Source organism: Seriola dumerili, unplaced genomic scaffold (genome assembly GCF_002260705.1).
Source record: "Seriola dumerili isolate Sdu_G_001 unplaced genomic scaffold, Sdu_1.0 BDQW01000200.1, whole genome shotgun sequence".
NCBI lineage: Eukaryota > Metazoa > Chordata > Actinopteri > Carangiformes > Carangidae > Seriola > Seriola dumerili.
In genome coordinates this window covers 328,109-399,721 of record NW_019174455.1, presented here as the reverse complement: position 1 = coordinate 399,721, position 71,613 = coordinate 328,109, and the positions used below count along the sequence as shown (strand labels likewise).

Sequence of the window (71,613 nt, the reverse complement as noted above, 5' to 3'; positions counted from 1 at the left end):
AAAATGAGGATACATAATTACAAACAAACATTAAGTAACACATTAAATAAAAGGTGACATTTAAAAGTAAAAGCACTGAAATAATATTTCCTTGTAAAATTTAAACAAATAATCAAGGTTATAATTACAAGACCAAAAAATAATTTTTTTCAGTGTACAAGTGACTAAACAAGGTAAAGTTCAAGCTCTGACCCTCTCAATCAGCCACAGGTCACAATAAGCATGCACAATAATGACTAAAAGATTTCTCTTTAATTACAATGATGTTTATTTAATCTTCACAATAATCAACAAAGTTAACCACAGTCCAGATTAATAACACTATTCCACCAATCATCCAACTAACTAAACATACAGAAAACACAGCAATAGTAAACGCATTCAGATCATGGAAGGATGGATCAAAAGTAGCGCACGTTCATTTCTATAGAAGTTGCTTGCCTGGCGCACACACCGAAAAAGTTTCTGGCTTCCGGGTTACTTCAGTGTTATGTGGCCCACTGAATATGCGCAGTAGTGTCACTCCCATCGTGCCTCTGGGCTATGAGAATGAGCAAACAGCATTCTGGATTTGGCAATGCGCATTCATAAATGCTATGCTAGCAAACATCATGGAGGAGTAATAAGACTTCTACAGGACTTGCTTGGGGCTTGAAATCATCAATTTATACAAATGACAACAGCAACAAACAATGAAAATAATGTTCTGAAAAGTAAGGTAGTGTTAAACCTATGATCGTTGATATCACGGAAGATTCGTGTTGACAGTTAATTGTGATGTTAAAGGGAAAACGTGTCATTCAGTTAAAGAGAGAGCTCAATCGCTAAATCACTCTGGATTCCACACAATAAGCAGAGTAACACATGGAATGACTCAAACAGCAAAATATCCACTGATCTATACAAATATCTACTGATCTAGATTAATGATCATTTAATTGTAAACTCTTTTTTCCCTGTCAGGATCCTGTAGGAATCGTGACTCAGTTTTTCAGTGATCTGATTGGTCAGTAGTTTGGCTGTTGACAGGTTTTGATCTGATCTGGAGCAGGTGAGGAGTTCAGTATCAGTTACCATGGTGTTTTACACCGGTAACAAGTGAACCACCGTCATAGGACTGAAAAAAAAAACAGTTTTAGTCTCTAGAGCTAATTTCCTCCTTCATGACAGCTGTTTATATAACTCACCTGTTTACATTTTTATGTAAGTTAAAGTTATGTATAATTATAAGTTATGTTTAGGTATGTATAATTGAGGGCGTGGCCTCTTCGAGTGACAGCTGGGTGAGCATGTGTTTTCCATAAACCATAATGCACCGAAGTGTCGGCTCCACACACGCCCCACCTCTTTCATTTCATTTTTGTATTAGCTGGGAGTTAGGGGCAAAGTCAAACACTGCCAAGATGGCGACGGTGGCGCAGTTCACTTTGAGCTTCAAAACCGCTCTTCAGAAATCTGTGGGTAACGTCACAGAGGCTATGTCCATCTTTTTTTACAGTCTGTGGTACAGACATCTGGTGAGACACATCAGGGCGGAGCAGACAATCTCAGAAGCGGGAAAAAACCAGGACAGGAAGAAAAGCAACCAATGGACACATAAGGAAGTAACTACAGAATAAAATAGAAAATTAGTCCAAAGAGTCACTTAAGGGGCACATAAATATCAGCAATGGGTACGAGTTGGTGTTACGTGCACCATGGCATCTGTGACCAGGAAAATTGATGTCTGGAAATACTTTGATAAAAAAGATGACAATAACATGCAGTGCACAATATGTGGGATGATATGTCATATCATATTAATTCTGTCAGTAACTTAATGAGCTAAATGTGCTAAATTAATTTTGTCTGTACTCAGTTTGAGTGCTCTCTGCAGACTGCTGTTAGCACTTACCAAAGACACTTTGTCAGGGAAGAACCTCCTTTGATTCATATCATATCAATAATTTAGGCTCATGAACTTTTTTTTTTTTAACCTTCATCCATATTTGCGTTTGTGCATTGGCAACCTGCTGGTGATGCTCAGTACTGCAACAGCATCCATCAGAATGAAGTTTGTCACACACATTATAGATATGAAGAGAAAATGTCAATTTCAGTCTTATAGCCCATGTTATGACTATCTGACTGTATTTGCAAAATTAAAATAAAAAGACAAATGAACCCAATGCTTCTATCTTTTCCTGTGATGAAAACCTCACCAACTCAACTCTGATCGATGAGCAGTGAGAAAAACATGCAATTTAAAACTCCAAGGTTTTATCTTTACAGTGATTCATTTACACTGTTGGGGATTATAAACACTTTAAAATTTAAAACATGAGCATAAAAATACAGATTGAAATACATGAAGTAATCCTTATCCAACATCTGTGTCAGTACAGCTGTTTGAAAAAATTCTTTAAAGATCGAGAAAAAAATACAAGTCATTCTAGTAAATGGTTATGGACTCTGTTGTTCAGGTAATTCATGAACCATTGTTACAGGCACAGATTCTTCTTTGGTCCCATATTAACAGCTTTACAACAAAGGAATATCCTGAGCCACCTACAGCTGCGATCCACCAACAAAGTACTGCCTTGTTTCAAGGCTCTCCATGAAAAAGTCTGGAATTACTGGACAGAGGAACGTCATTCTTTAGACACCAGTCAGGATTAAGTCTAGCTGTGATGCTTCACCTGGTTACAAACATGGTGGGGAAGAGGATAGTATACCTGTGATTCAGTCATTCACATCATAGACTATCACAGAAGATGTAAACTTGCTTACCTTAATAGTTGTACTTGTAGGAATACCCATGAATAAAACAGAAATACACAGACAAGAGACAAGACTTCCGATTATAAAATATAAAATAAAATAGATACAAAAAATCTACAATTCAGCTGAAATGACTGGAGGCCCTGAAACAAGGACTAAAAGACTAAATGGAAATGTGAGACCCACATTGTTGATTTCTGCAGCAGACATATGACCTGTGGTCCAGAGGGGCACAGCTGGAACAACAAACCAGGGTAAATCAGATAAACAGTTCAACTGTTCACACAGCAGGACATCAAGAACAAGGAGGACCAGAACCAGTCCATCTGCCGTAGCACTCATTACACACCTCAGCTCATCTTGTCCCATGGTTCAGATTCAAATTATCTACTGAGAACACTGAGACCCTGTTCAGGGATATGAGGACAATACTGTGTGTTAAAACAAGACAAAAATCAGAGAAGTCATATTTAAAAAACATTTGCATTAAATATCTGAAAAACTGAACAAGTGCAGACTCTATCAAAGCCTCTTGTTTAGGGTAGTACTGCACTAGGACAATGCTGCATGATCACAGGTAAGAGTGACAATTTCACTGTCAGCACTTCTCAGCAGGACACTCCCAGTGTGAGAGAAGAAGGCTGATCCTAACATGTTTCATGGTATTAGGTATTGAAGACTCAGGCCACCAGCTGGCTGGATGAATAACACACATCTACCTGCAGAATGTGACACTCCATGCTTTAAGGACCTTAACATGCAACCAGTGTCCCACCGCCGCCAAATTCAGGCATCTTAATGAGGACGTTGGTCCTGTGTGTACTGAGCTGTTGACTTAATCGATGGGACATTCATAAAGCAGGAGATGCTGAGACAAAACATTGTCTCAACATTTATCAGAGCAGGACTGGATTGGTGGCCACCACAAGGTATGCATGCAGAGCTGCACCCCCACAGCAGAGCCCATCTATCTGTATCACACACACACACACACACACACACACACACACACACACACATTGTAGTCACGCTGTTTATGTCTCAGGAGGTGATAGGATTACTCAGGTACTTCACTTAAATTAAAGTACTAATACAACAGTGTTACCATGACAACAATGGACTTGTACTAGCAGGACTGTACAGACTTTTACAAAGTTAAAGTCCTGAATTCCCACTTCCTACTTCAGTAAAAGTGCATAAGTATTATCAGCAAAATCTATTCGAAGTATTGAAAGTAAAAGTATTTGATGTGTAGTAAATTTTGACTGATGTATGATCTAATTAATACTGATGCATCAATGTGTAAATAACTCTTTAGGTACAGCTTATTCCAGTGGTCCCAATCTGAAAGGGGTCCCACCAAAAGGTCACTGTTATTCGGAGTTATTAACAATGTGTTTTAGATGTTAATCATATTTTACCACTGAAATGTAATTTGATAGAAGTATAAAGTAGCATGAAGTGGAAATGCTCAGGTGAAATACAAGTACTCCAAAACTGTATGACAATTGAAATACTGAAGTAATACTTCATTACATTTCCACTCTGTCAGTAGTTCAAACACAAAGTGGATTCCGGCTGACTAGAGAAGTCTGGTGTCAAATCACTGAATTTATGTGTTTGTGGAACGATGTGTTTTGCTTCTGTCTCTGAACTAAAGACTACATCCAGCTGTACAGAACATCTGGTCTTACTGACAGCCATAAAATCCCACACCAACTTAGAAAACATAATAATTTATTGAAATTACTGACCAACATTTATACTGGAATACCAAGACATTTAGAAACATGTTTGCAACACTGGATGAACAGTTAACTGGAGCCTACATCGTATAAGAGTTTGATTTCCATTTCTTTTTAAATAGATATATACACAACTGCATATATATGTGTAAATTATATATATACACACACACAGTGGGGTCCAACAGGCTGAGAGTAGTGAATGTGCAGGTAGTCTCAGACCTGTGGAGTGTCTACTGTGTCTTTGTGAGACAGCATCATGTCACACAGCTACCTCCTCTCTATACAGGAGTGGTCATCAAGGCCTTTTCAGTTCAGTTCAGTACAGTGAATGACCTCAACTCCACAGAACACACTAAGACAACAACATCCGCACTGCAAACACAGACTGAATCCGTCCTGTGGAGGTTCAGTTCATCTGGAACAGAGTCCAAAACACTGCTGGTAAACAACTCTGAGCTTGTTACAGTTCTGAATGATGAGCTGAATCTGTTCTCATAATAATTTCACTTATTTCCAAAGCACCACACCAGAGATATCAGCTGTTTTCAGTGGAGCAGGTGAAGCTGTGGAAGAAATGAGTGTAAGCTAATTATGTCATCCTTGTGGACAAAACAGAAAACAGTCATCCACATGTTTTAGGTTAAGACTGATTATGATACTGATGGTTTCACTGCAGCAGCTTCCGCGTGTCTGATGAACCTAATTCAATTAACGTGGCATTTCTCTCTGATGAACCTAATTCAATTAACGTGGCATTTCTCTCGTGGCAGTTCAGGGATGGACTGGTGCCATTATTCCACATTAGTCCGGATACAAAAGGAAACCGGAAAACGTGCTGTATTTGTTGTTGTTCCCCCCGTGTGCCTTGCCGCCGTCCAGTTTCACATAAATCTCGTCCCCGGAGTCCAGATGCAGGACAACGCTGTTGCTGGCGTAGTCGTAGTTCTGGTCTGCGTCCTGCGCTATGGCGCTGGCGCGTACCTGCAAATTAAGACAGAGAGATATCACGACTCAAAGCGCGAGGATTCGGTGTGGTCTAGGCTACTGGGATGAAACGGGATCAAATAAAGACTTTACCCAACATCCACACCACAACCACGGATCTTAGATTGTTCTCCTGGTTCTGTAGCCAGTGAGGAGCTGGTTGACACACGAGCCAACAATCTTAATTAATGTAGCCTACTGCATAAACAGGTTATCATGCCCCAGGTTTAAAGGTAGACAGAGGGAATATTTACCTGTCCGTTTTTGCATAAGTCTGCCCACATGCTGGTTCCGTCTCCTCCGCGCATCAGCACATGGTAGGTGAAGTAGTAAATCCCGGACACTTGGCACGTGAACTTGCCAGTTGTTGGGTCGTAGTGGTTCCCGAGGTTCGTTACAACGTCGTCGAACCTCAACACTTCGTATCCCTCGTGGGGGTTTTTCAGACCCACATAAAACGCTATCTTTGCCCCGCCGATGGCGGAGCCCGGCTCTCCACCGGTCTCGGTCCGCGCAGTGCCCACTACGCCGGAATAACCCATCTTTCCAGAATCACCTCTATCCCCCGGTGGTCCTCTCGGACCGGGTGGGCCCGGTTCGCCTGGCGGCCCCCTTGGCCCGGGTTTCCCCGGCCGACCCGGATCGCCCTTAGTCCCTTGAACAAAGGTTGGAGAAGGGATGGCGCTCAGGTCCTGCATGACCTCAAGAGCCGTGGCACTCGGTTTGGGGTTGTAGGGGTCACAGATCATCCGACAAGTCCCCATCATTTCATAGTGCGCATCGGTCTTGGAAGTCTGGACCAGCAGTGGAATCGCGATGATGAGAGCCAAAACCATGACGATGCCAACCACCGCGGCGACGACTCTCTTCCTCTGGAGAGTCCGAGAAGCAAGCGCTAAAAAGTCCGTTTTGCTTTGGGACGTAATGGTGGAAGGTGGTGAGAGCGCCAAAAGCCACGACAGAAAGAGAGTGGACCAACACGGAGTCACTCAGGCCCAAGATGAAGAGTAGAGGCAGAGGAGAGAGAAAGGCGCGTTATAACCCTACAGCCCGGTGCAGCCCGCAGCGTTTAACGCGGTGCCACTGTCACTCGGCTTCACACAGCTGACAGGGGAAATATTAGTTTTGGCATGGCTGGACGCGAAGGCTCTCCGAGCAGAGAGGGGCTCCCAGCAGTTTTGTTCGTCTTCAACAAGAGAGAAGGGAGCAGAGAGCCGTGACGTAAAAAGTGTAGGGGCAAAGCCCGTTGCAATTTGGATTAAAAAACTGCAACAATAATCATGTCATCTTTATGTATGAATCATAAATCCCTCTCAGAGCTTCAGGGGAAGGGATCAGGACGCATTAGCGACACTTGAATTTCTAGCTGTCAGACGTTTCCTCTTTTATCTCCCTCATTTATAGACAAATCATCTGAGCGCACAGGAGGCTGAATAAATTAATTCAGATGATCACATGTAGCTACGACTTGTATGATAAGGTGCCTTCAAGTGAAACTACTGCAATGTTCATTCTTCTGAAACCATCTACAGCCTATTTTAACATTACTATCGACTTTAGTTAAAGCTCAAACTTATTTTATGTCAGATATTGTAAGTTAAAGTTACTACACTAGAAAAGCTTGATCTGTGCAACATTTCAACTAAACATGACCTATTAGTTTGCATTGTGGGATTCTTATACTTTACCTTTGATCTTTTGTTGAATTATTTAATACTAAAGGACTTCATTAATATAACTGACATATTTTGACACATACAGTGCTTCCCTTATGGTTCAACCCTGTCCTCATGAGGTGAGACTGGTGACCAGGTCACAGGACACACCTGCTGCTAAAAGTGTATTGATCATTAAGGTTTTATATGTCCAGGTGTAAAACACCAGCCTCCTCAACTGTAACATCAGTTCTGACTCTGAGGTGAGCAGTCTCATCCCAACACCAGCTGCTGAATAGTTTGCTCTTATTTAGTCTGACAGGGAGGCTACAGCTCTTGCATTCAGTAGCCAAATCCATGCTCACACAGCGAGGACATCTCTTTGTGTGTTTGCCGTGCGTTGACTTGGCTCCTGACAGATCTTACATCATCTGGCCTCTGATTTCAAATTAATTCAGGCTCAGGGGTCCCTCAGAAACCCCTCCCTGCCCCACACAGCCACCTTTAGCTTCTGGAAGAGAAGGAGCCTCTACAGTGGGAGCCATCTAAAAGTTGGCTGGTGTCAATTTTCTGTTAGTCTAATCTGTTACAAAGGCACGACTTGCCTTCTGTTGTCAGGAGCAGCTAATCCTTATCTCTACAGATCCGGGATTTAACTTCTCATATCCCCTTGTCTCAGCAGGCTGTAAGCTAGCAGTTAACAAAGCGCCCATGTCAATTCCCTGAAGCTGCCCCTCCCTGCTGATGACTGCCAGACACACACACACACACACACACACACACACACACACACACACACACACACACACACACACACACATATATATAGATTACAAAAGCACAGACCCAAATGCTGCTACATAACACAAGCAGATCCATTAACAGAATCTATGCAGACACTGACACACACACACAGGAAGCCATAGAGCCCCCACAGTGTCACACACTCCCTGATGAGCACAAATGAAATCACTCTGTTGGTGATTAGCCTCCATGTGGATCTGAGAGAAAAGTTGAAATAAAACAGACACAGCAGAGCCTTTCTGTAAAAAAAGTTGTTTTGTAGTATAGGCAGACAGGAGAAATGACGGGTTATTTCAGTTGTATTTTGTATTTGTGTCACAGTGAGACTGTTTTAATCACTTGATCCAGTATTACTTGTTTTAATCCTTTTATTCAGTATTGCACGTTTATTTATAAGTGTGGGTTTTATCGTGTGTACATATATTTTCTATATTGGTATTAGTTAATTTGTGGGGTTGCATGTTGTAGAGCGTTTTATATTCCATATTTGGTTTTACTGAGTTGTGTGTAATTTGACTATGAAGTTGATGAACTGATGACAAACAGCTGTGATGAACTGCCTTACACACCCTGACAGCTCTGGATTGGCAGACAGACGCTGTGCTTTTAAGTTGATTATGGACAGGTGTGCGCACATGCGGTGAGGGAAGACAATCGGCCAGACACAGTTCCCGCGGAGCTAGAGACAAGTTTGGAGTGTAGGACGGAGCCTGCTCGATCGGTACGTTCTGCTGCAGGAAAACGGGCCGACAGAGCGAAGGTTCGGCCAGGACGAGGAACCAGACGAACCACTGCGGGACGAGCCAGACCGAAGTGAAAAGACTTGGTTCATTGCCCACTATACGATAAGTAAAGCGTCAGCGGCAGACGGTGATCCAGCGGAGCTGCAGGGCCGGAGCAGAGGAGCCGCCAGTGTTAACAAGTCGTAAAATATCAACAACCAAAAACATGTGAAACTCACATCAGACTAAACTAATTTGGCTGGCAAATGACACGTTGTGTTGCTTAAAGTTTGCACTACACATCTGTGGTTTGTTCAGAATGCTCTCTGAACCTTTGAGGGAGCTACTCTGAAACCGGGGGGGCTCACGAGCCACACGATGGAGACCCCTGGTCTAAAACGTACAGGTCAAACATTTTAGAACAGATTTTTATTTTATTTTATTTTTTATTGAAATCTCAAGTCAAGTTTAGTGAAAAACATTTTAATGGTACAAAGGTCAGTGGTTTTTTATAAAAAAAAAAAAAAAAAAAATTCAGGTCACCAAAAACTGAAACATCATGTAACTGTAATAGAGACTACACTCTCTGATCATCACCATGACAACACTGTACTGGAGGAAATAGGACTGTACACTGCTGTCAGAGTAGAGGGTGGAGGACCAGGAATGGAGGAGGACAGACTGGTTGATCAAGGCTTCATCCTACAGCAACATAATGAGCCACAACATTAGAAGACCAGAACCAGACTCAAGGATCCACATGGAGACCAGCACAGTTTCCAGACCTGAAGTTTCCAGTGTTTGGATCACTTCACCGAACAACATTTAATTTCCTCTGTAGAGAGATCATCCATGACAGAGTTCAGCTGCTGGATGAGTCAAAAATTAAAGGGGGGTGGCTCACCTAGTAGAGTGTGACATTTGCTGCATGTCATCCCCTCATTCTCTCTCCCTGTCTACCTCACACTGTACTATCAAAAAAAGACACAAACGCCCCCCCCCCCCCAAAAAAAAAAAAGTACATTTAAGGAACGCTCCAGACCTTTGGCTTCCATGGACTTCTTGATTTTAATTGAATAACCTACACTAAGACATGCAACTATGTACATTCAATTAACAGCTGGAAAAATAGATGTTCTAAAAACCTACCAGTAGTGCTATTATCTTACAATAATTGTATTCTTATTCATCTGAGTTGTAGGGTATTTGAGCTACTGTATAATTAGATACATTGAGATATGGGGCCCAAAATACAACCCTGTCTGGTTTTCAGTGTACTTATGTACAAACATGACACTGACACTGAAAACCAGACAGGTAACAGCTTCTGACTTGGTACTATGATTCCAATGTTGAATACACAAAGGTGAAAGGCATTACACACAGAGCTTCAGGATAAACTGATCTGTTTCACTTCTTAATTCCACCACATGTCAACAAACTAGTGACCTTCATCAAAGCATGGAGGTCAGTGGAGATCTTATCATCATCTGGCGGGTGATTGGCATTAGGGGTCACATGATCATTGACTTCCTAAGGTCCCATATACATCTTTTCTTGATAATATGACAATGACTAAGAGCAGGTGAATAGGTACATCCCATTTAAAAGGGAGTTTTTCTTTCATTCTGCTCATGTGGGAATGTTTGGTCTCTGTAAATGAAGAGCATGGTCTAGACTTAGGCCCTAGCTCTACTGTCCTGAGATAACCTCTGTCATGGTTCCAGCATGGACCAGGACCACCACAGCAACCACACTGTCGACTGTTAGACATGGAGGTGTGGGTGTGCTGATATGAGGCTGCATGAGGTGGAGGGGAGACATTTATTGATCCAATGATCCAACTCACTGCAAACATTTTTTAAAGAAAACAGTGAAAACTACGACATATGACAACTACAACAGATAAGGTTGTATTAAATGGACAGGATTGGTAATTAGTCGAGGGTCTACTCATGTTTTGTTGTATAGTGTAATTACTAAACAGATGTTGACAGCATTAACTTGATTGCTGCCAGAGAGGGTTTTCCTTCACCTCATGTCCATGTTAAGGTAATGACATCTTATTTCATCCTCTGTGTGTAATATATGTGTCTGTATACAGACATGTGCCTGAGCCCATCTCTGCCTGTGTGTCAGAGCTCCTATATATATAGTCAACCGTGCCTCAGGTCAGAGAGCCACACACTGACTGCAGCCTGTTTACCCAATGGCCTGTTCATTAGATTCATATACCTTCTACAGACCAATCTGCTGTTTGCCCTGAGAACCAGAGCTGTTGGCGTGTGTGATGGCAGTTTACATAATCAGCTTGTCACATCTCACTGGGTAACATTTATATTCCTTTCTAAATGATATGGAGGCATGGGCTTAGTAAAATAATAAGTAACTGTTACTGAGTGATGTAATATGTACATTAAACAAATAGAGTAGGACTAATGTCAACAAACCAGCATCCTGCATATGGAGTTGGTGTTGGACTGATGATGTTTGAGGCTCAAATCAAAGCTGGATAATGATCAGTGTTTTGGTTGTTTGAGGGAGCTGCTCACCACCTTGATGAATTTCACTGGTTTAACCTGTACATCTCAGGTCTGTGAAGGACAAGGATTCATTCATTCATTTATTGGCCTCTTGGGGGCAGTGCAGCGAGAACTTGTGGTGGCAAACATTTACTTCCTCTTCCATTAGGCCCACAGGAACATTATCATCCACCTGATGAATGTAAGTCTGACACACTGTCTTCTTCACTCACCGGCTCTTGTTCCTATGCAAAGTTAAAGTTAACCTTTAAAGTTTTAGTGTCTCTGAGGGACAGTCTGGTTTTCAGAATGCAGTCAGTAGTATGTAACACAAACACAATACAACACTGAATCACACCAGGAAATAATACAATTGTAGGGAAAATAAACTCAATCTGGGGAAATATGGTGTTAATCAGGATTATCATGCAGAACCAATTACTGGACCAGAGATCCAGTCTCAGAGTCAGCACAACAACACAAATAAAGAGTTCCTCTTGATTATCACGCCACAGTGTCTGTAACACACAAAGTAATATATTTATAATATTACTTTAAGAGGGAGCAAACTAAAGATTGCAAACAGAAAATGACTGAAAGTCATTTACAAATACAATTTTCTCTCTCCTCTCTCTCTCTCACACACACATACACACACACACACACACACACACACACACACAGCCAACTGTGAATGAATCAATGAATGTAATACCAGAGTTTGACAGGTAAAATGTGCATAAAGGAGCCAGTTCTAATTTCTGAATTCAGCCAGTTTAGCAGAGAAGTGATACTACTTGTGTGTGTGGAACAGCCAATTCATTGTGGTGGTGTCTGGAGTCTGGAGGAAGGTGGAGCTTCAGCAGCGGAGGTGTTGAGGTGAAAATTCTGTTATTGAGATTAGAGACAGAATGGACACCCAGCACAAGGACAATTTTAAGCTGTGTTCAGTGAAGGTCTTTGATAAGGAAAATTCAGAGACAGAGATTCAGAGAGATCCATCTAAATACATCCAGCCCTTCTGGGCACAATGTCCAGTAGTGGCCAGATGTCACACGTTTAATGGTCTGACTTCCTAGTTCCCATTACACATCTGTGGTCCTGATGCTCAGGTGATCACAATGAGATATCTCTGATGGTTCTGGAAGTATCACTGTAATATACAAGTTTAACAGACAAAAAATGTCCATAATTCAACATGACTGTTAATCTCTAATACAAATAGGAACACAAAGTAATACAAGTAATAAAAATAATAAAGTTATAGCACTTTAAGATCAAACAGAGGGAGGAGGGGCTTTTAGACATCTGGGGGAGTCTCACTGTGAGTGTGTGTAGCAGTGAAGATGGTGTGTTCAACATGTCAGTGGCAAACTGTGTAAAAAGCTCAATCAATAAAGAGTGATGCACAATTTTGTTGTCATTGTCATTTACTACCTTCACTGCAGCTGTGATGGTAATGGGTTTTTTTTAAAGCCTGAAATATGTTGCTAAAATGGCATTCATATATAAAAACTCCTTTAGTTGATTCACATCTCAGATTTGAACAAGTACTGAGACATTAGATATTGGTCTGTGATTATTTAAAATGGTTGAATCAGCAACTTGTAATGAAGGGAAAACAAAGACAGATTTCCATCAACAATGAATGTCCCTTGTTATCCACTGTCAGCAGGAGGTAAAAAGTAAGGATCAGAAAGATCAGGTCCAGGTTGTTTTTTCTTTATAAATTTCCTGCACAGAAAAACACATGAAATGAAACGAAATCATGACTGACCAGTACACACTGGGACATCAGTATAAGGTTTCACAGATCAGAGTCAAACAGAGAGCCAGAAGATATAAAAAGCTCATTAAAACAATTGATAAACAGCAACAGAATCTTTCATAACAGAGGTTGGTACAGCTTCGGTTTTCCTTGCAGAGAGGGATTTTATGATTTTTCACAATCTCCTGGGATCATCTGGACTTTCAGTGTCGACTGAGAAATAATATTCTGAATTGGTTTCATGAGTAGTATCTGTTAGTTAAGAGGAAACCATCATGAAACGAATGATGATAAAACCTCATCTCACTAAAATGTTTAAGATACCTCTTACAAATGATGCATGGTTTTAATTTAATCTTCCTGTTAGCAGCAACAACACAGAGGTCACTGCAAAAAACACCAAGAGCTGAGACTTTATAGGTACATGAGTCAGAATCAAGTCAACTGAGGTAGACTTCTCATGGGATTTAAGACCTGGACGAGTTAATCCACTGAGGAAGACTGACATAAAATCATCAGATACTGGACTGAGTCAATCTCAGTTAAGATCACCAGCTAAAACCATTTCACTTTAAAGATTCTTCAGAGGCTGCAGTGCATTGTTTCAGGTAGATGGAGCCAACAACAATTGTAATTTCTGCATTCACTGCAGACATTTGATTCAGACAGAACGACCCTGATGTGATGTTTTTAATCAAGCAACACTGCCACCTTTCTTTGGTCTGTCAACACAATAAACACTGTATCCATCAATATTAATATCTTTATCAACTACTGATTTTGTCAGCAGAGTTTTGGATATTACAACAATTTCAGCATCTGTTGATTTGACCCATATTCTAAATCATATCCATTTTAACAAGTGAGAGAATATTTAGAGCAGGCAGAGATTTAAAATCAGATGGAGTCAATGAAGTTGTGAATCTAAACTTTGAGGAAAATAAATCAGCTGAAAACCAGTATATTGTTTCTTTACAAGTGGCATTAACTTAAATTATTCATAACTGTTTATTGCTTATATTCATACAAAAATACTCTCTATAAAAGCAGTTTGTGTTTTCAGTCTTTAGTTTACTTAAAATGATTTGATCGCACTTTATTTGGCAATTCACTGATAAGACCTAACTGTACTTTGTATCAGATTAGACAAAACTAGAAATTATATAATACATATATTTATATATGTATGTATATACACCAGCATATACTACAGCTATATCCAAGACATACATGTCTCTGCACTCCAGGATTGAGAGGTTCAGGAGATCCTTTGTCCCCAATGCCATCGGGCTGTATGACCTCAGAGACACTCAAAGACTATGGTTCCTGAATAAAGTGTCTGTCTGTCTATAATATGTTTTTGTATTATATGTTTAACCAATCAGAAACAGTGAGGACGTCTCTGACGCTCCTGTCAGAGGACAGAAACCTCTCAGCGGGTCAAAAATCAGGACACATGACATCACTGTCAAGCTGCTACAACATGAAAAACATTCAATCTGTAGTCAAATTTCTTTCTCTTTCCTGGTGTTGTTATCTCTATCATCATCATCATCATCATCATCATCATCATCATCATCATCATCATCATCATCTGTAGTTCAGAATTTGACAATCCTGTCTCAAATGTCAGACTCATGGATCCTTGTATTTGTTTCATTCTGAGCAGTTGATGCTAACTGTCCAGCAGCCTCTGGTCTGTAACACCGTGCTCCATGCTCCAGTTCACTCTTTATTATCCTGTATCTGTCCAGCCAACCAGCATCTATGTTTAAGTCTCGGTGCTGAAGATAAACAGAAGCAGTTTATCTGATTGAAATGAATTTAATTATAAATAAATATTTATTCAAAAAGTGAGAGAAGGGGTGAGGAAAGAAAGAGGGAATGGATGTGTCCAAAAGTTTATCTAACCACTGTTCCACTGTTTCTCCACTATTTCCCTCACCTATGGACAGTTAGTGTTCTTCTTCACTCTGCCAGTTCTGCGCATCAAAGTCTGTGTGTTGGGAAGTATGTATGGGAAAAAGTAGTGTACCGTGTATTGTGTCTGCAGAGAGAGCTGTGAGGTTTGTGAAATGATGATGATGATGATGTCACTTGACTACAAGTTAGAAAATAAACCTGAAAGTGTGGATTTAGAAAGAAGTGACCTGAGCAGACCTCTGTAGCTCACTCCTTCTCCCTTCTTGAGGCTAGCAGTTCAAAGCTACATTAGCTGCTATTAAAATACAACAGAATCTCTGACCCAACTGTCAGTGGTTGAGTCGCACAGGTGCAGAGGGTAAAAAGGTAGAAAGTTATCTCTGGTTCTGCTGCACCCATTGTGATCATTTTTTTGTAACATTGTTGGTCTGTCGATCGTGAGTCCGACAATGTTAGAGGAGCACAATGCTAATTCAGTGGAGAACTCTTTTCTTTTTACCAAATGGTTTTTGTGCCTAACTGAACTGTAACAGCTCTCAGGTTCAGAGTGCCACTGACTCAACAACAGACTCCTGACTGCTTGACTGCTTGGCACAAAAGCAGTTGAGAGCCACTGTAATCACAAGACACCCTCAGCTGAACACCAGCAGCCAAAGTCAAATGTTAACAAACTGTCTCACTAAACTTGCGCAAATGTCAGTTTGACACATTTGGCCAAGCAGCATAATCTGCTGTGGGCCAGGCTGCAGCATGTTCAGACCTCACATAGCCACATGCCAGCAGCCAGTTGTTTGGAGTGTGTGTCGATGTCTGTCAGAGAGCTCTCTGTCTCCAAAAATACACATTAATGTTGTTTGTCATAAAGCAAAGCAACTATAGAAGAATAAGGATGAACATCTAAAAGATGCATTTTGAATAAAATACATTTGTGACAAAAGTTTTAAAGATCATCTGTTGGGAGGTCAGGGCTGAACCAGAAGACCAAAAGCTTTTCAACAAAGCAAATAATTCAAACTTGCTTTATAATTCTAAAAGTCCACCACTCTTGCTTTTGGACAGAAAAATAATGTACGACAACACTTCTTTATTGATTCAGTAGCCAGAATACAACACAATATGCTGATAAAAATGGTCTGAGATCAGTCTGGTTTGCAGCTGTCTGTCTGCTCAGCTGTGGTCAGCCCAGAGGCCCAATCTGACACAAACAGACTTTCAAACACTCGTTTTACTCTAAAGGTCATAATGTAATGAGTACTACTATTGTTTTTTTTTTTAGAAAATCTAATCTTTAAGTGTTCATCAAGACCCAAAATCAGCTTAATGCTGTGTTCACATCTCATGAAAAGTGTTGACTTATCTGGCCAAAGGTGTGTGGACATGTTCTTTTGATCTGGGTCTGTTTTTCTACCTTAGTTCCAATGACATGTTCAATAGACTGTGGTGAGAGAAGACCTGATCATGTGATGTTCATAAGCATAGCCCCTCCCCTTATGTGCCCATTGTGTGGCTGTAGTGAGCAAATTATTGCTGGAGAGAAAACAGGAGGTAACTAAAGCAGTAATGCATGAATGTGACAGACAACATACTAAAAGCATATCTCACATCACATAGAATTATATGAGAGCATGTTTAAGTGGTAATGTTTAGTTGCTCATGTACATGGTAACTGAAGCCTTAACTGAAATATAACAGAGACATTTGAGCTTTCTTCCTCTAAATGATGACTCACTGAGTTCAGTGTTTGCACATCATTGTAAAGTGATTTCCAGATAATTCATGTGATTGTTTGATGTGGATTCAGTTCAGTGTCACTGCAAGTGTTTAGATATAAACTGTATAATGAGAAACTCTCCTGTCTGAAATTCTAATCACTGCATTTTATGAATGATTGATATGTGCAGTGTTTCCCAACAATATGCAATATACATTACTAAATGAGGCATATGATTTGTAAGCATTTATTTATACATTTATTTATTCATTATTAGCTTTTATTTATATTATGTATTATATATTATATATATTATAATTATATCACATAATGTGAAGTGCTATAGTCTACCACCACTACTACTGACATGAAGCTGTCCTCTGTCAGTGATATAAGTTCTTTATTGTTATTAATGGAAATTTGCTCAATGTGTAAGGGATTATTGTCTGTCATTCTGGTTTATGTTCTTCAGAGGTGGTTATTCCAGTGTCAGTTTCAAGAACTGGTCAAACTCTAAATCCATGACATTGTTGTGTGTATGAGTGTGTGCCCTTCACTTTGTGTTTAGTTTAAAAATTTGGTGTGTGGCACTCCTCTCAAGGCAAAACAATGCATTTCTAATGTTCTCCTCTCTGCCCAGCAGCGAGGCTTTGCCTTCACTGCAGTTTAACTTTGGTTGTGACTTGGAGGAAGGTTGCCACAGAAAAACAGATATAACTAGAATTACCACCTCGCAGCTGAATTCCTCTGCCAACAGCCAAGCTGCAGGAAACATGGTCACAACCTCCCCTTCCTTCCTTGACCTATATACACATAACACATAAAACATCATCACTTCATTCTATCCTGTTAGACATTTGAGTTAAATTCTGTCATAACTAGTGTATGAATTTGTGAGTTATGTCCAAAAACATGTTTTGTGAGGTCACAGTGACCACCAAAATCTAATCAGTTCATCCTTGAGTCCAAGTGAATGTTTGTGATAAATTTGAAGACATTTCCGCTGGGAGTTACTGAGATATCACATTCATAAAAATGGGATGGACAACATAAGAACTAAAGCCTCCAGCCCTGACTGTAACCGGTGCAGAGGCACAAAAAGTTGCCTCAGAGTTGAGTTATTCCAGAGTTTTAAGAAATGGTCAAACTCTAAATCCATGACCATGATTGTTCGTATGACTTTGTATGTATGACTGAAACCATGTGATGCATGTAAAGTGCATGTAAATGCATTTTGGTATAAATGGAAAAACAAGTAAAGTGTGGAGAAAAAACAAGTCATGTCAAAACATAATATCTCTCTGGGCTGTGTGTGGTCAATGTGTGAAATTGACGATGTAGTTGGAATTGTTGTTGAACTACTGTAAACAACTACTTTTAATGGAAAGTAGTTAAAGCTGCTGGAGACGTCACTAGATGATGTAGGTTTCAACCTAGTGTCAGCTGGTTTCAGTGTATCAGCTGGTTTCAACCTAGTATCAGCTGGTTTCAGTGTATCAGCTAGTTTCAACCTAGTGTCAGCTGTTTTCAGTCTATCAGCTTGTTTCAATCTAGTGTCAGCTGGTTTCAGTCTAGTGTCTGCTTGTTTCATTCTTTCACCTTGATTCAATCTGGTGCCAGTGGTTTCAGTCTAGTGTCAGCCGGTTCCATTCTTTCAGTTGGTTTCAGCACAGTGTCAGCTGGTTTCAGTCCATTGTGGTTTGGGTAAGGGTTAGTACTGTAACATGGTCACTCACAAAGAAAGTTAGAAGTTCATTCATAGTCTTTCAGCTGTGATTAATAGAATAAGACACAGATAGAGAGGTGTGCCTGTGGGAGTACAGCCTGACCTCACACTGATGGGGCAGCTGCTATGGAGGGTTTGTCCAAAAAGTCACTAGATTTGTCACTAGATGCTGTCAGTGTGTGTGTAGAGATAAAGGTGCTAGTTTGGCAACACTGTCTGTAAACGCCCCCTGAGATTGTAATACGAACTGGCCCAGCAGTTCCGGTCCAGACAAGAAATTCTGATTATGGAAATTAAATAAAAGTAAATAGCAGCGTTTGTGTATGTTTGTCTGTGTGTGTGGTTTGAGAGTGGAGACAGAGAGAGGGGGCTGATTATATGATTATGTATTTTCAGCCAGATCACTGATTTAATCTTTGCTTGAGGCAGAGGCTTCACTCGGTGACTAACATTTTCCTTTTCTCTCCAGAGACACAAACTAACAGAGCTCCAGCCAAATGAAATATTCTGATCGATTTCTATTGGATCTACAAGATAGTTACAGCCCTGCAGGCCTCACCAGACTGTTAACATTTCTTATCATGCATTTGGTCATTGAATGTAATATGATTTGTGTGAAGACAGAGAGTTGTGCACATAGAAACAAACTTCTGCAGGTGCTGGATCAAAAACAAACTGAAGGAAAAAGTCAGACAATGATCTGCACACTGTTCTGATGACTCCCAGGAAATATCTAATATCTAATGTAACCTGAAACTAGTCAGAGTGGAGGAGGCAAACAACCATGAGGAGGTGACTCTAGTTTTTCTTGGTATTGCAACATGGTAGTGTTAGGATAACCATTGCATTGTTTTCATTTATCAGCTTTATGCAGCCAGAAGTTAGTGTTTGGCATGATTGCTGTGGCTCCACACTGTTTCTGGTCATTTCTGTTTTGTTTCAGGTTATCTACAAGTGAAATATACTGTCATAGTAGGTTTGTGAAGAATTCCCCTAATGCTTAGGGACTGCTCATTTCACGCAGGATGTGGATCATCATGTTTCTAGTCAAATAAATGTTTAATCTAAAAGATTAAAAATTAACATTGCGGAAAATCTGTGATGAACTATGATGTCAGAAATGTTTCTTTATTGTTGGTCTGCTGAGCGTCAGCTTCTTGAACTCAGTTGAACTGATTCACTCTTAATTTTTCTGATGATGATTTTTTTTCTTAGCATTCTTCTCAGCATTTCTCACTAGATGCAGACAGTGAAATCCGTACGATACAACAAAGCCACACTTCCTTCAGGCAGGTACTTGAGGACAGAAGATGCTCACAGACATACAGATGCTACTCACATCACTGTCACTCACATAATCACTGTAATTAAACAGCCTGTTGGGTATTAGTGCTGTGATGAAGCAGTTTATGGTCTCTCAGATCAGGACAATACAGGTCTTTGTGCCAACATGCACTGTCCCGTCATGTTGACATCATTTAGGGCTGAAATTATGATTTTTATCATTTATACATTTCCAGAACAGATCAGCACTATAAGTTTGATATAGTTTGTGTCCGTGAAACATTTATATTTACATTAAAAAAAAAGCCAAAATCAAAATTAATCCCAACTCTTCCACCATCATGCTATCTGATGTCACGTGTTGCGCAGCCCTGCCTCCTAGAAATTTTCTGTACAACTAAACTAAATAGTTTTTGTAGGAAACATAATGAAGCTGAAGCTCTTTATTTATTAATTTATTTATGTAAACATTTTACTGATACCTTCAGTATCAACATATTTGCAAATGAGAAAATACATTAATTAACAACAACCACAACAATCTTCTTTGTGTGATCCGGTGCGATTACGTTTCATAAAAAAGATATTTTCTGTTACACTTTAGTTGCATGGAAACTTTGGAAATTTTGAGAAGAAGTCAAGTTATGACAGTGAGATTGTCATTGTGCTTGTCACAGACAGACCGACAAGAGACAGAAAGACAGACACCCAGACAGACAGACAAGAAACAGGCAGACAGACAAGAGACAGACAGACACACAGACAGACAAGAGACATACAGACACACAGAGAGGCAGACAGACAGACAGACAGACTGTAACCCACAATAAAAACTGTGATATAAATAAATATAAAAGCCATTTAAATGCATAAACAAGTCATTAAAATGCTTAAATACTCCATCATTAAAATTAATAAATAAGTGGTTAAAATATATAAATAACTTTAAATGGTTAAAATGTGTTTCACTGATGAAGAGTCAATTTAAAAACGTTTTAATAGCCCTTTAATGGGAAAAATTAAAAGTCTGCCTACAAAATATATGATAGTGACGCATCCCCTTTAAGAGCATCGATGCACCTTGTTATGGCAGCCTAAGTTAGAGCACGGAGCCGACGTGCAGCAGAGGGCAAAGCAGGAGAGAAGCAGAGGAATTTATCGAGTGAAACACTTTTTAAGAGTTGATTTAGAACCAGTTTAGAACCTGTGAAATAATCGTGCCAGCTAGAGGATCCGCTGCACACGGATGGACTGTTGGTAAACTCGCTGCCAGAGCGGTAGCAGTATGGAACCTTTCTTTTTTGATTTTTTTTTTTTTTTTTTACTGAACTGAATCAGAAACAGAACTGGATTTTGAACTTGAACTGAGTTTGAAAGAAACTTGAACTAACTCTGAGAATAACTTGAACAGAGTTTGAAATGATTTGAAGTGTTATATGTACTTCATACTGTTTCATATCTGTCAAGTAGGGCTGCAGCTATCGATTATTTTAGTAATAATCTACCGATTATTTCATCGATTAAATGAGTAATCTGATAAGAACTACTTGTTTTATTAAAGAGCAATAGAAAAAATAAGAAAGAGAAAAGAACACACGTTTCTTAAAATGGACAACTAATTTGTTTACTTTTAAGAAAAATCTACATTTTTATTGCTTACATTGCATACAATATTATCTGTCAAGGGAGTAAACCCATTTAGTGCATTTAAGTGCCACATTCTCGGTTTTAAAGAAAACATTTTCTGAAATGCAAATACAAATACATAAAAAAAGTCATTTAGTCATAGTCAGTAGTCATTTCAAATTGTCAAATATTCATTTCAAAAGTGCACACAAGGCAAAATAAGGGATAAATTAAAAAATAAATAATAAAAATAATATTACATTGCCTTGGTAAATTGGTACAGCTTAACTTTCAGAACGACAGGTTTTAACCTAACTACAGCTCAGACACAATGTAAGCCTTAACTGTCTTCTCAGAACACTTTGTGGCATTTGTAAGAGGCCAAAAAAAGTTCTGGAAGGATCATTTCTCCTGGAGGAGGCAGATAGTGTGTGTGTGTGTATGTCTGTGTGCGTTTTGTATGTGTGTGTGGCTGCATTCTCTGTGTGTAGGCCTTTAAAGGAGCATGTGGTGGTTGCAATGAAGACAAGTGAGCATATCAACATGCTCAGAACTGTGGCTTGCCCTGAGCTTTGATGCAATGTTTCCTGCTGCAGCAAAAAAGACGCTTTGATGGCATGGATGTTGCTGGAATATAGAGCAGGGACTTTGCCACCATTGCAGCGTTGGATAGCGTGCTGCATTTGTTTGCGCCATGAAAGTGGATACTCTTTCTTGGACAGGGGATGTTCTCAACAATACATCAAGACCTCCTGCTGCACAGTTTGGTTTAACTGCTGCTCCTCATCTTCTTCATCACTAGGGCTGGTGTCTGATGATGATCCCAGTATGTTGTTGAGAAATTATGTTACACCCTTGACATTTGTGACTGGGTTTTGTTGTGCTGTACTGGAGGCTCCATTTTCACTTTTGTTGGGCTCCCTTGCTTCCTTCAAGTGCCATGGCTTGTACTGTGGTTTGGACCTTGAATGCTTAGTCAGGGGGCAAGAACTTAAGTTTTCTAAACCTAGGATCCAAAGCAGCAGCTATTTGACCGTGTTTGGAGATTCAGTTTGGAACACTGAAAGTCCTTGCCATCTTGCTGTGATCTGTTCTGCCACATGCGCTTGGAATGACCTTACTGGTGCAGTATCAAGAGCTGAACTCTGTATGGACTTCTCAAGACTTTGCACTAGCTGTGTGAAGTGCTGAGAGTGTAACATATTGTTGTCCACTGAGAAAGACCGTAGCTCCTTCAAATGGCTCAGGGGCTGGCTTAGCTACTCAATGAGGTTCCATTGTTCAGGCTTGAGGTCAAGGTAGTGGTGTTTTCCTCTATAAGTCACTTCTGGGTCTGAGAGTGCAGCAGTCATTGGCCATCTTTTTTCCAAGCAGCCTGGATAACGTGATAAGTGTGTCCCAGTGAGAGAGTGTTTTAATCACTTGATCCAGTACTAGTTATTTTAATCCTTTTATTCAGTATTGCACGTTTATTTATTAGTGTGGTTTTTATCGTGTGTACATATATTTTCTATACTGGTTTTATTGAATTTGTGGTGTTGCATGTTGTAGAGCGTTTTATATTCCATATTTGGTTTTACTGAGTTGTGTGTAATTTGACTATGGATGAAATGATGAGAAACAGCTGTGATGAACTGCCTCACACACCCTGACAGCTCTGGAGCCTGCTCGATCGGTACGTTCTGCTGCAGGAACACGGGCCGACAGAGTGAGGGTTCGGCCTGGACGAGGTACCAGGCGAACCACTGCGGGACGAGCCAGACAGAAGTGAAAAGACTTGGCGCATTGCCCACTATACGATTAATAAAGCATCAGCAGCAGACGTTGATCCAGCGGAGCTGCAGGGCCGGAGCAGAGGAGCCAATGGCCTCAGTGATTTATGTAAATCTTTATTTTTATGTTTTAAAAATTAAATAATTTTTTTTTTTTTGTTGCTGTTAAAAGCCCTGAACAGTAGCAGAAGGTCTGAGAAGTGAACATAATACAGAAACAGCACATGTCCTGGCCAGATCACTAGTTGTTATTTGTCTGTATTTGATGGTATCATGATGTAGTTTAAATCACAGTACAGAGAGGGTTCTGTCTGCAGGCTACAAGAGAGGGCCATAACTGTAAGTATTGTAACCTGCAGAAGGACCCTTTTGAAAGAACAAACTCAATGTGATGGCTCCCTCTAGTGGTACTTTGAAGACATGGCCAAATTAATTACACAGCCCAGAGTTCACACTGGATTTTGTAAAGTAAAGCTGGATTTCAGTGGCTGCTGCATGAAGTGTCTTTCTCATGGCACTGTGGTATATGGTGTTTAAGGAGGTAGAGCTGTCTCAATTCAGAACTCAAACTGCATCCTCATTTTTCTTTTCATATTTTGGAAAATGTGTTTTGATTAAAAAAAAAAAAAAAAAAAAAAAAAAAAAAAATCTTCCTCTCTGACAGAGAGTTACTACATACTTATTTTCTTAAATACAATTTAAGAACACATATGGTGACATAAGTTTCCAATGATGAGGAAACTCAGGAAATTCATTTTTCCCTTTAATTAGAACAAAATAATGTTATTTTCTTGAAACTAGTGCATTGTATGTGCGTAGGTTCAGTGATGTAGGTTCAGTGATGTAGTTTCAGTGACGTAGGTTCAGTGATGAGGGTTCATTGATGTATGTAGGTTCAGTGATGACGGTTAAGTGATGCAGGTTCAGTGATGTCATTTCAGTGACCTCGGTTCAGTGATGAAGGTTCAGTGATGTAGGTTCTGTGATGTAGGTTCAGTGATGAGGGTTCATTGATGTATGTAGGTTTAGTGATTAAGGTTAAGTGATGCAGGTTCAGTGATGTCATTTCAGTGACCTCGGTTCAGTGATGTAGGTTCAGTTATGTAGGTTCAGTGACGTAGGTTCAGTGTTGGAGGTTCAGTCGTACGTTCAGTGATAAAGGTTCAGTTACATCCACCCTGACGTGAACCTTGTAGGTTCAGCAGGGGTGGTGCTTACAGCACAACTTCAGGAATATGTTGAATCAGAGGATGAATGAATGTTGTCTTCATCAGTCTTCTGTCTTCTTCAATCTTCTTCAGCTCTTGGCAACACCCAGTCACACAGGTTATATCCGACCCTAATCTGAAGAGTAATATCCATCACTGCAGCCATCTGGACATGTTGACTTCCCATTAACTTTCACATGAGTAATTTGTAGAGCTAGAAGTGTGGTGAAGTGTGCTCCAGTGTGTCCAGTGGGATCCGTCAATGGCCTAGCAGGTGAATGTAAATGCAGCATTCATCAACCTAATTATTGTTCCTATGATCAGTTTTTAATAGGCTGAAAAACAGTCTTTAAATAACATTTATTATTTATTCCTAATGACATGGAGTATAAAAGCACTGATATGGTGTCTGCATGCTGTTTCTGTATTTACAGGCAGCATGGCCTGAATATATATGTGTGTGTGTGTGTATATATATATACATATATATACATAACCTTTTTTTTTCTTACTGTCTGACATTAAATCTGACTAAACTTTTCCTGTTTTAGGCAATTTTTTATTACTTTCTTCAAAGTCAGAAGTTTACATACACTAAGATTACTAGGCCTTTAAACAATTTGGGAAAGCTCAGATGATGATGTCATGGCTTTGGAAGCTTCTGATAGGTTAATTGACAACATTTGAGTTAATTACAGGCACACCTGTGGATGTATTTTAAGGCACACCTCAAACACACTGCTTCCTTATGTGACATCATGGGAAAATCAAAAGAAATCAGCCAAGATATCAGGAAGAGAATTGTGGACTTCCACAAGTCTGGTTCATCCTTGGGTACAATTTCCAGATGCCTGAAGGTGCCACGTTCATCTGTTCAAACAATTGTGCGCAAGTATAAACACCATGGGAATGTCCAGCCATCATATCGCTCAGGAAGGAGACGGGTTCTGTGTCCCAGAGATAAACGTGCTTTGGTGCGAAATGTACGTATCAACCCCAGAACAAAAGCAAAAGACCTTGTGAAGATGCTGGCTGAAGCTGGTAAGAGAGTGTCATTATCCACAGTGAAACGAGTCCTGTACCAACATGGGCTGAAAGGCCACTCAGCGAGGAAGAAGCTGTTACTCCAAAAGCAACAAAAAGCCAGATTACAGTTTGCAAATGCACACAGGGACAAAGACCTTCATTTTTGGAGACATGTCCTGTGGTCTGATCAAACTAAAATTGAACTGTTTGGCCATAATGACAATTGTTACATTTGGAGGAAAAAGGGGGAAGCTTGCAAGCCTGAGAACACCATCCCAACTGTGAAGTACAGGGGCGGCAGCATCATCTTGTGGGGGTGTTTTGCTGCAGGAGGGACTGGTGCACTTCACAAAATAGATGGCATCATGAGGAAGAACATTACATAGAAATATTGAAGCAACATCTCAAGACATCATCCAGGAAGTTAAAGCTTGGGTGCAAATGGGTCTTCCAAATGGACAATGACCCTAAGCATACCGCCAAATTAGTTACAAAGTGGCTTAAGGACAACAAAGTCAATGTTTTGGAGTGGCCATCACAAAGCCATGATCTCAATCCTATAGAAAATTTGTGGGCAGAGCTGAAAAGGTGTGTGCAAGCAAGGCGGCCTACAAACCTGACTCAGTTACACCAGTTCTGTCAGGAAGAATGGGCCAAAATCCAGCAAACTATTGTGAGAAGCTTGTGGAAGGATACCCAAAATGTTTGACCCAAGTCATACAGTTTAAAGGCAATGCTACCAAATACTAATGAAATGTATGTAACTTCTGACTTTGAAGAAAGTAATAAAAAATTGTCTAAAAAATTCTCTCTCATTATTCTGGCATTTAGCAAATATAAATAATTTTGGTAATCCTAACTGACCTAAAACAGGAAAAGTTTAGTCTGATTTAATGTCAGACAGTGAGAAAAAAAGGTTATGTGTCTTTTTATACAGTGTATGTAAACTTCTGGTTTCAACTGTAGAGAAAGAGAGAGAGATCCTTTGGGCTTCAAGTTCTGCACTGAGAAACAGCTGCTGGCTAACCAACCAATTGACAAGGAGCAGAAGAGGACAGTGGTGACAGATGTGTCAAACCCAGCTGACAGTAACATCAGGAAGGAGCGTGAGAAGATCGAGAAGTACCAGGAGCTAAAAGAAAAACTGGAACAGATGTAGAAGGTGAAGTTTAAAGTGGTTCCAGAGGTAATAGGAGCATCAGAGGCTGTGACCCCCAAACTGGGAGATTGGCTTCAGCAAATTGCAGGTATAACATCTGAGGTGTCTGATCATAGGACTGCAGTACTACAAACAAATAAAATACTGCACAGAACCCTCAAAATGTCGAGAGGATATTTATAGCTTACACACACACACACACACACACACACACACACACACACACACACACTAGGCCTGAGGTGGGACAATCCACAAGAGAAACAGAAGATGAGTTCATACAATGTAGAAACTGTTTTTCTTACTGTAGTCGTTCCTCTGTTCTTTGCATTATCATACTGACACACAGGGAGCATGCCTTATCTTCCGCTGTCACATGTGATGCCTTCAGTTGCTGTTGGACATTACCAGCAAATGGTGTGCACTGTAGTGTCATTTTTGTGACCATGAATCCAAGAAACATTTTCCCGCCTGTTTCCATTTTTCAATGGCTGTCCAACAGATGTGACCTAATTCAAATCTGTAACTCTAGACCCCTGTGTCTGGCATTTAAAAATGAATGAAAGATGTATTTTGATGATGTGACGACTGAAAATAATGCAGCTTTTAATATGTGTTGACTGTCTATTGTGTTTATACCCAGTTGTATCACTCCAGTTAATCTTAGTAGCTCTGTGATTTTGGGCTATGAACAGTTGTTTAATAAAAACATCTGTAGGGGTTTAAGGGTGTTTGTGGTGGAACTGTTACGACTCATAGACACCTGAAACATGAAGCAGACACTTAGTGCTTTGCTGTTAGGAGACACAAACTGAAAAGATTTGGAACCACTGCTTTTAATTTTTATCACTGTATTTTATTATTTAAAATTATGATAAATAACTAACATAATAATAATAATATAAATAATAATACGTTTTTTACATAACATTTTAGTCTAAAAAGTAACTGGGCACCTAACTAAACTACAAACTGTCAAATAAATGTAAAAAGTACAATATTTCATTCACAGGAAATGAAGTTTAGTGACTTTCAGCAATGCTGGATAGTTTGTATGTAATTTTAAAATGTGTGATTAAAAAACTTTTAGATGTTGTAGATTACACACTAATACACTCTTAAACCAAAACGAGCGCCTATAACCCGCTGAAGAGGCGATTGAGTCCTTTCACACTGACAGACGAGTTTGTCTAGTTCAGACTGAGAGGACAGTGCACAATGCTGACATGGATCCGTCCCGTCTCATCCCCGGGTCAGTGCGGTTTACTCTCAGCGGAAGGTGTAGCTGCACAGCACAGCTGGACCACAGCTGGACAGGTGACAGGTGTGTTTACAGTGTCTGCGCTCTGAAAGATTCACAGCTTGGGTGTCATGTCTACATCACAGCTGATCAGAGTTGGAGCCGGTAAATACCTGAGACTACTCATTTGACACGGGAATGAATGCAGACTGCATCCTTTATCCAGTGTGGTAGGGCCTCTAATCATAGGTTTTTACAAGAGAACAAAAGTCGGAGCTGATCAGGAGTAAGTGAAGGCACCAGTGGGCGGCGCATACCGTACACGTGACAGGCACAGTCCTCTGTCCTGTAGTGTAAATGTCGCCCAGAGTGTTGGACAACAAATCCACTGAGCAGTTCTGAACGTGAAGCTTTTAGGTCAGGTTTAAAACTGAAATCCTTGCAGAGAAGACGTGAGTCATCTTCATTCAATCATGTTAAAGTAATAAGGTGTGTTTGTGCTGAGTTGTGCTGTAAGTGTGTGCACTCAGCTGTTGTCAGTTTCATTCTTGTTGTGATGGACTTACATAGAAACGCTGTTTAATCAAAGTAGACGACTAAAGGATATTTAAATATTTTCTTATTTATTTTTTATATATTTTTTTCTCCCTCCGTGATATAGGTTTATAAATATTATGTCAGATTTAAAAAGGTGTTTTTTGGCGTTGCCATAACTATTGATTATTGTCAACATGCAGAGATGTGTATGTTGATTCATGTATTATTACTGAACAGGCTGTTTTTTAATTGTGAGCTGAGGGGGTGAAGATGAAAAAGGCAGTACAATCCATCAAACTGGAATATTTGATGTGAACAAAATTCCCGTGCACCGCCAGTAGCGGTCAGGTGCTGCTTGATTAATTAGCCAGTTAAAATCAAATATAATACTGAGACTACAACGCGTTTGGATTCTTCAGGTTCACTTAGTAGCTTACAATTACGAGAGCGTTCACAGGTGTGATAAATACATATACATGGGTCACATGACCAACTATCATCGTATTTAACATTTTTTCCAAAGTTCCAAACAGTTTTACACATTATAAAATATCACCACATCATTAATATTACTTAAAGCTACAAAATTACTGTTTTACACATTATTAACAAAAATAAGAGAACTAACTTCTATATAAAAAACTGACTGAATGAAAAAGTCTAATTCCTTTACAGACGTAGATCATTGGTCATACAGTTTTCCCTCTAAATCACTTATTGAGGAGGGTGGATGTCAGAGGAATTATAGCTCATCTCTCCCTGAGAGTCCAGATAACATGTGGAAAAAGATATAAATGAGATTATTCACCTCACAGAAAAGAACTCAAATCTTGTGTTTCATTAAATCCACAAGGTTCAATTGTGTTCAATTCATACGTCCAAAATGCTTCATACTGAAAAACTGATTATCAGATTACCCCTCTTAAATTGGGGCGCTCTCTTTCAATGCCAATAAATTCAAGGGAAGTAGCTGACCCATGGTTTTTCGCTTAGTAGTGCCTAGTTCATGTTTCCATTTCTCATGGCAGCCTTATACTCAGTCGGTCTGAGACTGTGCTTTGTTTGGCCTACATACATTAAGCCATATGGGCAATATCAAGATACAGATCACATGTAGAAAGATGGTTAAATTCTTTTATCTTTCCTGACTGAGTGTGATTAAATGTCTTAGAATCAAATATATTTAAACCGTGTCACATTTTCCACATCTATAGTTTCCAAACACTTGTTGAGAAAGCCAGTTAGTTTGTGTAGGTTCCTGATAAATGGAGCTGACAACTATATCTCTGACATTTATAACTCTCCTGAAGCAAAAAGGATGTCATGTGATTCAAACTTGGATTCTAGGATTTTCCAGTGTTTGTTTATAATCTGTTTCTCTTGCATGGATGCCATACAATATTCAGATACAAATGTTCTTCTGTTTTAATCTGTTTTTTTATTATGTTTGGAACATTTATGTTTAGTATTTTACACATTGCCTTACAAATACATAAGTAACTATGCCATTGGCTAGTGTATTAAATTCATCATCATCATCATCATCATCATCATCATCATCATTGAGTGATGTCATATCCATTCCTTTCATAATAATAATAATAATAATAATTATAATGAATATTCATTTAATCAGGTAAAAGTCATAACAGTTCTTTGCTGTTGCTGCTGTCCATAGGTGAGATCTGAAAATCAGCCTTGTGTTACTTCACAGTTGTTTAGTTAATCATCATGCAGAGTGACATGAAGACGCCCTTGTTGGCTGGTTCCTCATCTGATGCCTCAAAGCCCCTGCCTCGCTGCCCGGGAGGCCCTGTGATTGGCATTATTGGCTCTGGAGACTTCTCCCGGTCCCTTGCGATCCGGCTGGTGGCCTGTGGTTTTAGGGTGGTGGTGGGCAGCCGTGACCCACACCGTATTCCCAGGGGTATGTTTCCTGACGGGGTGGAGCTGCGATCACAGAGGGAGGCGGTGGACGGTGCAGAGAGGGTGGTGTTCGTTGCAGTCTACCCAGAGCACTACTACACCCTGGTGGGGCTTAGGGAGCTGCTGGCTGGGAAGGTGCTGGTGGATGTCAGCAATGCCACCAGGCTGAATAGTGGAGAGCAGTCACATGCAGAGAGGCTGGCTGAGCTGTTCCCAGAGAGCAGGGTGGTCAAGGGCTTCAATGTCATCTCAGCTTGGGCGCTTCAGGCTGGAGCCTATGATGGAAGCAGGCAGGTGAGGTGGTACCCAGCAAAGAGCATTTATCTCAGGTCAAACTAAAGAACCTTTGGGTAATATGAAAGAAGTCAGTTTCACGATAATTCTATGGGACTGACTTTGATATGTACAGGTCCTGACACCAGTGGTTATCGCATGTAGTTACATGGTGATATTGTTATTGTGATACAACTGTTTCTCTCACATGCAGTCATACTCTGGAGCACCTGGAAACACACCTCACTATGTAACATCAGTACAGTACAGGTCTAAGCAGAAGTGGTGATATTCTTTACTGATCCACTGTGTCTGATGCCCTGAAAATCTGGTCTCCCTTGATCTAATCCCCCTCCAGGTCCTGGTCTGCAGTGACTGCTCCCACTCTAAAGCCTTGGTGCTCCAGCTGGCTCGTTGTCTTGGCTTCAGCCCTGTGGATCTGGGGGGTCTGTGTGGATCCAGAGACATTGAGGAAGCCCCGCTCATCCTCTTCCCTTCCTGGGGAGGCCCCATCTTGGCCGTGTTCCTTCTCTTCCTCTTCTTCTATGGATACAGCTTCGTGAGGCACATCCTGCTGCCCTACCTCGATCGAGGAGAGAACAACTTCCACCAGCTACCACTAGTGACGGTGAATGAGACTCTGCCGGCGGTTGCCCTGGTTACACTGGCTCTCGTCTATCTTCCAGGTGTCATTCTGTTATCTCCTGTAAATTAATTTTGTACAGAAATAGCACCTTTATTTTGTTCATGCTGGATGAAAATGTCACAGTCATATTAAGTGCTGTGCTTCTTTAGGTCTTGTGGCAGCTGTCCTCCAGCTGGGCAGGGGAACCAAATATAAGAGGTTTCCAGGTTGGTTAGACCGTTGGCTGTGCAGGCGGAAGCAGCTCGGCCTGCTGAGCTTCCTCTGCACTCTCCTCCACGCTGTGTACAGTATGTGTCTGACGCTGCGGAGGGCTGCAGGGTACACACTGCTCAATGCAGCTTACCAGCAGGTGAGTACTGGGTTGGTGTACACCACAGAGCTGTTACAGTGTTTACATACATATATGTATATATGATATATGTTTTTGTTCACTCACTTTTAGGTGAAAGCTGGTGTTGAAAAGTCCTGGGTGGAGTCACAGGTGTGGAGGTCTGACCTCTACCTGTCCTGTGGGATTCTGGGATTTGGAGTCCTCAGTCTGCTGGCTGTTACCTCTCTGCCCTCTGTTGGAAACACCCTCAGTTGGAGGGAGTTTACATTTGTTCAGGTCAGCTTAGATCAGCATATGATTTTAAGACTTCTCTGTCCTGCTGCTCATTAATTGTACTTAAAGTCCAGGCTTCACATGTTTGTCAGTAAAGATGGTGGCTGTAATCACTCCTCCTGTCTGTGGCTGGCTCATCCCCTCCTACACCAGGACACAGCTTGGTATGAGGAAACAGTGAGCTTCCTACAAAAAGCGTAATTTACACACTGTGTCTCACTGTAACTGAAGCCTCAGTAACTAGCTGAACTTTAGAAAGTGTTTTTGCACAGAGCTGGGACCACGTCAGTGAAGTCACATTACGTCCTATGGCCAATCTGGATGGGTCTTTAAATGTACATATTGTGAGACATGTGAGTACTGTATTTAGACAGACTTGAGAAAAGGGGAAAGTGTAAAATTCATCCAGAGGAGTTAAAAATGTGAAGGGAGGTGAGGTATATCTATACAGTCAAATTACACATTTTGTTGATTTTTGCAGCAAACATAAAAAATGATACTCTCTACAAATTCATGATTTTCTTAGGCCTGAACTGACTCATAGGACTCATGAGGCAGGTGCATCGTCAGTAGGTATTATCAGCTCAACAACCACAGGCTCCTCTAGGAAACTGATTGAGGATCTGAGAATTAATCTAACTGATGCTACAGAGCAGAGGATGCTATTTAATTATTCCTGATTCTATAACATCTCCAAAAACCTGGAGGGTCAAACCAACTGGTAGCAACACCAGAGAAATAACAAGGAAATGCAGAACGTTATTGGAAAAATGACACATTGCTGGTGTCATATGAAATTCAGATCTGATGTCCACATATTACTCAGTAAATGATGCCAGGTCCTCATGTTTCTTCAATATCATCATAACAAAAAAAACAACAAACTAAAGCCTGTCTTATGATCTGTGAGCTATTTGGCTGTCTTTACAAACTAAATAAAAGACATCAGTCTCTAGATCAGTCATGTGATGCCTCTGTATACCACAACCCCTCTGCCTCACTCAGTCATAGAGGCAAAGCAGAACCCCACATGACTGCAGAGCAGGTGCAGGAAGGCTGCAGTGGTATTGTCCCATTCCTCTAACTCATCTGCTCAAACAGGCTCCAACATCTTTAATGTATGTTTCAGCTCAACTCAACTCAATTCAAGCTCTAAAAGCACTGTCCACCACCTGCTCAGCACCACAGAGGAAGAGAGAGAATGAGCAACCAGCTGGTGAACAGAGTGGAGCAAGTAGCTGCTTAAGAGCCAGATATTTTCCTCAGGAGGAGGAGGAGACCAAACACAGAGCTAAAAGAGAGGGAACAGAAATAACAAGTAACAGCCATGACTGCAAATGAATGCTAATGCTGCTTCCTGTTTGATGCATAAATACTCAGTAGGGCCGAGGGCTGCATATTGCAATTATTTTGGCAGATATGTGATTTCAACTGGAGTTATTGTTTTTGATTCATTTTCACAGAAGATTTAAAAGTGATGATGATGTGATATTTGTTGGTCTTGTACCAAACAAACATGTTCCTTTACGCCTTGAGAATATGATTTGTAGGTCGGAGTGTCGGTAGCAATACAACTCTTACTCTGGCTCTGCTAACAATGCACAACAATGAAACACCTTTTACCTTTATCAAAACAATGCAGCTCCTGCAATCTTTTGCAGCTCTTGTGATTTTGATATTACACTTGGCCATATTGCGATTCTGTATTTTGATTAATTGTGCAGCTGTAATACTCAGTAATCTGTCAGATGTGTGTGATGTTGAAGGGGCAGCTAACACTGTGTGTAATTGTGTTTCTGTGTAAGTTTTATGTACACACAATAGTTGGTGAAATGTAATGACTTGTCAAAACCATGTTGAAAATGAGATGATGAGTCTCCAGAGGCTCATTCAGGAAGTTCTAAGTTCTAATCATCTAAATTATCTTTGTTACATTTTGTGGAATTCTCTGACTGACTGTTTTTTGTGTTTCCAGTCAGGACTTGGTTACGTTGCCTTAACTCTCTCCATCATGCACACTCTCTTCTTTGGCTGGGACTTTGCCTTCTTCCCTGGGGCCTACCCTTATTACCTGCCTCCAGTCTACCTGCTGGCCCTCATTCTGCCCTGCGTAGTCCTGGTGGGACGGCTCCTCTTGGCTCTGCCGTGCCTGACGTCAAGACTGGCAAAGATCCGCAGGGGCTGGGAGAGCGAGAGACACCGCCCCCCCCAATAACCAGCCATGGTCAAATGAAGCGGATCCTCCTCAAAACTTTGGTGATGTCTAGTGTTCAGGAGGGAAACAAATCTAGACAGATGTTTCTTATCTCTCTGTGCGAGTCTGAATTCTGTCAGCTCTGGACTTTGAAAGGCTTTAACTGGACTTTCCTTCATGACTGCCACCTTTTTCCTCTACACTAACAAGAAGAGATGCAGAGAGGGGGGAGAGACGGAGTGGAGCAGTGATCTAACTTGTCCATGATCCTGCTATTACCTTCATTTAGCTGGAATGTTTTGAAAAGCAATATTTTTAAGAAAATTCATTTTTAGAAAAATTTATTGCAGTTGATAACAGAGTCAGACAAATAGCATTACTGTTCCGCCATGTCAGAGACAGCAGAGACAGGATCTACTCAGGGGACTCACTCACACGTGACATGTGGTCTGGCAAGTTAACTTAAGCCTGTACATGGATTCAACGAGCTGCATGATGAATCTGCCTAAAAATGCAGTTATCATTATCAGTTAATCTGTAGATTATTTTCTGAATTGTTTCAATGTTTAGTCTTAACTCTAAGCAACATCTTCAGATGTCTGTTTTGTTTGACCAGCATTCCAAAGAAATGCGCTTTACTGTCAGAGGTGACAAAGAAAACCAGGAACAAAGCTGAAACCAGAGAATATTTGTTTTATATTTTATGCTTAAAATTTTTTTAAATGATTATCAGAATTGTATTGTTGCTGATTAATTTTAATTGACTAATATATTAACCATCTTTTCATTTCAGCTCTGATTTCACACAAAGAAAGAAAGGAAACACTTACTTTATATAGACAGGTGTGAGTCTCTCCACATCATGTCCAATCAGCTGAGTTAACCACAGGTGGACTCCAGTCAAGGTGTAGAAACATCTCAGAGATGATCCAGAGAAATGGAGGAAGCTGAGCTAAACTAGTAAAGTGTCTGAATACTTATGTCAATGTGAGATTTCAGTTTTTCTTTTTAATAAATGTGTAAGAAATTCTAAAATTGTGTTTTCACTTTGTCATTATGGAGAACTGAGTGTAGACTGATGAGGGGAAAAACATTTTTTTTTATGTTGTCATCAGGCTGCAACATAACAACGTGAGAAAAGTGAAGGGGTTTGAAGACTTTCTGAATGAATTGTAATTGGACAGTTACACATTTTTGTTTGAACAGATAGGCTACATGAAGTCAAATTGATTGTGCTGAAACTCAGAGTCAGATGATCAAGAAATGTGTAATAGTCCAAATACTCACAGACTTATTTCGTTTCTTAACTCACTTCCGGTCTGTGCTGTATTTGGTTGCGTTTCTGTATTTCTCTATGTTTTCTGTCAACACAGCAGAAAATCACGTGAGATTCCACCTCATCAGTCATGGCTACTTCCATATATATTCCACATATGACACCCCTGCAGCAAATGGCCACCCTTCAACTTGTAAAACAAGTTTTATGATCCTCAAATAAAGACACAGTTACATGTATGTTAATCAGGTTTGATGATGTTATTTGATTGTTGAAATTGAAGTTGTTAGTAGAATACAGACATTTTATTTTACTTGTATTTCTATATCTATCTATCTATTCATTTATTTTACTGCATCTGTTCAGATGGTAGGTCTGAGTTTGTGGCCAGTAGGCTATATCTGTGAACACTTACACATCATCAAGCCTGATTAACATACATGTAACTTTGTCTTTATTTGAGGATCATAAAACACATTAATTATTGGGTAAATTTCTCCCTATGTTCTTCATGTTCCAATACAGTAGGTGGCGCCATTTTCCTTTCCGGTGGATGGTGAGACAGAGCGCTCTGTTATCGACTCATCGAGTCTGAACTGTTGAATAATCTCGACTGATCTGGCCTCAGCAGATATGCGACAGGCTGCATCTAAACCGTTCTAAACGAATGCTGAATACATTCATCATACAACCGAGCAGTTTGACCCCGCAGCTTCCGGACGTTAACTGAAGAATCACTGTTTCATCAGCGCTAACGGTCGGAGCGGTGGTCGGTGGTCGGTGGTCGGTGTCCAGCATCAGGACATGGCGGGAGAAGCTGTGGTCACTGTTCGTCTTGTCAGGTCATTCGAGCACAGAAACTTCAAACCGGTGGTGTTTCACGGAATCAGTCTAGACCAGACGGTGCAGGACTTCATCCAATTCGTCAGAGACGGTGAGTGAATACAGCAGGCCTGACTCATATAACGTGTCATGTTATTAACAGAGGTTGAGGTTGATACAAACTATATCTTCTTTCAGATATTACAACGAGACCAGGGCTCCCCCCTCCCTTCAGGAAATATGCTTATGGTATGTCTGACATGATTCACATTTCTGAAGCACCATATTCAGCTCAGGTGAAGCAGAAATCAGAGGGCCGCTGCAAAGGACTGTCAGAGATTTAGATCCTATGTCCAGGCTGCAAACAAAGCTTCTCACTATCACCTCAAATGGTGATTGTAAATATTTTCCGGAAAATAATCAGGTCATGATGAGAGGCAGCTAAATAACAGGACATGTAGTGGGTCAGAGGTAATGATGATTAATGCACCAGATCTGAGGAGGTTGTCATTTCATGTTTTCCCTCTACAGCACCTGGCAAAGTCCCTGCTCTTCATCTGGTTCTCTTTTCTTTCATTTCCAGACACAATGAAAATTATCCACCAAGCACATGGAGCTAAGGTATCTACCTAACACACACACACACACACACACACACTGCTGGGCCAGAAATGAAATGTGCGTTGGAAGACCAAGTGTCCTCAACAATTCACAAAAATTGTCTGGTATGCAACTTGTGTTTTAGCAGCATATGACGCTAAGTGGTCTGTTCCTGGTCATCTGACTGATACCACTTCTCAAGCTGCTATAATGAGCAGTCTCAATAGCTTTGCAAGATTAAAAAAAAATGTTGGATTTGTCTGGATTTTTATTAGTGTTTGTTGCTGTAATAAGGTGCATCTATTGTGTGTTAGCAAGTCACATAACATTACTGTCATGTCTTTCTTATGGATAGAGATGTATTTTATTCAGCACTGATCTGCTGAACTCTACACTGTGATTCAACTACAATGGTTCAACTGTCAATTGAAGGACTGATTAAGAATTAGCACCTTTCTATATATCACCATATTGTAATTGCAATATTCAATAAGCAGCATCCAATTGTATGTCATGAATATGAATAATAACCATAGTAACTTGCTTATGTGCTTATTCTGCTGTGTATAGCTCTCATCAAATGTACAAAGGCATCCTATTCCCTCAACAAGTATCCAAATATCCCACTCATAAGGGCTTTTTGAATTATTATTATCATTATATATAACATTATTATTTCTCAAGATATGTGTCTAAACTTTTGGTCGTGTTAAATAGAAAGTGCATTAATGTAAGTGCTTTGGTTTGCTTCTAAATGCAAACAGTGATATATTTAATAATGCATCAGGTTCGAGAAACAATTTGCAGCATTACGTCTGAGAATTTTGGTAACTGAAATATCTATAACTGAATCAATGTTGAATCGAATCGATTAAAATGTGAAATTGCATTGAATTGTGAATCAAAACTGAATTGATTCGGGAAGTTGGTGTTAATACCCAGCCCTACATGCCTATTGCAATCAACTTAACCTTGTAGCTGTTGGTTAACCATAAACAATATGTTTTTCACTCGCTAGCGAGCAGGCTAGCAGCTAATGTCAGCCTGCACTGTTTAAAATACATTTCTCACAGTAATTTTATGTAGCTTGCTAACACACAATAGATGTACCTTGTAGGGCTGGGGCAAACGATTATTTTTGTAATCGATTAATCTAGCGATTATTTTTTCGATGCATCGATTAATCTAACGATTCATTTTTTCGATGAAATGCGAGTGTCTGTAACCCCTCCCCTCCCCCCTCCTGCTCAGTGTAGTCACACAGACGCTGCCACAGCCACACATGTTAACCAATGCGGCTTTAAAAGACAATTTAAAAAAAAAAAAAAAATCGCTCTAGATCGGGAGCCGGCTCCCGTCGTTCACTTCAAAGAGCCGGCTCTAATCCGGCTCTCGTTCGAGACCGACCCATCACTATTCTACATTGATCAGAGTCAACTGACTCGCTGGTATCGATACTGCCGCTACTTGCTGCCGCTATTGTTTGTTTTCAAACGACACATCGACGCACAGTTTTTGCGTCAACGTATTTTTCGCGTCAACGTAATCGATGACAACGACGCGTCGTCCCAGCCCTAGTACCTTGTTTTCAGAGTGCATGGAGAAATTACATTGCATGCATCTCTCCACAACAGTCCAGAGTGAGTCTAGACTCTTGCCAAGCACAGGCCCAGCCTTTTTTACCAGCTTGTCCAGTCTCCTTGTGTTCATGTTGGACATGCTGCTACCCCAGCAGACTGCAGCATAAAAGAGTAAACTGGCCACCACTGACTGATAAAACATGTGCAGCATTTCACTGCAGACATCAAAGGACCTGAGCCTCCTGAGGAAAAAGAGCTGGCTCTGCCCCTTCCGGTAGATGGCATCCATGTTCAGGGACCAGTCCAGTTTACTGTCTAGGTGCACACCTAGGTATTTATAAGTGTGCACCACCTCAATGTCCTTCCCTCGAATGTTGACTGGCTTAAGGGTGGGCCTAGACCTCCGAAAGTCCATGACCATCTCCTTGGACTTGGAGGTGTTCAGAAGGAGCCAGTTCTTGTCGCTCCATTCACTGAAGGCCATCGTCAGATCTCTGTACTCCTCTTCCTGCCCGTTCCTGATACATGCCACAATAGCTGTGTCATCCAAGTATTTCTGGATGTGGCATGACTCAGAGTTGTATTTAAAGTTCGCCGTATACAGGGTGAACAGGAACGGAGCCAGAACAGTCCCCTGTGGAGCCCCAGTGTTGCTCATCACTGTCCCTGAGACACAGTCACCCAGCCTGACATACTGTAGCCGTCTTGTCAGGTAATCCACAATCCAGGACGTGAAGCAGGGATCCACCCCCATTCCTTCCAGCTTGTCTTTAAGGATGGGGGGGTTGGATGGTGTTAAATGCCCTTGAAAAATCAAAGAACATAATCCTCATGTAACCACCTGGCGCATCCAAGTAAGAATTGGCCCGGTGGAGCATGTAAAGTACGGCATCATCCACTCCAACATGTTCTTTGTACACTCAAAAAAGTGAAACGTTGACTTTAATTAAATTTATTTTGTCAACAGGTTCCACGAAATTTTATTAGGTTAGTTAAAAGCAAAATTATAAAGTTAATCTAACTTAATTAATTTGTCTAATTAACGTTTATTACGGTAACACAATGATTGTGAATTGAGCCAATAAAAAAAAATTATTTCTGATCAACAAGAAATATTTAAGTTGACCCAAAGTCAATTAAGTTATATGGACATAAAGAATATATGTACAGGCTACATATTTTATATTTGTTGTTTCAACATCAGTCTTATTTGTAGCAATAAAATAACACATTTAAGTTCAATTAATTAAAATATTATGTTTTCATCTAATTCATGTTTTACTAATTAGTTTGACATACTTCTAATTTGTCAACTGGTTCCACACAAATGAATTTGGTACACCCAACACATTTTTCTTATTTCCTTTATTTACCAACACAGCACACTGATTCAGTTTACATTTTGGTGTACTTGGTCCAAAAAAAACAATACAGTAACATTTTTGGCACTGAAAGTGTAACACATAATTAGAGCTGCAACTATCAGATGATTAATTGATTATTCAATTGACAGAAAATTAATCACCAACTATTTTGAAGAAAGAAAATGCTAAAATTCTTAAATGTGAATATTTTTTTCGTTAGACCTCTATGTTTGGATTGTGGACTGTTGATCCAACAAACATAACAACAAAATAGGACACTTGATGTTGCAGAAAACATCAGAAAATGGTCAAAAATGTCAATCAATTCAACTAATCAATTAATAGAAAAAATAAATTCTCAGATTAATCAATAATGAAAACAATTGTAAGTTGCAGCCCTACATATAATAAAACATACGTCCAGGTGGCATCATTGGTACAGCATGGTCCAATACTAACAGTTGGAGCATAATTGTCGATAAAATTTCAATTTTTTTGTAACAGAACTATGGTCTAACCATTTAACAACAAACTTGTTGCTCAACTTTTATTTAAACATTGAAAAATATCATTTTTCCTATTCCATGGAACATTCAATGGTTAGCTCATGTTGTTCTTGAGCATCTGCACTTTGGTTGAGAGTCTGCAAGCATCCAGTTGGAGGAAGAGCTTCTGAAGCACCTCAAAGAAGGCTTTCAGTTCCTGAGGATAACTGAGGTTCAGTGCATATATCACACCCATTAAGAGTGCACATGCAGAGGCAATGTCTCCCATGTCATGCAGAACTTCAACACCCTCAGTCACTATTCCAAAATCGGCTAGAGGAGTGGTGGCATCACCTCCCTCAACATTGATGCTGTAGATACCGAAGATAAGTTTATCCAGCTCCCTCTGAACAGCTCTAGCATCGGAATCCTTAATGTAGAAGAGACAGAAACCAAACCATGAAATGAGAAACAGTAAACTTTGCATTTCAAATTTCCTTTGAATAACAATTTAATCAAAATAGCTCAATACTACAAAACAGTGCTATGTGTATAAAATAAGATGAAGTAGTGCTGGATGATTCTCTCACACTTAGAAACATTAGGAACACATGCAATCTAACGGCATCTAATGGAACAGCTCTGCCATTGAATTTATTTTATTCTAATCTTTTTATTTTTATTTTTTGATTACATTGTACATTTTGCCCCTCTCATGCATGTAAATGAGGTACACACAATATTAATAACTCAATATAATGCACTCCAGTACACCACCACCACCCACTACGTTATCAACATAATCAACATAAAGTGAAGTTATCACCTTTCTGATAATGTCGGCAAAACTAAAAATGTTTATGTGTGATTAAGGTAGAATGTATGGCAGAGTTGTAGTATTGGATTGCAACAAATTGCACAGGTGTTCCTAATAAAATACATGGTAAGTGAATATATTAGATTTCCCGAAAAAAACAAACTGTCTTCGTCTTCATCTTCGTCATCTCCCGCTTATCCGGATCCGGGTCGCGGGGGCAGCAGCCTCAGCAAAGAGGTCCAGACGGCCCTCTCCCCAGCCACTTCTACCAGCTCCTCAGGGAGAATCCCGAAGCGTTCCAAGGCCAGCCGAGAGATATAATCCCTCCAGCGTGTCCTTGGTCGGCCCTGAGGCCTCCTCCCGGTTGGACATGCCCGAAACACCTCCCTGGGGAGGCGTCCAGGAGGCATCCTCACCAGATGCCCGAACCACCTCAACTGGCTCTTCTCGACATGGAGGAGCAGCGGCTCTACTCCGAGTCCCTCCCGGATGACCGAGCTCCTCACCCTATCTCTAAGGCTGAGCCCGGCCACCCTACGGAGGAAACTCATTTCGGCCGCTTGTATTCCCGATCTCGTTCTTTCGGTCATTACCCAAAGCTCATGACCATAGGTGAGGATTGGAATGTAGCTCGACCGGTAAATCGAGAGCTTTGCCTTCTGGCTTAGCTCTCTCTTCCCCACAACGGACCGGTTCAGCGCCCGCATCACTGCTGACGCCGCCCCAATCCGCCTGTCGATCTCCCGCTCCATCCTACCCTCACTCGTGAACAAGATCCCGAGATACTTAAACTCCTCCACCCGAGGCAGAGCCTCCCCCCCGACCCGGAGTGGGCAATCCATCCATTTCTGGCTGAGAACCATGGCCTCAGACTTGGAGGTGCTGATCTTCATCCCAGCCGCTTCACACTTGGCCGCGAACCGCCCAAGCGAGAGCTGAAGGTCGGTGTCCGATGACGCTAAGAGGACCACATCATCCGCAAAAAGCAGAGACGAGATCCTCTCGCCACCGAACCCAAACCCCTCCACCACCCGGCTGTGCCTAGAAATTCTGTCTATAAAAGTTATGAACAGAACCGGTGACAAAGGGCAGCCCTGGCGGAGTCCAACTCCCACCGGGAACAGGTCCGACTTACTGCCGGCTACGCGAACCAGACTCACACTCCTTTGGTACAGGGACTTAATGGCCACTAACAAGGGGCCATCCACCCCATACTCCCGGAGCGCCCCCCATAGGGAGCCTCTGGGAACAGGGTCGTAAACTTTCTCTAAATCCACAAAACACATGTGGACTGGATTGGCAAACTCCCATGCTCCCTCCAGCACCCCAGCGAGGGTAAAGAGCTGGTCCACAGTTCCACGCCCAGGACGAAAACCACATTGCTCCTCCTCGATCTGAGGTTCAACTATCGACCGGACCCTTTTTTCCAGTATCCTGGCATAGACCTTACCAGGGAGGCTGAGGAGTGTAATTCCCCGGTAGTTGGAACACACCCTCTGGTCACCCTTCTTAAAGATGGGGACCACCACCCCGGTTTGCCACTCCAAAGGCACTGCCCCCGATGTCCACGCAATGTTGCAGAGGCGTGTCAACCAAGGCAGCCCTACAACATCCAGAGCCTTGAGACACCCAGGGCGGATCTCATCAACCCCCGGGGCTCCGCCACTGCGCAGTTGTTTCACTACCTCGGCGACTTATGCCCCGGAGATTAGACCATCCATCCCCAGGCCTCTTGGCTCTGTTTCCTCCACGGAATACGTGTTGGTGGGATTGAGGAGCTCCTCAAAGTATTCCTTCTACCGTCCGACTATATCCTCAGTTGACGTCAGCAGCTCCCCGCCCCCACTGTAAACAGTGTGAGCGAGTTGCCGCCTTCCCCCCCTGAGGCGCCGGACGTTTTGGCAGAACCTTTTTGGAGCCGATCGATAGTCTTCCTCCATTGTCTCACCGAACTCCTCCCACGACCGAGTTTTTGCCTCAGCAACTGCTGTGGCTGCACTCCGCTTGGCCCGCCGATACCAGTCAGCTGATTCCGGAGACCCACAGGCCAACCACGGCCTGAAGGCCTCCTTCTTCAGCCTGACGGCTTCCCCTACCCCTGGTGTCCACCAGCGGGTACGGGGGTTACCGCCATGACTGGCCCCAGCTACCTTGTGGCCGCAGCTCGCAACAGCCGCCTCAACAACAGCAGAGCGGAACAAGGCCCATTCGGACTCAATGTCCCCTACTGCCCTCGGGACGCGATCGAAACTCTGCCGAGGTGTGCGTTGAAAATCATCTTGACGGTTCTTCCGCCAGGCTTTCCCAGCAGACCCTCACAACCCGTTTGGGCCTGCCAGGTCTGCGCGGCGTCTTCCCCTGCCATCTGATCCAACTCGTCACCTGGTGGTGGTCGGTTGACAACTCTGCTCCTCTCTTTACCTGAGTGTCCAAAACATGCGGCCGCAGATCTGATGATATGACTACAAAGTCGATCATAGACCGCCGACCTACGGTGTCCTGGTGCCATGTGCACCTATGGACGTCCTTATGCTTGAACATGGTGTTAGTTATGGCCAAGCTGTAACTAGCACAGAAGTCCAGTAACTGAACGCCACTCGGGTTCAGATCGGGCAGGCCGTTCCTCCCCACCACACCCTTCCAGGTCACGCTGTCATTGCCCACGTGAGCGTTGAAGTCTCCAATAGGACAATGGAGTCCCCTTCGGGGCACTTTCCAACACCCGTCCCAAGGACTCCAAAAAGGGCGGGTAGTCTGAACTGCTGTTCGGTGCATAGGCACCGACAACAGTCAGAACCTGATCCCGACCCGAAGGCGCAGGACGCAACCCTTTCGTCCACTGGGGTAAACTCCAACATACAGGCAGAGAGCCTGGGGGACACCAAAAAAGCCCACCCCGGCCCTCCGCCTCTCATCCGGAGCAACTCCAGCAAAGAGGAGAGCCCAGCCCCTCTCAAGGACTTGGTTCCGGAGCCGACGCTATGTGTCGAGGTGAGGCCGACTATATCTAGCCGGTATCGCTCAACCTCTTCCACAAGCTCCGCTCCTTCCCCGCCAGAAGAGGTGACGTTCCATGTTCCAAAAACCAGTTTTCGTAACCGAGGATCGGACCGCCAAGGCCCCCGCCTTGGTCTGCTGCCCAATCCACACTGCACCGGATCCCGCTGACTCTTCCTGCAGGTGGTGAGCCCACTGGGAGACGAACCCATGTAGCTGGTTCGGGCTGGGCCCGGCCGGGCCCCATGGGCCAAGGCCAGACCACCAGGCGCTCACCCACGGGCCCCAACCCCAGGCCTGGCTCTAGGGCGGGGCCCCGGTGTCCCTCCGGGCCGGGTGCTTGGGTTCTTGTTATTTCTTTTCATTGGGATCTTCTGAACCGTTCTTCGTCTGGCCCTTCACCTGGGACCAATCTGCCTTGGGAGACCCTACCAGGGGCAAAATGCCCCTGACAACATAGCTCCTAGGGTCATTAGGGCTCTCAAACTCCTCCACCACGGTAGGGTGACGGTTCAAGGAGGAGTAAAACAAACTGATTCCATGCAAATAATAACAAAGTAACAAGATTAATTATTTGAGATTTGATTCAATACAGGCAGAAACTAAAATTACCAACCAGGTATTCCTTGAAGTGGTTGTTTGGGTCTTCATTCAGGTAGACGCAAAGTGCCCTGAGGATGCACTCCCTCCTCATTTCAACAGTTTCATTCTGAAGAAAAGAAAATACAGACATACTTAGGTCTGTAGATGTACACATACTACACCTCACATTTCATAAGCAAGTGAAATGTATGACATCTCAACTGTAGAGACAGAGGGGTACACAATAAACAATTAATCAGCACATGGACATTAAAAGCTACCACCACTTTATAGATGTCCACATTAAGCAGGGAAGAGAAGGAAAAAACAGCATCTTCCTTCTTTGTTTTAAAATCTTTCAGGTCCAAAAACTGAACTTTTCACCCCAAACTTTTCACAACACTCACTAAATGATAAACCTGAAAATAGAGGCCTTGATTTTTAGTGTGAATCAGGGAATTGTCGTCATGCTGTATGATGAGAAGAAAATTCTATGAACAGCAAAACGTACCTGTGTGACTGGGGCCAAAATTATGCTAATTTTCCTCCCTGCTGAGCCTCCTTTCTTCTTGAAGACTTTGATGAGCTGGGCAGTGTGTTGGTCAAGTTGTGCAAGGAACTTTGAGACAAGGGGAACAGTAGTGATCCTCACAAATTCTGCCTCCACCTGAAAACATAATGTCCACAAACACAACATATTATTGGTACCTACTAAAACATTCAATCTTATAGTATGACCTCATAAAGGTTTTTTTTCATGTTCTGCCATATTTCTTAATTCAGTACAACCCTGTAACTGTCCTAAGTACTAAGAGACTTGAACAGAGATGCTCTGTGCTTTAGTTACATTTTACACAAAATGATAAACATTCCCATATGCTTCTGAAATTCTGCAAGCCATTACAACTCTTTCACATTGTCATTTGATACATTGTATCAAATATATGAATCAAATGACACTACCACATTCAAATCTGAAAAAAAGAGCAACAATTATATCAGTAAAGGAAACTTAACTGGTCAAACAGTTTTCTTCAGTAAGATCTAACTGTTAACATACCACACGCAAACTCAGCAGTGCCACCTACACCACATCAATGAAGGAGGGAGAAGATAAAGGCTATTACAGCCAGGATCTGAAATTCAACATGTTAAAAACTAATGAAATTAGAAAATGAAATTAACTAATAAAATTTATGACTTGTTCTTCAGAGAACTATAGACCTAAAAATAAATAAGCTATTCAGAATGAGAGCAAAAGAATGAAGCTGTCTAATCTAATAAATGTTTCTAAAAATAAAAATGCTGACAACCCGATTTGCAGTAATTAAGTAGTTAGTTGTGATCATACCTGTTATGAGTACAGTGCCTTGGCCAGAAAGGAGGGAGCACGAATCATCAATGAACAATCATTCAGGGCCTGAAATAACAACATGATGATTACAAAAAGAGATAAAAAGTAAACTAAAATAAATCTGATGTTGAGATGTTGAGAGATCAATTATTGGTGCAGGATCCTTTAGGGCTACAATGATACATTTCCTTTAAGCCTGCCATGACTTTCACACACAACCCCATAAGAAAAAAGAACATATATACATATATATATATATATATATATTTCATAGTCTAAACAAATACATGTAGTGTTGCAGCTAACCATGCTTCAGGTCCAAAAATGTGTACCTTTCCTAGTAAACCTTTCCTGCAAATCATAAATCCACTACAAATGCCACACAAGGATGTGAGAAACAGGTTAAATGTACTGTAGATTTTTTTGGTTGTGGTGACTTCAATTGTCCAACATTTATTTACGCACTTGATTTAGCTATAACTCAAATCAAAATTCACACCAATGGTGAACTGTAGCATTGCCTTCATAATCTTCACTGACAGCACAACATTGCAGGACCACAATACATATCTTTTCATTAGGTCTATGGCATTAACTATCTGTGTCACACTTGAAAAATAAGCCTAAAGCCCCTTTAGCTAAGAGTTGTAAAAAAAAAAAAAAACTGTGCTGCACATTCAAGAAAATATAATACAAAAACAAAACGGTTAGTTTGCAGTTAACACACTTGCAATATAAATATATTTTTCAATATAAATAGGTTGAACAACAGCCTTCTCTCCAGTTCTCTCCTTTACCTGCAAAAGATGGGAGGGTGCGATTATCTTTCGGAGGGAAAAACAGACAGGCTTAGATTTTCGAAAAATTTCAGCCTTAAATTCACCTCAAACGCATTTGTCTGCTTGAGGGTGCGATTATCTTTCGGAGGGAAAAACAGACAGGCTTAGATTTTCGAAAAATTGCAGCCTTAAATTCACCTCAAACGCATATGTCTGCTCTGTGGCACGGCACTCCTTTTTTCGTTTATGTTAGCATATAGCTTACAGAACGGTTCATTCAAGTTCATTAACACTAAAAACGTAACGTATCGGCCGAATAGAAGACAACTCTTATAACCAGATGTGAGCGAAATGTGAGCTGGTAACGTTACCTCAAGCCTACAGCCACTTGTCGGTGCTTTATTTCAATTCTATAACGTTACTCTAAGTCTATTTTTACTCGCATGCTAATACATAGCATTTCCTGTAAATGCCTCACAATAAAATCCTCAGGCAAGTTCGTCGACGTAAAGCTTTTAATATGAAGCAGCAGCAGGAAAATGGTTTGTGTCAGCAGTAACTTCACCAGCTTTGAAACGGCTGACAGGAATCAGTCATCGGTAAAATAAGAGTAATATCTGAAGGTACAGACAGGAACACGGGAGTAAAACAAATTAAAACGCAGATACTCGGGTACAAAAGCATCCTATTAAGAGCTAAACACGTGCATATGCAACACAGCTTTCTCTGTGGTCACAAGCATAAACTCAGTTTTTTAATGGCCTGTAAACAAGGTTGGTATCGCCTGCAATGAGTAACGTTCATAGACATACAGTTATATAATGACATTTACAGACCGACTATGGTATGGGTTCACGGTTGTAACATATGCTCAGGGATTGGCGGGGCTCGGCGGGATAAAAGTAGACCGACCTGGGTCATGCAGCTAGCTAACATGTCCGAGACCGACCTGCTCTGTAAAATTACACAAGCACGCCTAAATATAGAACACGTCTTGTATCACAAACCAAAAATACAATTATGCTCAACATGAAAATAATACAAAAAATATGTATGGGTGAAAAGAAATATCCTCCTACCTTTTCCAACTCACGAAACGAAAACCAACAGCAACTTTTCCGCCAAAATTAACTGGAAAAAAAGATCTGGAGTTCAAGTGGCCTCACGCATGTGCAGTCTGACTCACCTTAAGTTTTTTCTTCTTTGGGGTTTTATGGCAGCTGGCGTTTTATTACTGCCACCTTCTGGATGTAAGAAGTATCGCAATCCTAATTCACTTAACTTAAATGTTTTGTAATGAAACAGCACATTAATATTTTGTAAAGATAACAAGAGACAAAATTACATGGACTTCATTAGAAAAAAATATTTAAACTTAACAAAGACATGTATTTTAAGTAAACTGAACATTAAATAATAATATAAAGTGCACAACCCACCAAATTCATTGTTTTGAGTGTAGGTGAACTGTAGGGGGTCTAATGCATGTTCAACCTGTGGCCTCAGAAGGTGGAGAAGCAGCTGCTCCAGGGTCTTCATGATGTGTGATGTGAGAGCCACCGGTCTGTAGTCATTTATCTCATCCGTTGGTCCTACTTTAGGTACCGAAACAAGACATGATGTTTTCCACAGGATTGGGACCCTCCCTGTTTGTAGGCTTAAGATAAAGATCCTCTGGAGAGGCTCAGCGAGCTGGGCTGTACAGTCCTTTAACAGCCTCGGACACACACCTTCCGGGCCTGTTGCCTTTCCAGGATGTAGCCTCTTGAGCTCCGCCCTCACCTCCTCTGCTGTAAAGGACAGGAGACTTGACCCCAGTGTGGAGGGAGTTGTAGCTGCGGTGTCAGGTTGTGGAGGAGATGGCGTAGGAAAAGCTGCAGCTGAAGCAGTGGGAGAGAGAACAGGTGAGGCTGTGTCACACCTGTTGTAGAACAGGTTGAACTCATTGGCCTTGTCCACATCACCTGATGTTGACTGGCTGTTCTTGTCCTTATAACTAGTGATGGTCCTCATCCCCTTCCACACCTCTCTGGTGTTGTTGTGCTGCAGCTTCTTCTCTACTTTCTTTTTGTAGTCATCCTTCGCTTGCTTTAATCTCCTCTTCAGCTCATGTTGCACACACCTGAGCTTCTCCCTGTCTCCTTCCCTGAAGGCCTCGTTTTTCTGGTCGAGGAGGGTCTTGATGTCACTGGTGATCCTGGGTTTATTGTTTGGAAAGCAGTGTACAGTTCTTGCTGGTATTACAGTGTCCATACAGAAGTTAATGTAGTCCCTGGTACATTCAACCATTCTATCAAGATCAGGGTCCTTGCTTTTATCATTTTCCTGTGACTCCAACAGGACATTCCAATCTGTGCACTCAAAACAGTCTTGTAGAGACTCACTGGCCTCCGGGGTCCAGTTCCTGAATGAGCTGGTGGTTGCAGTCTGCCTCAGTACACAAGGTTTTGTAAGAAGGCTGAAGAAAAACCAGATTATGATCTGATATGCCAAGTGGTGGTAGAGCTGAAGCAGTGTAGGCCTCCATGACATTTGCATACAACAGATCCAGTGTCTTATTTTCCCTTGTGGGACAGTCAACATACTGAGTGAAGCCAGTCACTTGAGAGGTGAGTGTGACATGGTTAAAATCCCCTGATATTGCAATGAATGCATGAGGGTGCCTGGTTTGTACTCTCGCAACAGTCTTGTGAATGACGTCACATGCGACTGCAGGCTCCTCTCATGGTTGAATGTAAACAACAATGGCAACGATATGTGAGAACTCTGGACTAAGACCAACTACCAACAGTTCAATATCCCGACAGCAGATCTTCTCCTTCACTGTGTCACTATGTGACCGGGGTTGCACCATCTATTGTTCACAAGCAGAACCAGTCCTCCACCTTTATTCTCTCCACTTGCTATAGCATCTCTGTCCGCTCTTACTGCAGCCGGATAAATGCACACAACGGTAGGGAGTGTTGTCATTTAAACAGGTCTCCTAAAACTCATGAGACTACACTAACAATATGCTCTCTGGTTCTTCACAAGTTCCTCCAGTTCATCACACTTGTTAGCCAGCGAGTTGACATCTTCCTTTGTGTACATTAATTTCTCCATCTTCAGACTTCTTCTTATCGTGTCCACAAGACAGTCAGTTACAAGGCTTGGCTAGATGTGGTTCAGCCACAGCTGAACACATTTCTGTCCCTTCTCATTAAACTCTGCTAAGTCCGATGCTGTGCAGGGCTGTTCCAGCAGGGGGCATATCAGGAAGTGTTGCATGGTCTGTGGTTCAGTGCCACAGTCACACACGGCGTCCCCATTATTCAGATGTCCCCATTTGGCGAGAGTGGCTTTTGCACATCCGACACCAGATCTTAGTCTGTTTAAGCATTTCCACATTGCGTAGTTGGTATCCGCTCCGGGGGGCAGTGCCTCGCTCGCCTTTAGCTCCATTGTTGTTTCTGGTGGAAAGTTGTCAAGTCTTTCTTCCCACCGAGTGACTCTTTCACTGCTTGTACTCGGTGTTCCGAGGGGTGGGACACTTTTCAGGAAGCTTTTTCTGGACTTGAGGCGGCTTTTGGCTGGTACATGGCCGAAGAGAGGATGTCTTTGGTCAGTGGACTGTTGTTGCCGCTCTTTCTTGCTTGCTGCTTGTCGTCGTATCTCTGGTGGGGCTATTCCTGCCAGGATGTACAGGCGCTCTGTAGGTGTTGGTTTTAGGCAGCCAGTGATAAGACGGCAGCTAGCATTTAGGGCGGGGTCCAACTTCTTAGCATGGGCAGCTCGCTCCCATACTGGGCAAGCATACTCTGCAACTGAGTAGCAGAGAGCAAGTGCGGTTGTCTTAAGAGTCTGTGGATTAGCACCCCATGTTGTGCCAGTGAGCATGCGGATGAAGTTGTTCCTCGCACTCATTTTACTCTTAGTCTTCTCAATGTGGGTCTTTAAAGAGAGGCATCTATACAGGGTTACCCCTAGGTAGACTGGGTGCTCGCAGTGTTCAAGGGAGGTTCCTGACCAGCTGGCCTTCAGTTGGCGCTTAGCTTCACGATTTCGCAGGTGGAAGGCACACACCTGTGTCTTAGATGGGTTTGCACGTAGGTGGTTCTCTTCATAATAAGGTGTTAGCTCTGTCAGAGCGTTGGAGAGTCTGTCTTCCATGATTTTGAAGTCAGTGGCTTGTGCACCTATGCCAAGGTCGTCTGCATAGATGAAGCGACGGGTGTCTGCACTTTTTGGTTGGTCCTTGGTGTAGATGTTGAAGAGAAGTGGTGCAAGCACACTTCCCTGTGAGAGACCATTCTTGAGTCTTTGCCACCTGCTTTTCTTTCCTCCAAGTTCAACAAAGAAGTGCCTGTTTTCAAGCATGCTTTCAATCAGCTCTGTCAGACGGATGTCTCTTGTGGTCTCCAGGATCTTGCTGAGGAGACATCTGTGGTTGACTGTGTCATAAGCAGCTGAGAGGTCGACAAACACCACACCAGTTACCATCCCTTCCTCATAACCATCTTCGATGTATTGGGTGAGGTTGAGTACTTGGCTAGTTGTCGACTTGCCTGGGCGGAAACCTGCTTGTTCAGGGATGAGGTGTTCATCAACCAAGGTGCCAATTCTGTTGAGGATTAGACGTTCGAAGAGCTTTTAGGTGTGACTCAAAAGTGAGATTGGTCTGAAGTTCTTGGGAGTGGATGGATCTTTCCCAGGTTTCAGCAGTGCTATAATGTGGGCTTTTTCCAGATGTTCGGGAGCTTGTGTGTTGTTAGGCACTCATTGTAGAGCTGTAGGAGCCATGTCTTGGCCTTGTAACCGAAGTGCTTGATCTGTTCGGTTGCGATGTTATCCAGTCCAATTGCTTTTCCTGGTTTGAGGGTAGCGATTCCCCCTTCCAGCTCTTCCATGGTGAGCTGTCTTGTAAAAGCAGGGTCCTCGATGTTTTTCTCGCGGTTCAGCTTGATCTTTTTCACGCTCTTTCCACTCTTTCCATTTTCAAGCAATTGGTTGGCAACTTGGTTGGCAGTGACTTTTGGGTGCTGAGGAGCTGCTTTAGGGTCACCCCGTAGCTTGTGAATAAGTGTCCATGCTTTCTTGCTGTTTTTTGACATGTCTGTGGACTCAATAAGAGTGTTCCAGGTCTTGCTTCGCTCTTGGGCAATACTTTTCATCACCTTCTCGCCCTGGGCGGTTGTTTCCTCTGAGAAGGGTTTGATTCAAACATGCTGACATAATTGTCATAGAGTCCTGCACAGTCATTTGAAAGACCAGGTATATATTCAACTCTACAGCCACGTGGGATATGTTTCCGAGCAGTTTTCAGCACCAGGTTAGCAAATTGGTCATAGTTTGTGCTAACTGGTATTATATTTTTGGTCTTCTCTTCCAGCTCGTTGGTGAAACCTTCCCAGTCTGCTTTCTTGTAGTTGAAACGCCTTTTAAAGGGCACGATGGTTGGGACTACAGCTGCATTGATTAGGATCCCAATGGGACGGTGTTGGCTTGATGGAATAGGGTCCAGCACAGTCTTTTTACACAGTCCAGCAATGTTATTTGTGACCATGGTGAGATCTGGATTATAGCCCCGTTTCCAGCGAGCACTGAAGAACAAGTGTGGTAGCTTGGGGTCATGGATAAGACTTAGTTGGTTGGTATCTATCCATTCCTCTACTGCTTCTCCATCCTTGTTTGTTTCAGGCTAGCCCCACTGGGTACTGTGGCTGTTGAAGTCACCAATAATGATCTGTGGTTTGCTGTGTACTTTGGGGATTGGCTGGGGAAATATAAAGTCTACAGGTTGTGGTTTATAGACAGATGTTACTACAGCACTGCTTAGCTCAACAGATAGGACTTCGATGTTCGAAGTATGGCACTGCCATATTGCCTGTGAGGTCGCTCAATGGCCAGGACCATTCCTGGTATGGTGGGGCGATTGTTTTCACTCCGTCTGTGCGTCTCTTGCAAGCAGAGCACGTCACAGTGTTGCTTGCTGCATAGATCGGCTAAGACGGTTCGTTTTGCAGAGGAGAACCCTTCGATGTTCACAGATATGACTGTCAATGCTGGTCCTGAGGAAGTTCCTTGTTTCCAAGATTGACCTTGTCTATCTCCAGGCATGATGTTTTCTTCAGACGAAACGCCAACATAGAATAAAAAACATCAATCGACAAAAAATATACTAATATATACAAATATATTGCAAAAAGCTACAAGCTATGCGGACTTGCTGCCACTTGTTGCCAGTGCATCATTTGAAAAAAAATATGTACATACTGTATGACCCCACAGTCCACAGTTGCAGTGCTGTTTACTGTCCAATGAAAACTTGAACCTTAACTTTACTTTGAAAAAAGGACCAGTCATCTCTTCAGCTGTGCTACAGCTGACAAATTGACCGCCCAGTGTCACCTGGCCAGCAGGTCATCAAATAACTGTCTGCAGGTGAGCAGTGGCAGCTGTCAGTGGAACAGCAGGTGCCTCTAAAACAGAGCGACTCTGACATCAAACCGTGTATGACACCTAACACCAACATTACCTAAACACACACTAATAACGGTGTTCTAACTAAAAAACACAAATTAGTGAACCACCCGCTTCAAAACTCACATGAACCCATATGAGGATAAATGTGAAATAGTTTAAACTAGACATGCATAGATATGGAATTTCAGGGCTGATCAATCTTACAGATGCCAGACTGTGAGGAATAAAATGTATAATGTATATTTTTAGACTGGCTAGTTTATTTTTGTAATATAACACCAATACTTTGAGTGCTCACCATCGATACAATCAGAAGGGTAAAGGGTTTGTAATAGCCCTAATTTATGTAGATAGATAGATACTTTATTTATCCCCTTGGGGAAATTTATGTGTATATTAGCTCATTGTTCATAATGATAACAGTTAATAATAAGTAAACAATAATAATTAAATTAGTCCACTTCCTTTGACTGAGTTGTTCTACACCCTAATGGCAGTGGGGACAAAGGATCTCCTGAACCTCTCTGTTCTGCAGCGCAGTAAGATGAGACATTTGTGCAGCTGTAGCTGCTTCTCTGTCCTGCCAGAATATTTTGAAGAGGATTGTTGGTATTGTCCAAGATGGCCTCCATCATACATTGCATGCATCTCTCCACAATTGTCCTGAAGGGTTGGCCGAGACCTTCGAAAGTCAATGACTTTGGTCTTGGTGTTCAGAAGGAGGCAATTCTTGTCGCTTGTCCTGGCTTTGCTTGCCAGACCACATCAGCATGTGTTGCTTCCCTTATCCCTTGACATTTGGAGGGTTGTAACAAGTGAACCAGTTGGTGTTTCAATCTCAGAAACCAGGAGATTTGTGTTAGTGTGTTTAGGCTGTATGTTTCATAAATGCATATTGGTTGATTTTTGTTGTTTTTTTTGTCTCTCTGCAGACTAATGAGCTGGTGATGAGTTTAGATGATGATGAAAAGCTCATTCTGCAAGACGGCCAAACCCTCAGGACTGCAGGTGTTGGTAAGAGTTTGTCATTGCTGCCCATTAAACACTCACTGAAAACAGTGATTTGGCACTTTTCAGATGCCTTTAGTGTCTGAAAATGAAATATGTTGAACAAGCCTGAGCTACTTTCCATAGAAGAGTCTTCTTTCCCTCTCTTTCTCTCTCTCTTTCTCTCTGCCTCTCTCTGTCTCTCTCTCAATTTCAATTCAATTCAATTCAACAGGCTTTATTGGCATGACATTTTCAATTGCCAAAGCACAATACATATCATTCAATGGAATTCAATGATCAGAGAAATAAAAATGTCGATGACTTATTAAATTTATATATAAAATACATTGTAATTGTTAATTGAATTAAATTGATGAAATAAAGAAAAGGATAAAAAAGCAAACTTAACATATACAGTATATGTGTATATATATCATGTGTATATATATATGTGTGTGTTTGTGTGTGTGTATGTATATATATATATATATATATGTATGTATGTATGTGTGTGTGTGTATATATCTATATATATGTATATACATATATATTGGTGGCCTTTCATGTGCTTGTGCAATGAACAGGGTAGGAGGCGGGACTACACTGCACAGCACAAAGTGCTTCTATCAGCCACAGACATCCGTTTTAAAGTGATAGGTGACTAGAAGCATTAATTCCCATCTACCCATCAGGTATTTTTAATGAAAATCGGCCAATCATGATCAGCGACGACCAATCGGAGCATCTCTCTTTGTCTATTCTGTTCAGTGAGTGTCAGAGAGGTGGAGCAGCAGTTTATTACCCAGACGAAGGTTGTGCTCTGTCTTCACAAAATTGTGAAGACAGAATAAGAAAGATATTGTCTCTTCTAACTTTCTCCGTGAGTGATCATGTTATAGTAAATCCAGCTGAAATCACAGCTCAGTCTTTGTCTTTAACTGATGTGTTTGGTGATTTTGTCAGACGACGTCGTGGTTGTGAAATACTTCCTCAATTTCACACATGCACCACACATGGTCCAGACAGATACTGGGGTTTGACCTGGCCTTTTTTATATTTGTTAGCTCTCATTTATATAAATGGGATGGACAAATATTAGAGAGACCTCTCAAGATACCACAGTATAGGTCAACAGCACCACAGACTATAGATTTCATGAGCATGAAGTTGAATCAGCACCTCTCTAAAACGTTTAAAAAGTTTATCTTGATGACATTGTGGCTCACTCAAACACTTGGGCTGACCACATGAAAACCCTGAGCATCATTTTCAAAAGATTAAAGAAAGCTTCACTTACTTTGAACTTTGCAAAATGTGACTTTGGTTTTGGGGATAGGGGCACAAACACCTCCTTATTCTTATGTTGTGCTCCCATTCCGCTAGACTGGAGCGTAACAACATGAGACAAAGACTGGAGCGTAACAACATGAGACAACATGATTACAAGGGGAAATAAGTTATTGTAGTTGATCCCACTGATTTGAGCTGCTAATCAGTACAAAAGCAGAAGGATTAGCAGAAGCTCTGACACAGTCCATGGAGGTAATTTAGGTATAGGATATCATTCTCACTCATGTCCATTGTGAAGAAATTTTGTTCCCTGTGAAACATGATGCCTTTATATTTAGTTCAGTATCACAGTAATCCACTGATAGTTGTCTGAACATCCATGGAAATGTTGTAAACAGGAATCGTTAATAACTAATTTGACATACTTTTGACGGTGCCAGATTTCCAAGGTGTAAAGAACTACCAAATATATACAGGTCTCAAGCTGTAGACTAGCTGTAGCCTAGCCTGCAGCTAACTTACTCCATGGCAACATCATACTGTACTTCCTGTTTACATTAAATTCCATAAAGTTTTCTCAAAGGTTGTACTATCAATACATTTTGATATTATTGTGCCTCAGAATTATTTTGTTCCTGGAGCACTGACTGTCCCCTCTATTCATCCATATGTTTGCAGTGCAACCAGAAAGTATTCAGACCCCTTCACTCTTTTCACATTTTTGTTATGATTCATTGAAGGTTCAAAGAACAGTGGTCTCTATCATTCTTACATGAAAAAGTATGAACAACCAGGACTCTTCTAGTGCTGGATCGGGACTAATTGAGACATCTGGGAGAAGAGAGGAAAACAAGAACCTGATGGTGGCTCAGTTCTCAGAGTCCGATCTGGAGGAAACCATGACTGAACTGTTTGACCTCAGTTCTAAGCTTCATGTCTGGAGAAAACCAGGCACTACTCATCACCTGAACAACACCACCCAACAGTAAAGCATTGTGGAGGCAGCATCAGGCTGTGGGGGGACAGGGTGACTGAGAGATCCTAACAGAGATCCTTAATGAAGACCTGGTCCAGAGCTCAGGACCTCAGACTGGGCTGAAGGTTTACACAGCCAAGACAATCTCCTGACCTGAACATGTCTGTCCACTGATAGTCCACATTCAACCTGACAGAGCCTGAGAAGACCTGCAGAGAAGAACAAGAAAAAATCCTCAAATCCAGATGTGTAAAGGTTGAGATGTCAGATCAAGAAGACTGGAGGCTGTGATCACTTATAAAGCTGCTTGAGTGTGATATTTCAGTTTTTCCTTTTAAGACATTTGCAAAGATTTCTAAAATTCTGTTTTCACTTTGTCGTTATGAAGTAGAACTGAGAGTAGACTGATGAGGGAAAAAATGCTTTTTGTTTTTTATTTTAGCACAGAACTGCAACATAAGAAAATGTGAGCAAACTGAAGGGGTCTGAATACTTTCTGAATGCACTGTTTATATATATTTTTTACATTATCACTGTGTACAGCTTTTCAACCCATAGTGTGAGTGTTTGGAATTATGTTGAAAAAAATAGTTTAACCTTTTGTAATATTTTTCATCATAAACTAAAATTTGGAAAAGGTCTCTGCATATTGTAAAAACAGTTGTCTTTATTTTACTGCTGTTGGTCACTATCAGATTACCAGTGCTTAGTATATGTTCAGAGTATATCAAAACCTTAGACAGATTAATTCACCATGTCATCAAATGGAAATCTTAGCTAAATTTAAGATCAGAATTACTTGTAATGATATACTGAGGCCATCAATATTAGTCCAATAGACTTATATTAGATAATTGATACTGATGAACCTCTGCTGGAAGTACAGTTTCAGCACAGTGGTAACTAACACTTTTGTTTGTTGTTTCAGCCAGTGAAACAGAAGTGGCCTTCTTCAGGAAAGAAGACTATGGTCTCTATAAAGCAAATCCCAAAAGTGCCTGGTGACCAGTATTTTACTTTATAGCATAGGAGATTCTTAAAGGCCAAAAGACAAGGATTCCAGGGCCCACAGGAGAACAAAAATGGTGCCATCATGTTTCTACTGTTGAGTTTTAATTTGTGCAGATGTTTTTAAAATTGACGCTTATCATACATGGGTATGCCTTTTTGTTTCTTTTTTCTATTTCCTTTTTCTTTTTTGACCATGAATGTTAATTTTCAGTGTTGTTTTAAAATATACTCAATAAAGTTTTCTGATAGCTGCATTTTTTTAATGTTTTTTGTGTATTAACAGAGTAATATTTACTGCACTAAACTCTTGGTAACTTGGTAACTAACTGGTAACTTTGGTAATGTGCTGCAGTTATGGTTATGAGGAAAAAAAAAAGTGAATACAAAACACTGTGTTAATGTGTGTTTTGAAGTTTCTTTATTAGACAAAATAATTTTTTTTTATCAAACCTGTAAATGTCCTTGATCTTGAACTTAAAGGATTAGTGAGTTTTAAAACAAACTGATATATAGTATATCTAACCACTTATATATATATATATATATACATATATATATACATATATATGAATGTCATAGCTGCAATGAATGACTTGTTCAAAAATGGCACACTGACTATACCAGTGTCCCAAAGGTTTAAGTGACACATCTCCAAGGTTTGCATTACGTTTACTCTTCTGATTTTCTTCTGTACTCAAATCCTGTTTGGGAAGACGTGTGAGTGGCTGCTGCCTGAAATATGTCATTGCTATTAATGAAGGCAATGCTGTCTTGGAATCTGAATAAAGAACTGAAGACATGACTGTCTTAGTACTGTTAGAAACATTCTTGATTCTCTCAACCAATTACACAAAAGCAATACCTTTTTATTCAGTCATCCAAAGATGATTATTTTAATAACCTTAAAATTCTGAAAGGCCAATGTCTTTTTAAACATTTTATTAAATACAGAAGTTCAAAAAGGCATCTGTTGAACATCACATAAATTCATTACAGTGCAACTGAAAACATGCCTGCAGCAAATACTGATAAAATCAAATACAGTGCATTCAGGAAGTCTTCAGACCCCTTCAATTTGAAGCATTTCATGTTGCAGCCTCATTCTAAAATCAAATAAATAAAATTTTACACTCAGTACCACATAATGACAAATTTATTAAAAAGTAGAAATGATAGTACTTAAAAATGACATGCAATGCAAGAAACATTACATTATAATGACATGAAACTGATGTATTGCATACAGGATTACATAACATATTTTCTCTACCAAGTACATGAGTGAAATTGAGCAGATAATAAATAGTGACATTCTCATACATGAAACATGGTCATATAAAAATTATAATGCAATCACATTACAATCATTTTATGTGTGTATGTGTGCACACGTGTACGTGTAGTATGTGTATGTACATAACATTTATGGGTGTGAGTGTCCATGTACATGCATGTTCTGACGCCTATGATTTAAAAATCTCTCTCGCCCTGATAGCAGCGTATTTACGATATTATTATACTACCGGTATAACGCTTAGAGTAAAATTAGTCAATAAGGTAATGACAGATGAACGTTTAAATTTAATGTATTATTAAATTATAACTATTATTATTATTATTTAAATCCATCAACGGTAATTTAAGAGATGTTCCTTATTTGTGTAGGGATTATGGAATAGGGATACTTTTCTACAATATCGATTAATATCACTCAACTAAGCTAATATCACTATATATCGAACTAACTTTTGCTTAATATGATGCTACAGGCAACCATTTAATACACTTTACCGTCGCACTGCTGACAGTAAAGTTCTCACACATTTTATTTTATTTTGACGGTTTGATTTTACTTCCATTCCTTGCTTTCAGTCCACAGACTGTGTGCTGTTTAATTCGCATGGGAAACATGAAAATGTAAATTACACCAAACCAAGAACAGGAAGTTGGTCCGTTTTCTCGATTATGGATTGGTTACAATCCTCACACCACCCAATGAATGACCGTTATATTATGTCAGTTTTCGAGTTAGCCAATAGCGTTGAGCGGAGGGCGTGGTCGAAGAGCACGGGCGTCGGCCTGGTAGGCAGTATTTCACTATGAAGGGGACTTCACCTCTTTAGCCTCTGCAGAGTTAGCTTTTTTGGTGAACGGAGAGCTTGTGTTGTGTGACCTGTAACTAAAGATGGCTGACCTTCAGGTGGGTACAGAATCGATGCTACTACAGATAGTTCGTGTTCCGCTGTGTCCCGTTAAAGGAGCGACGGGGGAATCTGTTGGCTGGGGTTTTAGGATTTCTTAACCAACACAAGAGAGAGCCTCGGTTTCCCTCCTGAGCTACAATGAGCACATGGCAACGCAACGGCAGAGTATTGTTTCTTCCTGATACTATACGTTAAAAGCGTCACACTGGGCTGTTAGTGAATGTGTGTGGGGATGGGGTCGGGATCGGGAATTCACCTTTATCCTTCATTCCATGAGGTCACTGCACCAAGTACAGTTTCTGGCAAGTGTTGATAGTTCATGTCTTTAGTGTATAGTGTCCCTTTGACCCCTCAGTGCTGGCAGATGGACTATGGTAGTGATGAGCTCACCTGTAATAAGACAGTACAATTGGAAGCTTAAAATCTAAAAATCAGACATCAGAAGAATCGGCTGCTGTTACAGAGCTCTGCATGTCTCCTCACATGTAGGAGGTCTGAGTATTTATGTGAGGAAAAGTTCATTAACAGCCTCACAGTCAGACACAGGAGCCACATCTGGCAGCTGATCAGCTCAAGAGTTTGGAAGAGTGATTAAATGGTGCCTGCAGGCAGACTTTCCTCCCTGATCTTTCACCTACAGCCATACAGCTGGGGAGACACTCATTCATACTGTAACAACCATACTGCTCCTCCTACATGTGGATACAGACATGAGCAGCACAGTTTTATACAGTGCAGGTTGTTCTAGTTTGTGTGGTGTTTTCAATGCATTTATTCATATCTGTGGTGGTTTTCTGGCAGTAAGCAGAATAACAGGATTATCTGCACCATGAGTCCAGATCCAGACCTGTAACAGACCATTTCACTGCTCCTCCCCTCTGGCCCAGTTGGCACAAAGTGGCACCGCCAGTGGGGTTTTGTTGTGTGTGGAGGAGGGGTCTGAGTGAATCAATGAGCTTATTGAACCTGAAGGATTTTGTCCCTTCTCAGTTACACTACTTCATCTCAAAAGCCGTTTGTGTGCAGCTTCAAGTCAAATTCAACACACCTACCAGTAACGCTTGTCTTATCAGACTCTTGAGGTGAAGGAGTGAACATTGATTTATTGTTTCTAATGTAACTGATTAACAAACACAAGTCATATGTGATGCAATCTTAGATAAACTCCAAACATTTTAATTGCCAAGTACTTATTGACTTTGTGACTGAAGAGCTCCACTACTTCATGTTGTGTCAAACAAATAGAAGCCTTCACCAGCTCAGGACAGGTCAGTGATTACAGATAGTGACATATAGTAACCCAGTCCCACACACGCAGCAAACTGTCATGCACACCCTGTATGACAGGTACAGAGAGGGCAGATCAATTGTCAATGTGTTTGAGAGAGGCTAAGTGACTCAGTGCACTGCATGGCTCTAAACTGAAATAAGATTTTACCCATTTGAAATAGTTGGAAAAAAAAAATCAACATGTGGATGCCTGTGTGGCCAGTGTTGATATTGTGGTGGTTTGCCACAAATAAATCAGTGTGTTCACTGGATTAACCCGAAAGACCAAAGTATCAGAAACGTCTGTTTTGAAGCAGGTTTTTACATAAGCCTGGACTTTGTTCAGGCTCCACCTTTAGAGATTACAGTCACACTGAAACAGTGTTTCCCCCTATGTCCCACCATGTCAGTCTGTTAGCACTGTCAACAGAAGTTCTGTGAATGTGGTCCTGACATCTGACCCTCTGTAGGCCATGGGAATCAACACACAAGTATCAAGTAGTGTTAATGAGGTTGTTGCCCGCTCCTCTCCAGGCTAAATTTGATGCAGCAGCAGCTGATGTGAAGCAGCTAAAGGCAAAGCCGGCAGATGAGGAGATGCTTCAGGTCTACTCCCTGTTCAAGCAGGCCACCGTAGGTGACGTCAGCACAGGTAACAAGGTTTTAAATGTGGTGATTTTGACCAATTATTGCTTATTCCTTCCATTTTTAAAGTTAAATATACAGGTATAATTATAATGTTGCCTGACTATTATTATTTTTTTGTATTTTGGTGGTGAAACATAAAAAAATCTGCTGTAGAAAAAATAAATAAATAAAAACCTACACCACCCTTGTCCTGTCCTGTAAGCCACCCCACCCCCCACCCCCCCTCGCCTCTTTTGGGAGCCATTGATTTAAAGCATCTGTGTTGTTCTGTAGTGAGGAGCCATTCAGAGGCTTTAAACTGAGGATGTCTGCCACTTGGCTCCTGTTCCTGCACTTTAACAAGAGGCTTGTTGACCTAACTATTGTTGAGCTAACTTGTTTCATTTACTTAAACTCCTTCTTACATCTGTCTTTGTCTCCCTTTCCTCTGAAGCTCGTCCTGGGATGTTTGACTTCACTGGGAAAGCTAAGTGGGATGCCTGGGAGCAGCAGAAAGGTACACACTCAGTCCTGTGGATGTTAAAGATATTTTTTGAACATCATGATTCAGGTGCCATGCAAAACTTTTTGAAGCAAGTTTCCATATGTGAGCTTATTGTGTTTTAGTTTAGTCTTCAGATTGACAGTTAGTGGGAAGATTTCAGAGTCTCAGGCTGTACTGCAGCTTTGCTGATGCAGCCACAGAAAAACCCCAACCTCAGACCTAGAATCCATTTGTGTGAACGTTTTCCTTATCACAGACCAGGAGATGTGAAAACCAAGTCTGATCAGGTGTGTATCTGACAGAGTGAAAAAGAACTGTAGCTTCTAAATTTGACACTTTATTTTTTATGAGCAACTTGATCCAAATACTAAAGGACCTGATTCAAAACTGTCATGTTTATAAGCTTGAATTATTGATATGAATCAAAGTTCAACTGGTAATATAGTATTCATGAAAGTTGTATGTCACATCACTGGAGTTGTGTGGACTACAGATACACTCGGTCCACTCATGGTTGTACAGCAATGTTACAGAGTGATGCTTCTTTTTTTGATTTTTGAAGGTCTATTAATTGAATATTTTCACTGTACAAAAATACAAATACAAATGAAGCATTGCATCCAATCAAAAATCGAGTGCCCACCCAACAACCCAACAGCCTGCCCAACCAACAACCCACCAGACCTATGCGACTGAGTGAAAGTTAGTCATTCCTGATGACTACCAAAGGGGAGCAACATAAATATTACAGGATTATTTTCTACTTCCATTTATACTTCCATTTTTCCACAAACATCAAGAATGGCTGCCAAGTTGCATAGAATTCCAGAGCAGACTCTTGAAGAGAGTATCTTATCTTTTCTAGCTTGAGATGTTACATAACCTCTTTGATCCAATGAGAATACGGAGAGGGGCAGAGGGTCTTTCCATCTGAATAGTATGAGCCGCCTGGCCAACAAAGTGCAGAAGGCCAGCATGTTACACTTATGATTATTTCGATGCAAACCCTGCGTTGCAATACTGAACAAAGCAATAAGAGGGGATGGATCCAGTGGCTCTAAAAAAAAATTGATTTCCAGAACAGTTGTAACCTTAGACATGTCCAGAACATGTGTAGTAGGCTTGCAGGTCGCATGTGGCATCTAAGTCCGATCTGATTTTAGGAAGTCTGGCTCAGTCTTGGCCTTTGACCAATGAAGCTGGTGTACTATCTTAAATGAGTCAACAGAGTGCCGTTGACTAATGGATGACGAGTAGATCCTACGGATAATTCTCTGCCAAGTTACATCTGGAATCTATTCATTTAAATCTTTTTCCCATTTATTTTTCAAATGATTTAAAGGGGTTGCCGTGTATAGATTAAGAAGGTTATATATCCTACCTATAATCTGTTTTAAATTTTTCCCCAGCATGCAAATGACTCTCATAGAGATGTGGGGGGTTATAGAGGGAAGCAGTCAAAATGTAAGGTTTGAAATTCCGCAATTGCAGATATCTAAGGAAATGGGACCTAGGGATATTGAATCTGTTCACCATTTGCTCAAAGGATGCAAAATTGTTATTCACATTAAAAGTCCTGTAACGAAAGGATCCCACTCTCTAGCCAAATCCCAAAGGCTCCATCTAACATTGAAGGGGCAAACATGTGGTTCTTAACTATTGGAGAGCAATAGACAGTGATGCTCCTTTTACTCCATACACAATCTTTGGCTCAGTACACACCAACTGCTCACAGACCCACAACAGCCAGGTTTCATTTTATCTACTTATTTATTGAACTAATATTAGTGTCAACTGATACAATATGATACAATAATTCAAACTTAATATTATGTTTGTAGATATGAGCGTTATGGTAGAAACATAAGAGCTTGAAGACTATTCACAAGTTAAATGCATTTCTTTTTTCTGCAAAATGCAGCCAGACTAAAACATGATTGAAAAACAGTAAATATTTTTTCCTGCTTGTCTCTCACATTCAGTGGATGAGATCCTCAGGTTCACTACCAGAGTGAACTAACCACCCATAAACTATGGCAGGAGCACTTACAGTGAAACCATTCACATCACGTGCATTGTAGCAGTTGGTGCTCAGGTCAGTGAAGTGATCCCAGTGTGTGTGACAGGCCTGTATAGACCTGAGGTTGACCTGCACACTGTGTAGCACTCAAATTTCTTTTGTTCCCTCTCAAATCTTTTGTTTAATATTGAACATTCTTATGTTCTCTTCAATCTCAACAATCTCCAAATCAAACTTGTAGGAGAAAACATAAGCAGCCCTCACTGACTGGTCACCACAGCCCAGAAATGTAGTTAGGTTTTTGAGAAGACCCACATTAGCAGGTACAGTTTCTGGTCAGAAAGGTGAAGAATCATGAGCATCTGCTGAATTAGTAAATCAGTTTTACAGAAAAGGTCAGTCAGACTTACTGGAAGAGAAACAGAGGGTGATCATCCATCAGTTTACAGACTGTGTCAACTTCACTTTGACTTAATTAATCCCAGATCTAGTTTCACTATCAAACCTGTGATAAAGCTTCATTGGCAGACACCAGCAGGTTCTGAGTCCTCAGGACCACAGAAGGAAGCAGTGGTAGTTTATTCATTCATTTGTCTTTATGTATTTAGTTAATGCGTTTTTATTTTTTCGTCAACAGGCAAGAGCAAAGAGGATGCCATGAACGAGTACATCAACCTTGTGGAGCAGCTGAAGCAGAAGTATGGATTCTAACGTCAGCTGATGACCACAGACCGGCTGGGCAAGCTGCTGGATGGAGGACTGAGCTCTGGCTGAGACCACCACCTCATCCAGATGCTGTGAAACGCCTTTCAGCCCGAGGAGTGTGCCCTTACACAACACGTGAATACCTGTTCGACTACTAGTGGTCTCACTGAGATGAAGCTGTGGATCAAACCTGTCCACCACAGTAGAATCAGTTTTTCAGTTTTTACCACCACTTTTCAAACAGAGGTCCTGTCATTTCAAAATAAAATAATTTTCTCAAACTGCTGTGTGTTGGTGTCCTCTGATTTTCTGATTAACATTGTATAAAACTGAGGCTGAATGATTTGTTGGATTCTAGGTGAATACATTCATCTAGTATTTGAACAGTCTGATCTGGGGTTGTGTTCATGAACTCTTACTGCTGCAAGTCCTCTAACTCGCACAAAGAGTTTCTTCAGACACAAAGCTGCTCTGAGCGAGGTCCATATCCAACTTCACACACTCAGACTGTTACACCTGTTGCTGTTCAAGTGCTGAGAGCTTACACTGTCTTTTGTAATCGGTGTTTGACAACTCCGGTTAACTCTTCTTTTCTACACACTGAAGTGTAGAGAAAAACCTGTACTGCACTGCCACAGTTAAATGGTGATGGCATTGAAAATGAAGGAGAAATGTATTCTGGTCTCCTTTAATTACAATTACATGTTGAGCAGCACTTTGTGTGTATGCGTGTGATTGTCTCATGATATAATTAAATGTGTGTATTTGGTTCAACAGAACAGCTTTAACAGGGAACTGTTAACTAAAGCCTGAATATCAGCCTCCCACTGTGCTGTCCAGAGATCAGTGCATGTTCTGTCTAATCACTCAGTATTAGTAAAGTTCTGCATGTAGCTCCAGTTTTACTAAATTATCTTGTGATGGTCAGCAAATCATCTTTATTTAATTCCTTTGACAGTTCATTTAATTCCATTAAATAATGATCAACTGCAACATTCAACATCAGTTGATCATTATTTAATGGAATTAAATGAACTGTCAAAGAAATTGTCCATTTTGGCAAAAGTCAACAGTTGCAGCGTCTTCTTGAACAACAGATCAATCTTCTCTTGCTGAGCATCATCCACCAATAGGAGCAGAAAGTAAAGGTAAACAAGCAGGTTATCAAAAATAATGCAGACAACAAGTGTCGTATACAGACTCTGTCAACTTCACTTTGACTTGTAAATAAAGGGGATGAACTTTTGGTTTGTTAACCTGATTGTGTGGCTATTTGTGTTTGTTGTCATGTCAGACTTTATTCTCTGCTCTTTATCATGTGCTCTGTTGAGAACAGTGTTATTACACCCTGTAGAAAGTGCCCAAACCTCAGTGAATACAACTCAAGTCGTGATAAACCAGGAACAATCTTTAATGTGTTTATTTTCACTTCAGAATCAGCCTTTAAGTTAGTCACACTAAACCCAATATTATTAATCCCAGATCAAGTTTCACTATCAAACCTGTAATAAAGCTTCATTGGCAGACACCAGCCAATTCGTCAACAGGCAAGAGCAAAGAGGATGCCATGAATGAGTACATCAACCTTGTGGAGCAGTTGAAGCAGAAGTATGGATTCTAACGTCAGCTGATCACCACAGACCGGCTGGGCAAGCTGCTGGATGTGACTGTGGTCCTATAGAAGACATCAGTGAGGATGGGTCAACATTTAATTTCATTTGTAAAAACAAAAAGTTTACTGTAGAGGTAGTGTTACTACTAAAAGGATTTCTATTACAGCTGTTCTCAGTTGTGCACTTTTAGTCTTTCAGACCAAACAGCAGGTGGAGACACACAGGCCAGGGGCTAAAGACCTCCTGCCGTGCTCTCGTTATTGTCTTTGCATGATCAAAATAGTCTAAATATTTAGAATTGAAAGAGTTAAACCCTTTACTTTACTAAGATTGCACAAACCTATTAGACTATCAATTACCAGGAGCAGTGAGTGCAACATTCACAACCTCTGGTTACAGGGAGATTTCTGTGTTATAGCGTTAATAGAGCAAAGCTCCTCATTAACAAGTAACTCAGTAAAACTGATCACTCTCAGATGAATACACAAACAGATACTGGCAGAACATTGACACAAGGGAAACATTCTACAACATGGACCTGGACCATGTACAGAAACACACACTTCATGCCTCCCCTCTCTTAAAGTTAAGTTATTACTGCGATCAATGTTGTATCAATTTGAAAGAAAAAAATAAAACTGTGAGTTGATCTATTGATATTGAACCGTCAAAAAAACATAACCCAACTATATGTATCAAACATTTCTCAATGAAATGTAATTTTGATCAATTTTTTAAATAAATAATTAATTTTGTTTGTTTTTTTTATCTGAGTTTTTTAGATCACATATCCAAGTGATTGACGTGGACACACATGGTGCAGTTCACTCTGCTCTGAACCCAGCAGCAGCTCATGGGGTGGGTGTGGGTGGGAGCATGAGCACCCTGATCATTTAGTAATGACGGCGTCCAGTCCAGGTTGACCTGCTGATGTGCAGGTACAGTGGCAATGAAAGGTCAGTGAATGACCTGGTTTTCTACATTAACTGGTGATAAATCTGATCTAATCTTAATCTAAATCACAGATTTAGACAAAGCGTCTCTGATCTGATATCACACACACAGTTTTAATCTGTGTCTTTATTAAACAAAGTCATTAAACACAGTTCTGGTGGAAAAGGTGAACATTGGATTTAATAACTGGTTTAACCTCCTCTGAAACCAGTTCTTCCAGCTGATCAGACCTGCTCAATGTTCAGGAAGTAAGAGGAAGTTTGGAAGTTCTTACTTCTGCTTCAGTCAGACATGTTCCCAGGATGTCTGGTGTGAGCAGGTATCTGAACATAGCAGTGATGTTGTGCATAATAAAATGTTCTCTGTGAACCCAATTTATCATTGTGTCAAGGATTTAATATTTATATTAGCAAAGTCACAGACAGATTCCCTGGAAACGTTAAACTCTGACACTTTATCACTCAGGCACAGATGAAACACTCTCTGTGGTCCTGAGCTGTGTCACACCCTGACAGTATGCACTTTCAGAGGTTGCCTGAGCCAAAGGAAAATCCCTATCTCTGTCCAAAGACCTTTAGTGTCAGTAAAGTGCAGCTTTTCTTCTCTTGGTCAAGCTTAGAGACAGAGGATGATGATTATACAGAGGTTTGGATAGGACCAAGTCCACTGAGAGTGTCCACACACTTTTGGCATATGGTGTAAAATCTTGTTCTTCTGAAAATTAAAATTAAAACTGTGTTACAACAAAGGGATAAGAATATATTGAGTTGTATTATTAAATTACCCATCTTTACAATATCCCTCTAATAAAACTGCAGTTGTACAAATTAGAACATCAGAACATTTCACACATTGTCCAGTGGTCAAACGACGGATGTGGTTGAGCTATAGTAAATTTCCACCTTCATCCTTCAGTGTTTTATTTGGGCTAAACGACAAAAAGCTCCTGCAAGTGGAGATGGGAATGCCTTAGTGCTGATCAAGCCTAGATAAGGTCTAAAGGAAGGAAAAAGTGATGACAGATTAGGCACTCAGTGCATACAGTAGGCTGGACTGGCCCCTGTTCTCTTTCCTCTCAACACGACAAGAACTACCACACTAAAAAACAAAAATGGCAGCCAATTTGAACATGTACAAATGGAGTATATTCTACTGAAGTGTGGAAACAATCGGAATCAGAAATTTATCGAAAACAAGAGAGATAAGAAATAAGAAGATGTTGTGCACATTCAGGTGGTGCAGCATGTTGTGTTAATTCCTTCTCATCTGCTGATTTAAAACTGCAGCAGCACCACTGTGAAGCTGTCAGACACAACTGTGAAGAGTCCTCCCCCTCAATATGAATACCTGGTCCAGGAGCAGGTCTGGAGCTGACAGATCTGTGCTCATCAGGAATAGTGCAAGAACAAATCCACGTGGTTAAACCCAGGTATGAGAGAGGTATGTTGCTTAGATTAGTAGTCAGATGTAGTACTTCCTGTAGCCAGATGCAGTACTTATTGTACTTAGATGTAGTCCTTCATGTACTCAGATGTAGTACTTCCTGTAGTTGGATGTAGTACTTCCTGTAGTTGGATGTAGTACTTCCTGTAGTCAGATGTAGTATTCGTTCATGTAGTCAGATGTAGTAATCCTTCCTGTGGTCAGATGTAGTACTTTATGTAGTCAGATGTAGTACTCATTCATGTAGTCAGATATAGTGCTTCCTGTAGTCAGATGTAGTACTTCATGGAGCCATATGTTGTACTCTTTCATGTAGTCAGATGTAGTGTTTCGTGTAGTCAGATGTAGTACTTCATGTAGTGAGGTGTACCAGTTTATTGGGTCAGATGTAGAACTCCTTCCCATAGTCAGATGTAGTCAGATGTAGTACTCCTTCCTGTAGTCAAACACAGTACTCCATTTAGTCAGATGTAGTACTCCTTCCTGTTGTCAGATGTTGTACTCCTTCATGTAGCCATATGTAGTACTTCCTGTTGTCAGTTGTTGTACTTCCTGTAGTCAGATGTATTACTCTTTCATGTACTCAGGTTTAGTATTTCATGTACTTCATGCCAGATGTAGTACTCCTTCATGTACTCAAATGTAGTATTTCCAGTAGTCAGATATAGTACTTCATGTAGTCAGGTGTAGTACTTCATGTAGTCCGATGTAGTAGTTTATATATTCAGATCTTGTACTCCTTCCTGTAGTCAGATGTGTACTCAGATGTAGTCCTTCATGTACTTAGATGTAGTACTCCCTGTAATTGGATGTAATACTTCCTGTAGTCAGATGTAGTATTCATTCTTGTAGTCAGATGTAGTACTCCTTCCTGCAGTGAGATGTAGTACTTCATGTAGTCAGATGTAGTACTTCATGTTGTCAGATGTAGTACTCCTTCCTATAGCCAGATGCAGTACTCCTTCCTGTAGTCAGATGTAGTACTCCTTCCTATAGTCAGATGTAGTACACCTTCCTGTCGTCAGATGTAGTACTTTTGTGTAGTCAGATGTAGTACTCCTTCCTGTTGTCAAATGTAGTACTTAATGTAGTCAGATGTAGTACTCCTTCGTGTAGTCACATATAGTGCTTCCTCATGTAGCCAGATGTAGTACTCCTTCATGTAGCCATACGTAGTACTCCTTCATGTAGTCACATGTTGTTCTTCATGTAGGCATGTAGAATGACATGTGACGTAGTACTTGCTGTTGTCAGTTGTAGTTCTTCCTGTAGTTAGATGTATTACTCTTTCTGACTTCTGGCTTCCTCATGTGGCCAGATGTAGTACTTCATACAGTCAGAAGTAGTACTCAGATGTATTACTTCATGTTGTCAGATGTAGTAGTTTATATAGTCAGATGTAGTACTCCTTCCTGTAGTCAGATGTAGCACTTCATGTATTCAGATGTAGTTCTCCTTCATTTAATCAGATGTAGTACTTTCTGTAGTAAGATGTAGTACTGACTGTACTTAGATGTAGTACTCCATGTAGCCAGATGTGGTACTTCATGTTGACAGATGTAGTACTTCCTGTAGTCAGATGTATGACTCCTTCATATAATCAGATGTAGTACTTCCTGTAGTCAGATGTAGTACCCCTTCCTGTAGTCAGTTCAAGTACCTCATGTAGTCAGATGTAGTACTTCTTCCTTTAGTCAGTTCAAGTACCTCATGTAGTTAGATGTAGTACTCCTTCCTATAGTCAGATGAAGTATATCCTTGCTATAGTCAGATGTAGAACTCCTTCCTGTAGTCAGATGAAGTACTTAATGTAGTCAGATGTAGTCCTTCATGTTGTCAGATGTCCTTCCTGTAGTCAGATATAGTACTCCTTCATGTTGTCCCTGAGTGAGTTGTTTATGTGAATCTCTTTCCTGTTGCCGTGGCAATGCTCCTTCTCCTTGATGCTTTTGTTGCTCCTCTGGGTCCACCTCCTGTATAGGAGGTGGGTCACCACGGCCAGGACACAGACTACGATGAACACCACGGCTGTGGACACACCTGAGGAGCAGCCAGGATAACAATTTTTTTTTCATGTACAGTTTTATCATTTCTCACACTGTGTAATATTCATTAATCAAAGAATAGATAGTAGTATACACTGTGTGCAAAATTATTAGGCAAGTGAGTATTTTGACCATATCATCATTTTTATGCATATTTTCCAACTCCAAGCTGTATAAACTTGAATGCTTATTGGATTTAAGCATATCAGGTTATGTGTATTTGTGTAATGAGGGAGGGTGTGGCCTAAAGAGATCAACACCCTATATCAAGGTGTGCATAATTATTAGGCAGGTTCTTTTCCTCAGACAAAATGGGCCGAAAAAGAGATTTAACTGACTCTGAAAGTCAAAAATTGTAAAAAGCCTTTCAGAGGAATGCAGCATTCTTGAAATTGCTAAGATATTGGGGCGTGATCACCGAAACATCAAACGTTTTGTTGCAAATAGTCAATCAGGTTGCAAGAAACGTGTTGAGAAAAAAAGACGCAAATTAACTGCTCAAGATCTGAGAAGAATCAATCGTGAAGCTACCAGGAACCCATTATCCTCCAGTGCCATCATATTCCAGGACTGCAACCTACCTGGAGTGTCCAGAAGTACAAGGTGTTCAGTGCTCAGAGACATGGCCAAGCTAAGGAAGGCTGAAATTCGACCACCATTAAACAAGACAAAGAAGTTGAAACGTCAAGACTGGGCCAAGAAATATCTGAAGACAGATTTTTCAAAGGTTTTATGGACTGATGAGATGAGAATGACTCTTGACGGATCAGATGGATGGGCCCGTGGCTGGATCAGTTACGGGTACAGAGCTCCACTTTGAATCAGACGCCAGCAAGGTGGAGATGGGGTACTGGTATGGGCTGGTATTATTAAGGATGAGCTAGTTGGACCTTTTCAGGTTGAAGAAGGACTTAAAATCAACTCCCAAACCTACTGCCAGTTTTTAGAAGACACTTTCTTCAAGCAGTGGTACAGGAAAAAGTCTGCATCTTTCTAGAAGGCCATGATTTTTATGCAGGACAATG

General features: G+C 41.1%; 5 protein-coding genes across 8 annotated transcripts in view; 3 read left to right on the top strand and 2 right to left on the bottom strand.

The window, feature by feature from the left end:
* Nucleotides 1-5,309: 5,309 nt before the first annotated feature.
* c1ql2 (complement C1q like 2) lies at nt 5,310-6,331 on the bottom strand. Of its 2 annotated transcripts, XM_022753939.1 has the most exons (3): nt 6,017-6,328; nt 5,747-5,983; nt 5,310-5,489 (listed from the first exon to the last, which is right to left on the bottom strand). In XM_022753939.1, the coding sequence occupies exons 1-3, from the start codon at nt 6,326-6,328 to the stop codon at nt 5,310-5,312; spliced, it is 729 nt and encodes a 242-aa protein (XP_022609660.1). The 2 variants fall into 2 exon arrangements, with proteins under 2 accessions (XP_022609660.1, XP_022609661.1); XM_022753940.1 differs by having other exon boundaries at nt 5,747-6,331.
* A 21,649-nt stretch (nt 6,332-27,980) lies between these two features.
* Nucleotides 27,981-34,561, top strand: LOC111228092 (metalloreductase STEAP3-like). 2 transcript variants are annotated; one of them, XM_022753898.1, is made up of 6 exons: nt 27,981-28,090; nt 29,890-30,395; nt 30,733-31,060; nt 31,170-31,369; nt 31,463-31,627; nt 33,600-34,561. In XM_022753898.1, exons 2-6 carry the CDS (start codon nt 29,907-29,909, stop codon nt 33,837-33,839), a joined length of 1,422 nt encoding a protein of 473 aa, XP_022609619.1. In that variant the 5' UTR covers nt 27,981-28,090; nt 29,890-29,906; the 3' UTR covers nt 33,840-34,561. The 2 variants fall into 2 exon arrangements, with proteins under 2 accessions (XP_022609619.1, XP_022609620.1); XM_022753899.1 differs by having other exon boundaries at nt 29,854-30,395.
* Nucleotides 34,562-35,667: 1,106 nt separating this feature from the next.
* cunh2orf76 (chromosome unknown C2orf76 homolog) lies at nt 35,668-57,743 on the top strand. 2 transcript variants are annotated; one of them, XM_022753931.1, is made up of 5 exons: nt 35,675-36,028; nt 36,115-36,165; nt 36,500-36,537; nt 53,869-53,950; nt 57,121-57,742. In XM_022753931.1, the coding sequence occupies exons 1-5, from the start codon at nt 35,899-35,901 to the stop codon at nt 57,195-57,197; spliced, it is 378 nt and encodes a 125-aa protein (XP_022609652.1). In that variant the 5' UTR covers nt 35,675-35,898; the 3' UTR covers nt 57,198-57,742. The 2 variants fall into 2 exon arrangements, with proteins under 2 accessions (XP_022609653.1, XP_022609652.1); XM_022753932.1 differs by lacking the exon at nt 36,115-36,165 and having other exon boundaries at nt 35,668-36,028; nt 57,121-57,743.
* Nucleotides 57,744-59,289: 1,546 nt separating this feature from the next.
* Nucleotides 59,290-64,814, top strand: LOC111228129 (acyl-CoA-binding protein-like). Its single transcript, XM_022753956.1, has 4 exons — nt 59,290-59,403; nt 61,211-61,328; nt 61,758-61,820; nt 64,466-64,814. Exons 1-4 carry the CDS (start codon nt 59,389-59,391, stop codon nt 64,537-64,539), a joined length of 270 nt encoding a protein of 89 aa, XP_022609677.1. The 5' UTR covers nt 59,290-59,388; the 3' UTR covers nt 64,540-64,814.
* A 5,584-nt stretch (nt 64,815-70,398) lies between these two features.
* The window catches only part of LOC111228102 (contactin-associated protein-like 5), a 141,601-nt gene continuing 140,386 nt past the window's right edge, over nt 70,399-71,613 (bottom strand). Inside the window, exon 25 of the mRNA XM_022753915.1 lies at nt 70,399-70,583. Coding sequence (XP_022609636.1) covers nt 70,399-70,583 — 185 coding nt within the window. The remainder of the gene's footprint in view (nt 70,584-71,613) is intronic.

Coding starts and splice junctions, on each gene's coding strand:
- c1ql2 (XM_022753940.1), bottom strand. CDS start 6,328: ATGGTTTTGGCTCTCATCATCGCGATTCCACTGCTGGTCCAGACTTCC. Junction 5,490..5,746: donor ACTTATGCAAAAACGGACAG/GTAAATATTCCC, acceptor CTTAATTTGCAG/GTACGCGCCAGCGCCATAGC.
- LOC111228092 (XM_022753898.1), top strand. CDS start 29,907: ATGCAGAGTGACATGAAGACGCCCTTGTTGGCTGGTTCCTCATCTGAT. Junction 30,396..30,732: donor CCTATGATGGAAGCAGGCAG/GTGAGGTGGTAC, acceptor ATCCCCCTCCAG/GTCCTGGTCTGCAGTGACTG. Junction 31,628..33,599: donor GGGAGTTTACATTTGTTCAG/GTCAGCTTAGAT, acceptor TTGTGTTTCCAG/TCAGGACTTGGTTACGTTGC.
- cunh2orf76 (XM_022753931.1), top strand. CDS start 35,899: ATGGCGGGAGAAGCTGTGGTCACTGTTCGTCTTGTCAGGTCATTCGAG. Junction 36,538..53,868: donor ACCAAGCACATGGAGCTAAG/GTATCTACCTAA, acceptor GTCTCTCTGCAG/ACTAATGAGCTGGTGATGAG. Junction 53,951..57,120: donor CCTCAGGACTGCAGGTGTTG/GTAAGAGTTTGT, acceptor TTGTTGTTTCAG/CCAGTGAAACAGAAGTGGCC.
- LOC111228129 (XM_022753956.1), top strand. Junction 61,329..61,757: donor CGTAGGTGACGTCAGCACAG/GTAACAAGGTTT, acceptor TTTCCTCTGAAG/CTCGTCCTGGGATGTTTGAC. Junction 61,821..64,465: donor TGCCTGGGAGCAGCAGAAAG/GTACACACTCAG, acceptor TTTCGTCAACAG/GCAAGAGCAAAGAGGATGCC.